Source organism: Dicentrarchus labrax, unplaced genomic scaffold (genome assembly GCF_905237075.1).
Source record: "Dicentrarchus labrax unplaced genomic scaffold, dlabrax2021, whole genome shotgun sequence".
Classification (NCBI taxonomy): Eukaryota; Metazoa; Chordata; class Actinopteri; family Moronidae; genus Dicentrarchus; species Dicentrarchus labrax.
The window spans coordinates 28,536,730-28,608,818 of NW_026136721.1; the positions used below are offsets into that span (position 1 = coordinate 28,536,730).

The 72,089-nt window shown below is 39.4% G+C and overlaps 4 protein-coding genes across 8 annotated transcripts in view; 1 reads left to right on the plus strand and 3 right to left on the minus strand.

The window, feature by feature from the left end:
- Positions 1-724: 724 nt before the first annotated feature.
- LOC127355265 (cilia- and flagella-associated protein 251-like) lies at positions 725-39,369 on the minus strand. The gene is made up of 5 exons (XM_051385930.1): positions 38,727-39,369; positions 27,317-27,466; positions 19,110-19,186; positions 1,507-1,755; positions 725-1,291 (listed from the first exon to the last, which is right to left on the minus strand). Exons 4-5 carry the CDS (start codon positions 1,684-1,686, stop codon positions 725-727), a joined length of 747 nt encoding a protein of 248 aa, XP_051241890.1. The 5' UTR covers positions 1,687-1,755; positions 19,110-19,186; positions 27,317-27,466; positions 38,727-39,369.
- A 5,447-nt stretch (positions 39,370-44,816) lies between these two features.
- tmem154 (transmembrane protein 154) lies at positions 44,817-55,137 on the minus strand. Of its 3 annotated transcripts, XM_051384773.1 has the most exons (9): positions 54,968-55,136; positions 54,118-54,234; positions 52,451-52,492; positions 52,285-52,338; positions 52,044-52,205; positions 51,335-51,389; positions 50,191-50,267; positions 49,055-49,097; positions 44,817-45,911 (listed from the first exon to the last, which is right to left on the minus strand). In XM_051384773.1, exons 1-8 carry the CDS (start codon positions 55,062-55,064, stop codon positions 49,066-49,068), a joined length of 636 nt encoding a protein of 211 aa, XP_051240733.1. In that variant the 5' UTR covers positions 55,065-55,136; the 3' UTR covers positions 44,817-45,911; positions 49,055-49,065. The 3 variants fall into 3 exon arrangements, with proteins under 3 accessions (XP_051240733.1, XP_051240735.1, XP_051240734.1); XM_051384775.1 differs by lacking the exon at positions 52,451-52,492 and having other exon boundaries at positions 54,968-55,137; XM_051384774.1 differs by lacking the exon at positions 49,055-49,097.
- Positions 55,138-59,469: 4,332 nt separating this feature from the next.
- On the plus strand, positions 59,470-62,879 carry tma16 (translation machinery associated 16 homolog). The gene is made up of 7 exons (XM_051384777.1): positions 59,470-59,564; positions 59,755-59,858; positions 60,947-60,984; positions 61,091-61,175; positions 61,314-61,462; positions 61,602-61,644; positions 62,130-62,879. Exons 1-7 carry the CDS (start codon positions 59,562-59,564, stop codon positions 62,314-62,316), a joined length of 609 nt encoding a protein of 202 aa, XP_051240737.1. The 5' UTR covers positions 59,470-59,561; the 3' UTR covers positions 62,317-62,879.
- Positions 62,496-72,089, minus strand: part of marchf1 (membrane-associated ring finger (C3HC4) 1) — a 23,193-nt gene continuing 13,599 nt past the window's right edge. For 2 of the 3 annotated variants that reach the window (XM_051384767.1, XM_051384768.1), the window contains exons 3-9: positions 70,066-70,116; positions 69,288-69,361; positions 66,672-67,484; positions 66,319-66,499; positions 66,045-66,189; positions 64,610-64,654; positions 62,496-64,484 (exon numbers count right to left, since the gene is read on the minus strand). In XM_051384767.1, coding sequence (XP_051240727.1) covers positions 64,162-64,484; positions 64,610-64,654; positions 66,045-66,189; positions 66,319-66,499; positions 66,672-67,484; positions 69,288-69,361; positions 70,066-70,116 — 1,632 coding nt within the window. In that variant the 3' untranslated portion in view covers positions 62,496-64,161. The remainder of the gene's footprint in view (positions 64,485-64,609; positions 64,655-66,044; positions 66,190-66,318; positions 66,500-66,671; positions 67,485-69,287; positions 69,362-70,065; positions 70,117-72,089) is intronic. The other variant, XM_051384769.1, reaches the window with a different exon arrangement.

Consider the following 72,089-nt stretch of genomic DNA (forward strand, 5'->3'; position numbering starts at 1 on the left):
GTGACAGGATCAGGTGGGAATTTTAATAGATAGACTGGATAGGTTGGGAAGAAAACTATAAATCTTTCACCCTTTCTCCAGTCTTAATGCTCTTCAGTCCTGGCCTGTGTTTAAGTCCCAGTCGCAGTGCTGTCTCTGCTGATCCGCTAACTAATTCAGGTTTTTAATCCTAATTCATTATCTGTCTGTATGTTCTTATTCAAACATATAATGTAGTTTCAATATCCTATCTTGACCACTGCCTCTCTAAGGGTACACTGCATGCAGTAACACAATTATGCCAAAAGAGGGAGCTGCTGTTTTAAACATGAGAGTGCAGTGCAATAGTGTTTTCATAGCAGTGATATGATAATAACCAAACACTACCTGTGAGAAACTTATACAACTGCTGTACCTGTTGCAGAAGTATCCTAAAGGATCAGTTCACCAAAAAACTACATATTTTCTCACTTACATATAGAGGTCTCCAACCATACACATGTTTTATTTTAGTTACTAGTTTTGAGGCATTTGTCTCTGAGCTACCTGTATTCCCCCTAATACAATGGAGGTGAATGGAAATGTCTGTAGTGCCCATTGTATTGAAACACAACATTTAACAGAGAATTATCCTGCAGAAACAGTGTCCCTGTTACCTCTGGAGGTTTCCCAGAACTCACTGTGAGCTGTTTACACAGAGACTATTTCTTAACTAGAAAAGTACAGTAGTTCCATTCAAAAGTGTTCAACAAACAACAGCTGTGCTTACCTTCTTGTTGGAAGAGCTTTGGTGTGTACAACCGGAGTCCAGGTTGTTATTGGGGGCAGACACATTGTTCCTGAGAGAGGGAGACCGCAGCCCTTCCTCCCCTTCTCCTTCCTCCTCCTCTTCCTCCTCCCTCCCACTCTCCGCCGAATGTTCAAAGTCATCGCTGTCTTGGTCCATCTCCTCCTCGTCCTCGTCCTCCTCCTCTTCCTCCTCGCCCTCTTCCCTCTCCTCTTCCTCCCTTCCCTGCTCCTCCCCTCCCTCTGTCCTCTCCTCCGCCTCCTCCTCCTCTTGGTGACTGCTGCTGTTGTTGTTCTCCTCCTCTTCTTCCTCCTCCTCCTCCTCCTCGCCCAGCGGCTGGCCTCGCAGCCGCCTCTGCTCTGGCCCCCACATCCATCGAGCTCCTTTCTCTCCTCCGTTCACTTCGTTTGGAGGGCCCTCTTCGTCTTCCTCCCCTTCCTCGTCTCCCTGAGGGCCGTTGCTGGCTCCTGATTCACTTGGCGCCCATGGTGGTTCTCTCTCGCCATCAACCTGCGATGCCTCAGGCTGTAAAGAGCCACACAAAGAAAAACAATGCCTCAGAGGAAAGGACGGATGAAAATTTGGCTAAAAGTTCTTACTTGGTTACCACAGGCATTATGTAACTTGTTTGGATGTATACATCTTCAGACCTCGGCTTACAGATTGCCAATTCAAAGACCGATAGTTTACATATCAAATCCATCCATGTGACCACAATATCATTTGTTGATTGGCCTTACCCTTTGCTGCAGCTGCTCTTCCTCCTCTACTACCCGGTTCATGTGCTCATCCTCATCACCCTCCTCTGCTGCCTGCTGAGGTGCCCGGGCCGTGGAGGAGGCGTTACCTCGCACTGCCGGACCCCCCGGCCCTCGACTCCGCCTGCTGCTGCTGCCCCCCGACAGCAGATCCTGGTTCATTTCCAAAAGCCAGCTTGCTACCTCCTGAACCTTCGCTAGGCTGTCTGAGGAGGAGAAGGGCTTGGCATTCTGCAAAAAGACACACAAAAAACACAGATGATCAGCATATGTTAACTGTTCTCTTCTCAGAATGTGTTTCTGAGGGAAAAAAATCTAACAACTGCTAAAGAGAAAGAAAAAGACTCTAATTGGATATCATTATCTCATACACACAAACACATGCTCATTGCTTATTTCCTCCAAAACAAAGTGTGAATGCCCCTCTTCATATTCTATTCTTGCGTCTGAATTAAAATAATTAAACATTTGCTCTTGGAGCCATATTATTGCTGCTCAGCAGCAGACATGGAAACAAGGTGGGAGTGATTGTGTTTGGCTTCAGATCACACAGCGTTGGATGGGCAGAAAAGCCTTGAGAGCTAGTATTCCAGCTTCCAACAACGCCAATAAACAAAGTCCAATCTGTCAAATACAAAAGCAAAACATGGCTTAAATGTACCAAAAGCTAATCCAACAACTGTCCTTAAGACTTCTCCAAGCTTCGAAAAATGCAAGAAATGTTCTTCTAAATCTGCTGTTGCTGCTCTGCATTCATCCGTTTATGATGGGGAAACTTACTGAATGAACACAGAAGTCACACTGCTTGCTTCTGAAACGTCTAACATACGTAGCATTTAGGGATAGGCGCACCAGAGCTTTATCTACAATGAGACAGATTCTTCCTCTGACGTTCTGTCACAGACAGAGCAATGAGACTATCGACAGTGCTCATCTGTCACCATCAGAGAATCGATTCTCTTCAGCTGAAGCTTCTTTTAGTCCACATGTCCTTGCACTTACAGGCACCTCACTACACATAAGTAAGATGCTGCAAAGTATCATTATGTAGTTAAAGGTAATTGACAAAAAGCGACCGGCCATGCTAATTAAGAAGATTTGACCCCACTGTTAGATTCACTGCAACAACTACGGATGCTCAGAATCTGCTTTTTCCCTCCAGATAGAGATAGTAGAATTTGTATACTTAAACTTAAGGTATTGTGTGGTCGCATGAGGCTATAAGAACTCCTTAACACATTACTTTTTAACTGTGAGCGGAGATTTTCATTCACCAAACTTTTCTTGAAAGTGAAAATGTTATAATATTGTTTATACAACATATAAAGTTGTGTGGTTAAAAGTGTATAATGAAAAACAGCATTTATTGTGAATTGGAGAATGGACAAACTAACCGACACGTTTCTGGTTTAGCAGAAGTGACAACCATTATCACAGTTGATGAAAGTTATTGTCATTAGGACCAACCAAGGGGCTCAGACATAAAAAACCCTTTAAAATTCACCACTTAAAGCCTCATAGCAAAGTGCTTCTCGTGTTGTTTTCTAAAATGTGATCCAAACTAAACTCTTATTATATTTTTCCATATTTGTAGTAGCTAATTAAAAAATGAACAGGATGTTCTGCAGGGAGCAGTAATTCATTACATCGTGTTATATCCGATTACACCCTCCAAAATCTGAAGTTGCATTTTCACACAAATTCTGGAAAGGTCTGTACAAAACTCTTTATGGGATCACAATTACTGGTACTATCAGTACTGTACAATTTAATTGTGGAGTTTTGCTTATCTGTATTAATGGTCTAAGAATAGAGGGCGTTGTATGTTGTACACATTGTGGCCAATTTGTGATATGGAGCTATAAGTAACATAACTCTTTCAGGTATCTGGCAAAGCTACCAAACAGAAAACAAAATCTCAGCCACACAATGTCACTGAATTGACTAAATTGTTGCTTTTAAAGGTTAAATCAGTCTTTTACAAAACTAAAAAGGGAGGACACTTGCTGCTAATTCTTCAGCATGATCCCACTAAAAAGAATCAAAGAATCTACTGGCACTGTTCATCCAAAGATGGTCCATGTTTAAAAAGATGGAGCATTACTAATTTTAAATGTACACAAATTTTTAGGTAATTAATTATATTTGCAAGTCATGTTTCCATATTTCCACAAGAAGGATCTTTGAATGCAAGTGCTAAGCGTTCCCTAGCAAGTGTTTCTAAACAAAAACTGGCTCTGGAGGACAAATGCTGTATGCGTCAGAGTAAAAAGTCCACTGACTCTTTTCAGATCATCAAAAATAAGAAGTAGGATATACAACTCTGTGTAGGCATTGTATCCTCTATGCTTTTGTCTTTAGTAACATCTTAATCTTTGAATTTTGACACAAGCTCAAACACACACACCTTAAAGCACTCAAACGCAAATCAAAATACACAGTTTTTATTCTACTGACTCAACATTTAAGTGGCAAGAAAGGCTTATGTAAATAAAGGTAAGTGGGATGTGTGAGTCATGGATTTGTCAGATCCAAGTGGTAGTGGGCTGAGTAGGTAGCATGCAAAGTAGCTCCAGCCTCAAGGCTTTGTAGTATCAATGACTTTCACCAAATACATGTGAAGCTTTAAGACAAGATGTAAGAAATGAGTACTAGAGTGGAGAGTCTTTATGAGAGGGCAAAAACTTTGCATAGATTTGCAAGTTTTCTAAGTCCAAATAAATAACAGATATTCCGCAAGTCATAAAATGTATTATCAACTACTGTGTACCATAAAGGAAGTTAAAATATCCCTATAATTAAACACACACTTCCCCCTTCTGTCATATGATGGTCCTGCCATCACATAAATGTATAATTTCCAAACAGAACAACAGAGAGGATCAATTTCACATTGATGTTCCAGATTTTTTAGTCTAATCCTTAATTAGTTAACAATTCTTTCTGGTTTTCAGTTTTTATTTTCTTGATTCACATCGTACTTATAATCAGGCATATGAGGTCAGAGGTTCACTACTGGTCAGAAGATGATATTTTTGTCTGTAGAATTGAACATAATCTTGGCTAATATGGCTTTAAAAAGGTGCCAATGGGCCTTTTAAAATACCCACATGAGGTCTCCAGCTAATCTTAACTGTGACAAATTAAGGATCAGCTATGTAGACTGCAGTTCCAAATCTCCTCAATGCACTACATACTATACGCCATGAGAGAATATCTTTGGGAGGCTCACATACTTTATCTGTCTCAGTGAAAACCAATTGCTTTGACCTTGAAGAAAAAGTCACTGGTCCCGTTGTAAGACTTCTCCTCGTCTTTGCTGTATGGTCCTGGTGCGGTGGTGGGAAGCATTAGACCTATCTCAGATTGCACAGCCCCCCCCCCCCTTGGGACTGCCAGTTCATTGCTGTGAGCTCAGAAGAGGAAGGCTATGAATAGCTAAAGTTGTCCCTGCCTTTTACCGGAACAACCCGAGGTTCCGTAATTAGTTTCCTAAACACAGCATGAAAATTGTTTGTTGTTATTGTTGTTCAAACAATTGTGAGCGGTGCAAACAGGATGAGAGACATTGACGCACAATAAAAACGTGTTGCCGATAACACAGGACAAATGTAACTGGGTTTTGATTCATTTACTGGCCAAGAGCTTCGGGATTCTTGTTCAATTATAGCCGTACAGCTACGTATGTCTTTCTATGTTATCATTCACCCTCAAATTGGCCTCAAATGCTCCTTTAATGGCAAGCAGAAAATCATTTCAGAATAGCAGCTTGTACAATTAAGAAACATCTCTCTCATGTTGAAGCTTATTAAGTGGTTGAATTAGTGTTTTGGGGTAACTAACACACAGAAAGATGTTCACTTGTGAACAACAAAGACATGGCACATTTAGTATTGTATACACAAGTTTCATTCATCACTTTCTATTCTTAGTCCTGCAAGAGCTACAAAGTGGACAAAAATAGCTCTGGGAAGGTGGGGAGGGCAGGTGTGAATGTGTGTCTCCTGAAGTAAACGGGTGCCCAGGAGATAGAGAGCCTTTGAGAGCAAACATAGAAAATTAGATCAGAGACTTGTTTTCCAAGTTACAAAACAAATCACAAAGACATGTGCTTCATTTAAATTAGGCCTATTTAACTACTTCTTCAACTGATCATGTTAGTTTGGCTGCCAGACTAATACATGTGAAACTAAACAATATTTAAAGCTGCTCCAATCAATTTTGTACATTAATAATGAATCAGATAACTAAGGGTAACGTGAAACAGGTCACTCTTAGTAACAAACCCGTGGAGAATTAACTGTAATTGTAACCCTCAGCTCTATGGAGCGTTTTAGCGTCTTTCAGCTCACCGTTTTGGTTTTCCAGCCCACAAACACCGCTCTCATCAATATCGTTTTAAGAAACACATAATGGAGCCTTTAGGAGCTAAAATGCCAGATTTGTCCCTCAGGACTGGGTGGCCAACAAAACAAACTAAAATGAATATTGGACTTTGCCAGGTAGCCAAAAACACAAACTCCAAATGAATGGTAATGTTGTTCTGTGTGTTGGGTGTGTAAATAGGCAACTGTTTGCTAACATTGAGTACCATAACAATTAATAAATGTGTTTATATGAATCCATCTACAACCCCCAAGTGGCAAAAAAAGATGCTGCTTTAACAAACAATAAAGTTTCACTTCTTAAACATTTTTTGCAACTGAAATAAATGGAGGCTCATCCTGTTGGACTTAATAGTTTGTTGGATGCCAACTTAGAGTCTCTTTCATTGTGCCCTTAAGCATGTTATCATAAATGCTTAGTGGCCAAAAGATTTTCTTTTGTCTTAGAATAATAAGATGGACCAGTCTTGGTAATGTATGCCCGGCAGCCTGGCAGCGCAGCATACATCCAGACAGTCTCTGGAGTAGCTGCTGATGAGGAGGAGTTGGGATTTCTTCAGTGAGTGGTGCCAAGTTGGCACTCCACAAATAAAGCCACAGCTGTGGCACAAACAGACATTACTTTAGCCTTGTGCAGAGACACAACATGGGGCACTTCAGTAAGTGTTTGCTTCTCTTGGGTGGATTTGGACAGAGTTCTCTAGATGCTGTGATGGGTGGGCAACAGGTGTGAATTAACTTTATATGGACATCATCAGAGCAGCAACTAACCTGCCCGCCCTGCCACAAACCTGACATCCAAGCTCACAAAAACAAAACAGCAAGTCAGTAAAATGTTGTTTTAGAGCTACAATACAGTTTAATGCACTTTGTTGAAAGAGCGGAGGCACCCATGATGTGGATTTTAATTAACCACCAAAGGCAGTCTGAGATACAATCTAGTCAGGGCTGGGATGTGTTGGGGCGGAAGTAAGCCATTTGATATTAGCAGCAAATTTTTGCAAAATTATTTCTAGGGACGTCCCAAGCCAATATGAAGTATCGGGTTGATAAAAGCTTTTTAACTGGTTGGAATCAGTCGTAAGGCCTGCTCCATTTCCTGTATAATTGCAACCTACGGCAATCTGGGTACAATAGAAGACAGAAATATTGTATTTAGAGTTGTTTTCAAGTGTTGTTGAGAACATATCTTGGTTATAAAAACACAAATCTATTGCATCCTTATCAAAAATGTGTGTCAAGTGTTTATGACAACAAATGACTATTGTTTAACATATTCTGATCAAATTTTTTAAACTCTCAAATGAAGGCCTGTAATTAAGTAGGTAGCTTTTTATAAAAAGCAGAATGTCACAAAGGAACAAAGGGATTAAGACAACTGACAAATACAGAAATAAATGAAAATAAGGGTTAAATTACACAAAGGCAAGTCTAAACCGATCCAGTACTGGTCAGGTTACAGAAGAGAGACGCTGATTTCTGCCATTTCCCAGCCTTTACAGTTGGCAGAACTCCCTTTATCGTGTCCCATTAATCATGTGATCTCCTCGCCTTAAGTCGTCTGCCAGTAAATACCAGTTTCATTTAAGTTTGAGAAATCAGTGTTTGAAGGTTAAGAGAATTTAGAAACTTGGAAACCTTGTAAATTTAAGCAACAGAACAAACTTTATGTAACATCTGTCAACTGCGTTTCCAGTGAAGGGTTTTGAGTCATTAAAGTATAGTTTAATGGGTTGTGAAGATTCTCTTCTTATTCCAGTAACGGATCTTGTACACTGAAATCATTTTGGCCAAAATAATTATACTGTTTTCTACTGATATATTCTTATTTGTGAATCACTAATATCCAAGCTGGTAGTTGAATATTCAGAGTAATATGCTTCTGTGTTTGATGACAGATTGCAAACCAGAGATCCTGGGGGGGGCTTAAGTGTGACAATGATTTCCAGTTTTGAAAAAGATGAAACATGAGTTAACCGAGGCTCAATTGTTTCAAGGCTATTGGATACAGCTAGCACATAAACCCTGTTGAGAATCAAGGAAAGAAAATTAGAGGACCGAGCCGAACACCCCCAAATGGCAGCAATAAATCACACCAATGTGACCTTAATAGAACAGTGGGAGAGAGTGAAAAGAAAATGTTGGCTGTTCACAAAGCACATAGTAACAGATATAGATTGAGCTGCGGATGTATAGTGGCTCCGCTTAGATTTTCAAATATTAACAGTGGGACTGAACAAACCAATGTGAGTGTCTTAAAGCTGACGGACAGATTCTGCTGTTTCACGTCTGCCTCCTGAATAACTGCAACATGTGACACATAAAACCAGCAGGAGGTATTGAGGATTTTTGACCTTTGTGATTATAAATTCTTTAAACCTTGAAAACACAATATGAGGAACCATTTTCCAGGATTCTTACCAAGTCTAGAAATCCTATAAATACACTGCGTTTGTTGAAACCTTTGTGTCTCCGATTCAATGCAGAAGCCATTAATCGATGGCTCTATTTAGAGCTGGTGCCCTGTGATGTCTCAGAGGAAGAAAGTGAAACCTTAGTTCCTGTGCTGCTTGACAGAGCGACAACATTTTTCCACATTCGTTTCAGTACTTCATCCTGTGACAATGCCTTCTCAGGGAAACAATGAATTCTGTTCAACATAAAAGTGACATTAAGGTTTTGTCTATAAGCGCGCCTCCTCCAAAACTGTCACTCATTATCTATTTTTCATTTGAATTGTTGCCATGCAACAGCCCAATAATACCACAACATTTTCCTTTGTGGATTTCTATCATTACTCATGAGGGCATAAATCTTCTTAGAAACTAAGAGAATCAATCTCCTCTACTGTGAGAATGGCCTACTGCCAGAAGTACTCTGGAAGGGCTCAGTCAGTGCGGGCCAACTATTAAAACAGTCATGTGCATAACAAACAATAAAACAGAGGGAACCCTCAAAGCTACAGCCATGAGACAGAAGCCTGTGTTAGAGCAAAGTCACAATCTCTTTCTGGCACGTGCACAGAAGCACTCAGACGCACACACAATCTTGTTTGGCTTTTCTTTGTTCCATTAGGAAAAGCTTTTTCTCCAATTGATGAGGGGCAGCAATCACTGTAAACCACAGGCAGTCTGAAGGCATCCATTTAAATGACTCTGCAAGCTGAAAGCAAGTCCACTGTTGTCAAGGCAGCAAGACAGCCATTAAATCACCTGTTTCCATTAAAGAATCAATTACTGCACGGCTCTCCCTGGTAGCACAGTTCTTATACCTGAGAAATCGTTTCGGACAAGCAAAGCAGATAAACCAAGGACACTTTACTTCACACGCTGTGCTTTCTGCAATATGCTGTCAGGTCCCACATTTCCTCAGTCGCACGCGGGTGATAACTCATAAAAACCGTACAGCTGGTCAGCTGATCAGGAGGCATGAGACACAGATGTGACTGTGTCAGTGGGCGCTGACGCATTGTTACCTTTGGTTGAGGTGGGCAGCCAGTGGCCAGTCGCTGCAGCTGTTCTGAAGTGTGGCTGGAGAAGAGATCTGAGCAGCAAGCTGTGCGGCCCAGTCTCTTCATCAGAGAGGAGATGATGCTGCAGCCACAGCCACACATCGACTTGCTCATTAGTAGCCTGACTGTTCTGGGGTTAAAAGTGGAGGGAAAAAAGAGACAAGCTGCAAGCTGCAGCCACCTCCTGGTCTTTGCTGAATTCCTTGAGTTGTCCTCACAGCTGACGCCTTTCCTGTAATGTATTCCACATGGTGCTGATCCACAGGTACTCCGTCACTGAGATCAGGTTGGTTTTATCTACTCTCAACATAATGCAGATGCCGACGCTCACCTTAATCCACAGTGAGGGCACTTGAGTTGGGAAGTACACTTTGTCGGTCCATTTCCCTCGTGATTGCTTCCCACTTACTCCACTCCCTATGCTGTACTTTTATCTCTGAACAGCACACGCCTCCTGCTGTAGCTGCCCCTGTTTGCCAAAAATCATTCCCATCCACAGAAAAACCTTCTTCTGATTTTTCAAATAATGCAACGTCTGCCACTACTCCCTTCTGTCTCCCACAATTTTCATCCGTTCCAGTACACTCCCTCTACTGCTTTCGGCTGCTGTGCAATGAGGATGCTATCCCCGTGAACACCACTGTACACCCCCCCCCCCCACCACCACCACCACAAGCTCCAGCGGTAAACCACTCAGACTGAGCTCATCCAACTTGCCGATAAAAGTGCTTGCCTCATATGACATTGGAGCTCCTGGTTGTTCACTTAATTGAGGAAGCAGTGAATAGAATATTATAAGAAATCCAAGCCACTCTGCATGCACAAGAAGGACTGATGGCAGCATACAGTCTGAATACGGTGGGGGAGGGGTCCAGGGTAAGCGTTTAGGAGACAATAACGGAGCAGACAGGATTATTATGGTAATAATCTGTCACTGCGGTCAAGATGCAGCTGTAATAATCAGTGAAATAAAAAGACAGTTAATAGAAAAAAAACTAAGAAGGCAAGTGGAAAATAAACTCTTAAATCTGCAGTTATTAAACTCTATCATAGTAATTTAAAGTCATTAAGCTTTTATTGGAGCAAGTGGATAGAGCACAGTACCGGTGTTAACTGATATTTACAGCCTGCAAGTCTGATCATTGCCAGTTCAAAACATCTGCAGTAAAAGTGCATCCTTTTTTTAATTCCCTTGTCTCAACATCTGCCCCAGCTGTAGTGAGCCTGCGTATTCACTGCTCACCTCAGCACGGATGTCTGACCTGATGAGTCTAGTGACACACAGGGACGACATGAACATTACTCAGTGCAGAAGATAATAGTTACCAGAGCTGATAAAGCCATGAGGCCTTGGGGAGGCAGAGATAGCGAGTGGGAGGGGCAGTAATAATGGCGAGGCAAAGATAGGTTGACAAAAAAAAAAAACTGAGAATGGGCTCTCTGTTAAAGGAACGGCAGCAGCTTGCTATTAATAGCACACACATAATAATGTTAAATGACTATTCAAAATCATTGTCTGCTATCACCACCGATACGAATACAATGTATAATGATATAGGCTATACAGGTACTACAACATACTAACACTAACCGACTAGAACAAGAGTTTTTGCACATGGCTACAAGACACAAATACCTTTTACAGTCAATATCAGATAATTACATCCAACAGTATATGGATTAGTGGCACTACATACACTACAGGTACTGCCAGTGCTGATTCTGCACGCATCGAGAATTCTTAAAAATACAGCAATTTTGTAATCTTGTGATTTAAAGCTGAAACAATTAGTTGATGAACTGATGAGTTCATTAGCTATTTTGAAAATGTAAAAACATTAATGACAACCATTTGATGTTCTGGGTTTCAATTGATTAAACTGAAATGATTTAAATAATTTAATAAATAATGAAATAATGGTTAATTACAGCTCTACTGGGAAATAATACCCCTTTGTATTTTCTGGTTATTATTCAGGATATAACTGTTTAATGCACGTAGCAGGAAGTGGACATTTAAATCAGCGGGTTGTCCAATTTCTTCTTCCTCATCATTTACCTCTTTATGGTTTACCGAGATGGGTTTACATGTACTACGATGGCTGACTCTGCGATGCGTGTGCTAAATAAGTATTTAAGAACTTGTTTGTTTATGTAGTTCAGGTTTATTTGCACCAAACAACCAGTTAAACAACAGCATGAAGATTAGCTGTAATTGACCTTGTGTGTTTATTTAATAGCTTAAATCTAACTGATCTCCTCCAGTTATGTCTTATTTCCCACCAGCATTGTCCTTTCTTTTCCATTTTCTGCACAATTATGAAACGACATACACCTTGGGATAAATGCGACATGTTCGACTTGTGCAGACACGCCTCATCTCAGTTTTCCTCGCTCAGAGCAAATCTGGTTCTAGTAACGTCGACTGACGTATCTAAATCGAGGTTATACGGAAATACGCCACCACAGAAATTGGCTTCATGTTTGAATGCACCTTTAAGAGGTCAATTAAAGTGTGTATCCACAGAGTACAAAAGTACCTCTGCACCTGGGCTGTCCACCCTGTTCAGTATTCCACAAACTGACTGGGTTAAATGATGCAAAGAGATCCACTCTAAAATCGACTGCCATTAGTCTCTTTTCAGTTGGATACTGCAAAAATGACAAGAGCTGTTATTGCTCCAACCATTTATTTGGCTGAAGTGCATCATGCTTTGGCGTGCAGCTGTGACCGGCTGCCAAATTGCGCCCAACATAAAAAGGTGGTGGAAAGGGTAATAATGAAGCACTTAAAGCTGTTCTCCTTGCTCACTCACTGGCACATCTTTGTGCTGTTGATAGAAGTGCTACTAAAAGGTGACACCTCACTGTGATTCATTGCAACAGAGATTTCCTGAAACACCAGGTTGCCGTCTCCCAGGAACAAACAGCACATCAGGAGAGAAATGGGACACAGCTAACAGAGAGACCTCTATCTACAATCATCAGAAACAATCTATAAAGAAAAGTAACAGTGTCAAAGGACAAAGGATTGCACAACAATAAAAAAAAAGCAAGCCCCGGCTTCACATAATGTATGTAGCAGCTAACTATGAGGCAGTGTAGTGACAAATCCCATCTTAGATCATAATGCTCCATAAGAAAGAAAAAAAAAAAAAAAAAAAAAAAAAAAAGCATGTTTACAGATTTGTTCTTTTCTTGGCCAGGACTAAAAGACAGTGCAGGGTGAAAGGGTGCTCTATTCATTATTTATGAATATTGCTTTTCACTGTGTCAGCTCACTGCTTCAGTATTGATCCATAAAGCGGAGACTCACTGCACCATAGCAGAGTGTTTCTGAGGACGACATAACGACACCAGGCTTACATACAGCAGCTATGGGGAGTATCAAACTCCACAGGGCCATCTAGACAGGCATATAACACGGCATTAATATCACTATATTATTTGTCCTATGAAAAAAGATTACTGTATAAACCCTTAATTCTGCAGTGTAACCACAAACATAATATTCAGCACTGCATTAACTGGACAAAGGCTTTACTGATCAATACGGTGCTCTATAATGATGTGTGTTATTTTCTTGTAGTCAGGAGAGGAATCAGACATTGGGCAAAGCTGTTGATGAGTTGACAAGAAGGGCGAAATGTAAAGTCAATTTAATGCTACGACCACTGCCATCTCCATGTCATGATTTCATAGTCTTATAACAAATCAAAATTGGCAACAATCTCAGTTTAGCGAAGCCATAAAATAAACTCAGACATGATGTAAAACAACACAGCGGCCTGAAGGACAAGGTGGCTTTTCCGCACTTATTAAATTCAACTTTAACCAAGAAAAACTAGTCAATTGATCCCCTGGATGATAATAACTGTACTCATCTCACCACAAACGATCACAGTGCGGTTAAAAAAAAGCTGTGTCACTGTTTCTCATCTTCCATTGTCGACTGAAGTGTGGCATCATTACACCACATACTGATCCCTTAATGCGGAAGAATAACCTCCATTACTGAGATCAACACATGCATAACCTTTCATTAGTTTTTTAGTACTTCATATTGAGAAAAGAGAAATGTCAAAAGATTTTTGTCAACTGCATATTTACTGAAACAAATGGGGATTTGGTGAGCACTACAAGTATGTCTCTGTATCAGAGGTTTATTTCAACACTACAGACAGTCAATTATTGGAGAGAAATTTGATAAAATGGAGGACCAATCTGATACAAAGTGAGAAGAGGAAGGAATATGGAGCTCCAAGCAACATTTAACACGGTTTATGGTGGAGCTAAGTAAGCCTGACAGCAATAAGTTTTCAATCAGAAGCTCAGACTACAAAGACAGAAAGATACGAGACTAACCCTACTGCAACCAGATTCTTTTTTAATATCCTCCTCTAATAAACTATTTTACATTGGTTTCTTTTTACACAAAAAAAACAGCTTTCAGATACTATTTCTGTAAATTTGAGCACAACTTTTGTCCTTGTATTTTCCACATGTAAACCCAGCGTGCCAGGAGATACACTTTACTTATGACAAATGTACTTTTTAAAAATCATCCAAAAATGTATGTTGAATGCATGTTAACATTCTCGGCACAGGGTGAAATTTTGTAGTTCAAATAAAAAGTACTGTAGCATTACCACAAATACATCCAGCTCTGATAGCTAAATCCATGATGTCATACAGAGGGTCCAATAACAGTGCTCCTCTTTATCACTAAACTGTATACCTAGCTGTATGGGACATTAACTACTTGAAACAGGTCACAAAAAACATACTTTTTACTACTACCAATGAATTCTGTTATTATTTGATTTGGTTTGAGTCACATTTTATAATATTTATTTTCTCTGCGGCATGTAAATAGATGTATTTATATGCTTAAAGCCTATGCTGAACCAGGAAAGAAAGATGAAGAAAGAAACCACAAAATATATCTCTTGACAATAGAGATTTGTCACAAGATCAAATTGTTTCTATTATGCCAACGCTGTGTCAAGCACATTCAAAAGCCAGTAACATCCCTGTTTCTTTTTACCGCCTTTATAGCCTTAAAATAACATCCTAAAGTCATGATTCCCTTCAAAGTATAAAGCCAATTGTGCTGCTTCTGCTGTCTGCTGAGTAAATCTATAGTATTTATTGTGAAGACTGGTGAAGCCACTAATGAGACATTAAGGTAGACTGTTACCAATGTCTAACAGACAAAGATTAGAGTCTATAAACTCCCCAAACCAAACCATTAATATCAGAACTTCCCTAATGTAAATTATTCACCTAATCTGTAGTGTTTAAATAATGTCTATTTGAAAAGTGTCCTGAGATAACTTCTGTTATGAATTGGCGCTATACAAATAAAATTGAATTGAATTGAATTTAAATCTCCAAGAGATGAGCAACACACTTTGACAGAACAATAAGATTTGGACTTAGTCAAGTGGCAAATGTGTGTTAACTAACATGGTGCCATTAATCTCTTCAAACCAATTAGTGGTTGATACATTTAAGTGGGCTTGCAAATTAGGTCCTCAATTATCCTGAAACTCCCAAATTTTGACAAACTGAACAGAAAAATGCTACTGAAGTCAGAGAGCGTATCAAAGAGTGGATCCTTCGCTGTCTGTCTGTATCATGTCATATGCAAGCCATCTCTCCAATGTCAATCCTCAACATGACCACGAAGATATGACTGAGCTTGTAGACAACCTTTTCCTCTGAGTAGGCTGCACTCTAGTGGGCAAAGACTGAAAACTCAAGCAGGACTGCAACTAACATCAGTCACCGAAGAAAAGGCAGATTGTGAATTATTTCTCACTACTTGAGACTATTCATGAACTTCTTGGCATATTCATTTTGTCAGCAAGCTCGACTCCCACAGGCTAAATCTGGGCTGTAATGAGTCTTAACACAATATATATAATAACACATATAATATAACATCACAAAATTGCACATAAAGATAGATTTCAACATCTTAAGGACTCAAATTCTGGCACCAGGCCAAAGCAAAAAGGTGTAGTAAAGTCACAACTTCCTGTCTGCCCAACAAAATAACAAAGTTATATTTCCTGTTTTCAACAGGATCTCCAAACCATGAATGGCTGAGAAAGTGTTAACCGCACCCCTCGAAAGGATGACAAAGATCCTCACATCAACAAAACAAAAAACACCCATCTTTTCCTGTTACACTTAGTTTTACATAGAGCAGGCCCCAGAGCACAGGGATGAAAAAGTCAGTTGATTTGATTACAGACCCCCTGCCCAATATCCCTAATACAGCACTGAGTTACACTTTTCAACTACAAAAACAATCATAAAAAAATAAAATAAAGCCTCTGTTACTTCTACTCAACTTCTGTATCATCATGAAGTTGACATTCCTCGAGCCAAGTCTTTAAAAAGTGCACCACACGTCCACATAACCATACACGACTGTTTACCCACATTTACAGAGCCTGAAGCAAGTAGGGCTGACTGCAGTCAGTACTGACCTACTGTCCGTACTGTCATGCCTTATTTTAAAATGCTGACCCATTTGGCTTACATTGAGAATAGCTGTTCTTCTTTAGATGTATACGATTTGACAATTTGTTTAAAGAAGATACATATGGCACCTCACATAGTTTCCATCTGTTACAAACTCTGTTTTACCTATGTGGTCATTTGCATCAATAAACACGTATTTAAAACAATAGTGTAGTCAAAGTTGTTTAAACTTCCAGGAAATGTGCATCAGCAACGATTTTTACTGCCCCTAGCTATCCTCCATTATCAATTGTGTGTACGTTCTTGTCTGGAGAAGGCAAAAAAGGCTGTTCTGAATTATTTACAGAGAATGAGTGGGTGAGAGGTGTGGGACTGATTAGGGAGTGACACAAAGGACGGCTAAATCTCAGTCCCTTTCAACTGTCTGCTTAGGAAGCAGTCTCAAATTCAAATTTGAAAAAGGACCTTTATAGGAAATGACAGCAGTGCACTTCTTCCCACCGGGATTGTGCAGGACACGGTCACCTTTTTCCTGGAATTCACTTATATTCTGTTCCTTCATGTTCAAGCAATATGTCTTCTGGCAAATGTAACAAGCAGACGCATGAACAATACAATGACTGAACAAATATCAAAGTGATTTTTTTTCAAGATGAACTATTTGTAATTTCTCTCTATTGTTTGCAACAAATGCATCAATCATACCTTTCAAGTCTCGAGCACAAGGAGATAACACTGGGATACAAATAGGAGGAGTTGCACTTGGATGAAAATTCAATCCCAGACCATCATCCTGAATTATTCAAACTTCATATCAAATTTCCTTTATCTGGTCCTTGAGACCAGGGTAATAGTTTTAGGGGGAGACAATGTTAACATTTTGACATTTGAGTGCCAGTCCACACTTTAAAAATGCAGCAGCAAGCCAAGAAAGGCACTGCTATGTGCTATCACTTTACCTTTAATCCACCCGCGCGTGCCTGGGATGAATAATTCAAGACTTGCACCACACACGTGGCTTTAAAGAAGAATCCCACTTATAGCAATGAGCACTGAGTACAGCATAAACACATTAACTGTATGCCTTTGGCCGCGCCGTCATTGTCGACAACCACAAATGCATCAACCTCAAGGTACACAATAATGATCATTTGCAACCTGACCTTACCAAAATATTACTGTGCCTAAGTTTATCTTACAGAAAAACACATGTGATAACTAGAGTTTGTCAATATATAATACATGGTTTGCAAAATGTCAAATGAGCCAAATGTATCTTAGACAAAAAGCATAAAAATACAACAAAAAACAAAGCTATTTAAACAAAGAAAAAAGGCTACTACTTATTATATTTTGTGTGCCTTTTCAGCTCCTTGCTTCCACACACACAAACACACACTACCACAAAAGACCATCACACACACATAGGATGCCTCTGAGTTAATTCACCTCCTGTTTGTTCATAACAACCCCAACAACTTCCACTGTGTCTCGTGCGCAAGTGTGAAAGGTCTGCATCCTGCCTGAGACGCTGACAATGAAACACAGGGTGGGGCCTTCCGTACATCCACTGTAGTGATCATTTTCTTGTCCTCCTTGATCTCTGTGGCACTTTTTTTCGCTTCATTAGATGACACATGGTTTACACATCCTGACTAAGGGAGCTAATGTGGGCTACGCACCCTGATGTGAAACATGTCAGACATTTAAGGCTTTTGTAACACTATGGTTTCACTTTCTCTCATAAAATAAAAACACAGCTATTTAAAAACAACAGCAAAAAGGCTGAGGACTACACAATAAAGGAAAGATAAGCAAGGAATAATACTGAGGTTGAGATATTAAGGTTAATATGATGTCGCATGTAAAGCTGAAACAATTATTCAATCACGACAGACAACTAATCTGCAACTAACTGGATGATCGATTTGCTTTTTTCTGATTTATATCACTGCAAACTGAACATCTTAATGTCTTTGGGTTGTGGACTGTTGGCTGGACAAAACAAGCAATTTGAAGATGTCGCTTTGGGCTCTAAGGTCTTGTGATGGGAAGCCATAGTGACAGCAAGCCTTTAGAACTAGATACTATTCTATAAAAATGTGTTGTAGTAGCTCCAGAGTTAAAGCATATTTTTTCTGCTGTGCCCCATGATGTAAAAGTTGAAACAACAAGCCTTTGATCTAAAATAACCGGTGGTTGTGCATTTTGCATTACTTACAAATATAAACTGGTAGCTCACCTGGTAGAGCTTGTGTCCCATGTACTAAGGCAGAGTCCTTGTTTGTCTAGGTTCCAGCCTACAGCCCTTTGCTGTATGTCATCCCTTCTCTCCCTCTCTCTCTTCCCTGTTTCCTGTCTATCTTTAAAGGCTGTCACTATCTAAATAAAGACATGAAACCCCCCCCCAAAAAAAATTAAAAAAAAAACAAGACCATACAAGAAAGAGCCTTTGTGAGATCACATAGCTTGCAATCATTTTGATCCATTACTGTAAAGCCCTTTGTAATGAAGTTTAGTATGTAATGAATTCAGTATTACTACAACTAGTGTTTCCAATAGGCTGAGAAAACTGGAGGGGGAATGATTTTACTTGATAACAGACCCTTACATGGGGGATGTGTTGCTAGGAAACAACTGGGTTCAAGCTTACATCCCCATCAGCTGTTGACAAGAAACACCAACATGACATAAACTTGAACCTGTTTATTTTTGTCAACGTTCAAAACAACGTTTCAGTGCAACTGTAAAATGGTCTTGGCGTTAGCAAGAAGTACTAGCCTACTTGGATATTTGCCAGGCTACTTTTCATCATTTCCAGGTTTTGTTTGCTGAAAACAAAGCCTGGGAGCAAACTGCTGTTCACAGACACATAGAGAGATATATTGAATACAAACACGATCGCAAGGAGCCTAATAAATGGTTAAATATGCAAGATATTTCCTGCCGTCTGTTTTATACTTTCATCCCAACCTTTTTAGATTCAGAAACACTAAGATCCACCAAGAAGAGGCAGTTTCTTTATCATCTACTAAAAAAAAAAAAAAAAAAAAACACATGAGCACTCTGGTCCATTTGAAAACAACAACAAATCTCACTATTCCTATGTGTAAACCTATACGATAAGCACTGCATTGAGCAGAAGTTACACACACAGCCTCTGAGATGCTTGCACTGTTGCAGTGTTTACTTACAGTTCTCCCTGTCTGTCTTTGTTCAGGCCACAATTGGTCTTCTCCACTCCAGGTCCCACTCTAAGAGCTGATTCTTTCTGTGAACAAAGACAGAAAAGGAACAGTCAGTGCAGTAATCTCAAAGGTCATCGAAGAGTTAACAGGCCAAGGGGTTGTTTGCAATACGAGAGGAGAAAGCAGGCGGGCCAGAGTAGTGAGATAAGGATGGTGGGATTTCACAGTGTATTTTCCAAAACCCAGACAGAACACGCCAGTTTTTCAAAAGGTTTGCCAACAAAATCTACAACAGAACAATTGAACAACCAATATACAACACCTGCACCAGCGTGTAAGAGTGAGTCACCACCACAGATGCGCCAGCTCTTCCTCTGTCTCGTCTGGTGGGAAGTGAACAGGGGGCAGCTGCTGGCAGACCAGTGCACAGCTAACAGCAAGTTAAAAAAAAAAATCACTGAAATTTGAACTTTTCAAATACAATCAAATAATTAGATTTACCTAAATGTAAGTATTTGATTCTACTTGGAATTAAAGATGTTATCTGACACATTGACAGCTGCTGCCTACTAAAACTGACACTTTGCGTTTCACAAGTTTCTTCATCCTGAGGTCCTGATTCAAAGCCATTATTGTGTTTTTTAAGCTTCTATAATTCATATGATATGAGTGTAAGTAGGAGAATGTGACTCCTGAAACTGACATGATTCGCTAGAGAGAAGAGGTATCACACTGTTGGGAGTTGTTGGTAATACAGTAACAGTACAGTAGCGTTACAGAATGGGTGGGTGTGTAGCAAGTGTTACATTTCTGTTTTTCATGGGTCCAGTAGTGATGATGGCAAATTACCAAATTGTCAAAACTCGCGGCAACAAGTAGTCCTGTAACCTCAGCATGGAGTATGGAGTCATCTGAGTAACTGACTGCTCAAATCACAGATCGACTACGCAATGGCTTAAAATAATGGCCCTTTAGCCAATTAACTGCACCACAGTACAGACATCGTAAGGAATATAAATATTTGTGCCCCTCAAAACACTAGAGATGCTCAGATACCACTTTTTCCTTCCCGATACAGATTCTGGGATTTTGTGTGTTGGCTGAAAGCGAGTACAGGTACAATACCTGTGTTAAGAAATGTTGTATCATTGCTATCATTGTTGTATGGCCTGGCTTAAATCCTTTGTCAGACTCAGAGTACGGTGGGTCACGACTATCCTGAGGGGGAAAAAAAGCCAAACTGCTACGAAGTGGTAGGCTTCTGTATTGATGCTAATAAATTACGTAGTATCAGATCGGTGCACAGACACACATACTTGTCGAAATACAATACCGTATTTTAGGCAGTATTGGAGGAATTTGAATAACACCAATGTGGGGAGTGTGATCACTGCAGAAAAGTTCATAAATCTTAAAATCTCTTCTCATATTACAATTGTGACCAAATAAGAGCCCATTGAAAAAACACAAAAAGGATAAAATTATGTCCTTTTTTTAGCAAAAAATAAATCTAATTCCAGTAGTTCACTTTAAACTAGAAACACCAGTCACCTGGATACCATCATGAGTTACTCTATACTGGTAGAAACCCCTGTCTCAGAGTCCCTGTGATCCTTCTAACCCAATCCATATGTCGGTCTTTAACATCCCACGAATCGTCCAATAGTGCATAGCTTATTCACGTACCCTAGGGTATAATTTGCTCGACAACAGGTCAAAACATAGATAAAGGTGTTCTAATATGAGAAAAGGAGCTGCTGGTTTTGAGCAGCTGCCTACAAACATAATTAGGCCCACTAGACTCCCCAGCAGCGCCAAGGAGCTGGCTTGTGTAAAGAGAATAGGATTTCTAAGTTGACGTAAACAAAACTGGATATGGACATCGAGTTCTGGGAAATGAGCAGATGCCTAGACAGGCTATCCAGCTGTTTGACATTTGATAACCGTGAGACAGAAAGAAAGACGGACTGACATCCTCACAATTCAGGATTATTTTATTTGCAATGAAGTGCTGAACTGAGCACTTTGTAATTTTTTTATGATGTTGCATTAAGCAACTAGTGGATGTTATCTTGATGTGGTGAGGGGTTATAGACTGCCAATGACAAGATCATTTTTATACACAAGTGCAGAAAGGCAGATTCAGTGAGAAACAATAAAACTTGGAGATAAATATTTTCATATTCTTTGGTGTTATGAAAGAAGACATGAATATCCAAATGACGTATTTTGTATGGCTGTATTTTCTAGGGGAATCCTGATCAAGTCTTTGTGTTGCAATCCCAATCTGAGTCCTTAATATTGAATATCTGTCGATACCGAGTCAGAGCGGACACTTGACTAAATGTGTATTTTATACACTCAAATAACATTAAACTGGGCATCGGCAATGCAACACTAGAAAGCTGAGGTGGACAGAGGACAACAAGTTCAGTAAAGATAGGATCAGATTTTGATTGGCTCAATTTAGTCAATAGTAATCCATTAAAACATGCCTGGCTCGTCCAAGGTAGCAACTATAATTAATGCATCGTCCATACCCATACAGCTCATATCACCAAAAGTTCATAGCTCATGGGTACAACCAATGAAACACAACTGCTAGCCACACAAATTCACAAAACCTGGAGGCCTGGTGGCTGAGATAACTGAGACTTAAGTGTGGATAGTTCAGTTACAAAATCCCAGCCCACCACAGTACGTCTTTCCTGACAGTCACAGTGGACGACAGCAGAGGTTGAACCACTGTGTGGTTCAAAAGTGATTCAGTCGACTTCACACATCGGAGCAGCCGCTGCCCGGCGTCGCCTTGCCCTCCATTAACTATAACTCTTCTCTGCTTTCATCACAGTTGGTTTTGTGGTCATTTTGAGGTTTGTAAAGTTTACAGCCTGCCATGCTGTCGCTCTGTGTACAATGACGCACATAAAACATTTGACTGACAAAATGTGAGTCGACTCAGGTACTTCTTGACTGGTGACTCGAATCATTGAGTTTTTAGAGGCAACCGTAGTTGAGATGCATGCCACGTGGCCCTAGTGTCCCCAGTTCAATTCCAGACAGGGACTTCTACTGCATGTAGTACCTTTCTCTCTCTCTCTCCTTGTGTTTCCTGTCTGTATCTATTCTTTCACCATCTGATAATGGCAAAATGCCAAAAAATAATGCTTCCAAGACGAATAGAAGAATTAGAACTAAGCCAGAGTCACTTGGACTCAAGAGTAGAGTACAAAGTATACGCTCTATTATTATATATGGGTCTATACGAGTGAGAGTTCTCCTGAGAGAGTCTCAAAAACCGCTCTCTGTCTCCTTAATATGGACACAAAGGGCTGCTGCTTCTGTTTCACCCACTCTGCAGGCTACATGTTAGCCAACTCCTGTGTTGTTCAGAAACAAAAGAGGTCACCTTTTAACCCCCTATTTCAAGGGGATAACCCAGGGCTTTCTAGGAAAAATTGTGAATGTTTCCCAGAGACCTTTGAGTGAGGCAGGCACAGAGGTTATGGACGCATGCAACAGTGCTGTCAGTCTGGGTCAGCTGTGTCTGGATGTGCCAAATAAAATCCTCATGGAGGAATGCAACTGCCGTGTTTCCTGGCCTCAGTTCAGTCTGAGTAACTCTGGTCAAAATATGAGAGAAGCACTGAGTTATGCAACTTTCTTCAGTGAACAAATTCATTGCTCTCATCCAGAATTTGTGAACTTTGTATAGGGAAGACAAATTGTAAGCAAGATGTAAATGCACTTGTGTATGCATTAATTTAGAAGACACAGAAGTGATATACACTTTGTTCCATAGTCTGCGTCAGCATTAAACCTACTTGACGTCCTTTTTTCTTCATTCTTTCACATAACCAAATTAAACAGCAAATAGCATAGCAAATAAACTACAAAAGTTACATAACAAAGATAACTTAGATCTGCAAAGAAATACTAAAATGACCTAAGTGATCCAAGCATAGTAGGACTCTTGATGACTGCATTAGGGCCCTCTTCAGAATAATTGTCCCTTTCTTTTGGAAATTTTGGCTAAACTCTACATAACATTTGAAACATGAGTAATGTGGAAAAGAAAAAAAGGTACAGTTGGAGAAGTCAGAGTAACCTTAATTGTTTTGATTTCATTCCGTACAATGAAACGTAAAAATAGAGCAAAGAACAGCCCATCAACGTTATTACTGAAATGCCTAATTATCTGATTGGTGAATGCTAAATATTTGGAGTGGCTAACCCAATTTTAGGTCACTCAACAGTTTCCATTGCAATCACAATATACCAAACATATTGTATATTGTAGATTAGACTGTTATTCTAACAAAGTCAAACAACCCACAGGAGTTTAACAAGATCTTCAATTCCTGTTGCAGGTGTGAACTTCAAGCCCAGTCTGGTTAGCTTGTTCTCACACAGGCAGTGCTCGAGTCTCTTACAGATTAATGATAAAACAGGCCTCGTCTAGTCACATTAAGACGTGACTCATTCTGTAGTTTGTGAGCATTTAGTTTTTGTTCCAAGTTCTGTGGTCCACAGGAGAGCTTTATTCAGGATTATTCCTCAATGAATAAAAACCTCAAAATGGGGCTGACAAGGGCGTATGCAAGCTTCTGCCTGAAGTTACACAGAGATGATGTATTGGCAAAGAGTGAAGGGATTTTTAACAAAAAAAAAGAAAAACTCTAGAGCTGCAGGTGAATCTTCAAATTAGCAATGCTAATGACTTAGCTTACCTCGCAGTATCAACTTTGCTTATATGGCAACTCCTGACTTCCTTTCAATATCTATGCTGGGATTGGTCCAGCTTTACTACAGTCAGGGAGCTGTCTGGAGCAGCTGCAAACTACAGAGTACAGAGAGAATGAAAGACACTTCATAAATCACTGCTGGAATGCAGCCTCATTTCCTCTTCGACCCCACCTTCTCAACGGCTTCTTCCTCCAATTCCAGGAGCTTTCTACACCACACAACTGAGACCTGACAATCAAAATCATGCAGCTGTGAGTCTCAGTAGTTCACGAAAAAAACTAACTATACATCTGCAGCAAACTAGCTCACATTTCCTCCATGCAGAGCATCACAAAGGAAAACAGAAACTAATGAGAGGAGGCAGAATTAATGAAAGAGAAAGATCATACATGTTTGTCTCAGAGTGTTGATTCAGCCTTGATTAATGTTATTATTTCTCATTCATTCATTTCAATCTTTTGCAGACATCGCTCTCATCCTTTTCATCACAAGTTGAAGAGGCACCATCTTTAGTTTTTTATGAATAACAGGGACGACAGCAATGGTGACGGTGACTGATCATGGTAGATAAGTGGTGACGATGACAATGACATAATCAATTGCGCTGCCGTCTTTGCATCGATGTTATACTATAAATAAACTACACTGTTACACAGTAAAAAGGAAAAAAAGCCACGATCCTAGTGAAAGCCTGAAGTCTGCTTTCTCTGTATGAATTAATAAATGTGACCTTTCCTTTCAGTTACATGTGCTGTGTAATTGACCAAAGTTATAATTACTTCTAATGCTACCCATGTTATTGCATTGGAAGCTAGTTTATTGTAAATATTTAACTGTACTTGTTCCAGGAGCTACAAATAATGAGTCAGTGAGTAATCGGTATGTAAATATAACATTTCATCACATAGCAAGATAAAAAGCAGGTCTAAAAAACATATTATTCCAATCTTTTATGTTTAAATTAAAGGGTGAACAATCAATTTGCATGGAGAGGCATACCGCAATGTGTGTCTATTGGCAGAGAATAACAAAGACATATTATATATCACTTGAATGTTTTCAAAAGGTGAGTAATCATTTGTTCAGCACGTGGACTCCTGATATGATCCTTTCCTTTTCCTGTGACGCCAAGAACTAGTCCAACAGTTTAGTGGAGCTTATTATTAGACGTTGCACACACTGTTCATACATTCTTTCCTAATACTCATTCTCTCTACATGACATCAGGTGCAGGGTTGGAAATGTCTTTTGTCCACTTGTCAATGGTGGATTTCAAACTCTACCAGCTATTCATTTTGTTTACCAGCTATTTTCTTGTAAATGAATGTGAAAAAAAAATTGAAACCTACAATTCAAGCATTACGCTATTAAGACTTTATGTCGTCACACTTAAACATGATTACTGAACCATATTGATAACAATAACTTTAGTAACATTTATGTAAAATAGAACCAGGGGAATGTGTTGCTCTTAGGAAGAGGCTGGAGATGGAGCACATATTGGCATCAAGACACTGGTATCCTGGCTCTAAATGTCCATCTGTCCACTACAGATGCACTATCCACAAGCTGAGGGGTAAGTATAAGTTAGTGTATTAGTATAACATTAAATAAAACCTACCACTGCTGTAATATTATTTTCCACTTGGACAATACAGCAGTTTAAGAAATACACAACTAATATTTTTAAAGAAAATGGTCTAACAATTGTGGTCAGTCTTTAATTTGCCAATGCTAAGTAATAATCATCACCATTCATGCAAAGTTAACTAGCACGTCAGCTTTTTGTCATGTCCCACTCCCACCAGGCTGTGACTGGTCAGTTCACGTAAAGTGACATTGACAAGTGCATTAACTTGATAAGAAGTTAAACATCAGTCACTCGATACAGGTAAATAGTCAACCACCCAAACCTTGTTTATCGTATCTCTATTGTCTTCTTTCTTACGGCTTCAGCTACAAAACCTCGACTAACTGTTGAACTTCACTGAGGATCTCTGAGAGGAGGGTGTGGGCTGGTGCATAATAAAAGTGGGCCAACAACGCATCTCTCTCGCTCTTGTTTTTATGTAATGGGCTGCTCAAGTTTCTCACAGAGGGACCGGCCCACCCAGATTTCTCTCTTATTATTCATGCAATTCAATCTGCATTAAGAAATGTCACAACAACAACAACAACAACAAAACACGCCACTGTGGCTGGTAGGTTGAGGAAATTCACTCGCCACTACACAAAATCATTTGTTGGGTGCAAATTTCCAACCCTGATCAGGTGGTACTTTTTATATTAAACACTAATAGTACATTTGGTAAGATTTATCTGGCACCTCATTACATGGACAACATGTATTTCCACTAGAGAGTATGTGCCACAGAAATCCACAGACGGACAAAGATGTTCTCAGAGAGCCGAGTAAGGGGTGTTTCATCCCAGAGGAAATCATGAGGAACCTAGGCAGTAAGGTGCTGCTGCCATGGAAACACTGATAAGCCAACAGATGCCATGACTGTGAGGTGAGCATTAGCAAAATACTTTAAGTACTCCAACATAAAGCCGTCATCCGTTGTCTTCCATAACATTTGTGGGGATTGAGCGCGCACACACACACGCACACGCACAAATCCACCAATAAATCAAATTGGCCAGTACAAGATATTACAATTTCTTGGTTTTTAGGCAAGTTTAAAGCGTACTTCTATTTCTTTTTTAACTTGTAAAAGAGTAGTGTTGCATTTGTATTACATTTATTTAGTGTTTGGCTGCCAACCACAGGGTCATGAATTGAAGTAAATTACTTTGAAGTGAACAATTCACACCACTACTGTAGCTTTATAATGCCTATGTGATGATTCACAGAGGCATGCCGAGGGTAAGACAAGATGTAATCAATCCCTGATTCCAGTAAAATACACTATAGCCTTTAAAACAAGTCAAATAATTCAGAAAAGCATTTTTTTTTAAGTTGTGGCATATGCAGGATCTCTAATACAGAGGCATTATTAGTCAATTTTAGAAAAGAAAGCAATTTCTGATCTATATCAGATCAGTCAGTACTAATGACATTATGCACACTCTGTGACTCAAATGTAAAAGTTAAAACCAAACCACAAAAACTCATTCAGAGAGGATTATTGTGGTATGACATAATGATGTTATTGATAACTAAAAGTGTTCAAAACAACGTGTTAAAAGGTTAAAAACACCTGCATAATAAAAAGACTCCTGTGTGATAGGCCAAAATACTCCTAAGAAAATACCAACAAGTTATTAAATCCTTTCATCTTTTCAAGTTCCAACAGTACATACAAACGCTGTGAGGTGACAATGCAATTTAAGTTTACATTTAAACCTGGGGGCTCACCAGAACGATGGAAATTGCAGCAAGAAAGGTACTAGAGGGAAAGACACACTAGAAAGACCAGCAAAGCAGCAGAAACAGTTTCCTACAAGACATAGAAGGGCCAAACCTGTCGGTCGAGGGACTGCGTAGGGGCTCTGGAAAAGCCTGCCGGTGCTTGGGGGTACAGTGTGTTATCTGCAGCTCTGCAGACCTTCCTCTTTGAAGTGATGCTGAGCCACCAACCGAGCCAGGGGCAGTGAAGGTGGAAGGTGGGAGGCTAGAGAAAATGTAGAGAAAAGCAACAAAAGGTGAGAAAACAACTGTGGATTACAAACGAGGCATTCAACGGCAGAGAAAGAAACAAAACATCCCTGTTAACATTAATCTTGTCAAAAACACACACTCACAGATTTTTTTTACAGCCCGTTTGTTTGGAGCAGAACTAAGACCGAGACATCAAGCAACGCACACGTCATTGTTTCTCTATATTTTTAATGTCTTGTTTAGAGAGGCCCTCTTTTAGGGAGCAAAGAAGAAAGCATATGGTGGCCATGTGTGCAAACGATTGCCTGCGTCGGAGGGATCGTACAAGAGATACAATCACATGGCAAAAGTGAGGAAAGTGAATTGACAGACTGTTTTGCCCACTCCTTCTGTTCACTGAACTCTCCCTCAAGGATTATCCTCTCTAATAGACTTAAAGGCACTTTAACTGAGCCGCCAGCTGCTGGCATCCCCAGCGGAAAGCCACCCAGGTCGAGTCTGAGGGAGGATATCCTACCATGACAATGCAACACATTCCTATAGTGCCTCGAATTCTTTATCACACCAAAACGATCTGAAGAGGAACGGGGTAAAATATTTAATTTATGGAACAAAGAACATAACATAATATCCGTTATCATACTCTGTCTGTCAAATTGAGCCGGAGAAATCTGACCCTAAATCAGTGCATTCATTCACGTCTACTTAAAGCTGTCCATTCACACCAGATGCATTTTAGAGCTACAGTAAGTGTGACCCAACCCACTTTAATTTTGATAAACAGTAAATAATTAATCCAGAAGAAAGAAAATGTGGGCCAAAGAACTGTGATCTAAATAACTTCAAGAATTAGATGATTTCTAGGCAGTTTCTAGGTTGGCAAACTGTAGCCTGAAGTGACCTCAAAGATTTTCCAGTTCGTGAAAAGTATTGAATCCTCAAAGAGACTAATAAGACTAAAATTACAATGTTTTAGACTTAATTGCCACCAATGGTTAAGTTAGTTTGGCCATGCTGAAACTGGATATTATCAGGGCAAAATTCAACCATAAAAAAAAGGTGCACATTCATGAGAGACATTATTATTATTCCAAACAGTACAATCACACTTTAAAATCATAATTTCTGGTCTCAGTATGGAGGACAGTGAAGAGCGTGTGCCAACTGTAAACACCTGCGTGGCAGGGAAAAGACGAGGACAGGATGCTGCACCGACCTTGGCTTTTTTTTTTTTGATGAAACTGAACTTGGAAATGAATAATTAGGTCAGTGGTTCTCTGTCCTTGTCCACAGAGTACTGCAACTCTAATCATGTGTGTTACTATAATAAAGTGTTTGTTGAAACTAAAAAGAACTCGTGTTTTCATTCCTTTTAAACTGACCGATCTACCTCGATCATTAGTAGGTTTATCCTTCCTGGCCCCTTTTGGGCTGATGAAATGCCAGCTAATTACTAATTGGTAGCTATTCAACATTTGACTTTGTAGTGGCATGTAGGTCAACTGCAATATTTGGATAATCAAGTAAGTGATTGGGCTCAAAGTGCTTTTTTGAAGGCAATTAATGTTTTTTGATGCACATTACTCTTTATATTTTAATTCATTATATTAATAGCAAATGTAATCCTAATGTAGTCCACATTTCTTCAATATCGCTTCACCCAGCAGGCTGTTAATTACAGAGCCTTCTGTATGATTGTCCACCCACAAATCAATGCACTCGTAAAAATCTCTTAAACTCCAGTGGTAATTAAAGACACATGGCATTTTTCAGTAATGGGCAAAAGCTTATTTAGCTGGAAAACCCACATATTAGTCGACCAATCAACTAAGAAGGCACAGCACTAATTGTGATGAGCTGAAATGATTATTTTCACACAGCATTTGGTGAAATATGGGAAAATTAATCAATAATCTGATTTTTTTTTTTTTTAAATCAATCCCACCATGCTATTGAACCAGTTCAGAGAAATCCTGTGAGTTTCTACTGATTACACTGAGAAACAAACTTGATCCAGCAATCTTTTGAATGTCCCTATATTCAGTGTGACCAGCAGATGAATGAGAGCACTATAGTATTCACATATGTGGGAACTAAACGAAAGACCTGCAGTCTCACAATCTTATCCACAATCTACAGTTAAGAACCTGTAGAGAACAACAAAGTGTATTATATAAACCCAGGTTTGGTTAAATTGTAACTTGTATGGACGTCTGACAGGGTCCTCTCGGACCATGAGACAGTGGGAAACCTCTGACCGGGCGTGTAAGAGAAGCCTCCATTCACAAAGACAGCCGTTTCCATGCCAACGGGACCTCTGCTGGGAGAGGCCTCTTTTCAAATGGTTTTCATCCTGCACCTCTGCTGCAGTCTCAGAGAAGGACTGGTGGGCATTTGAGAGGGATTGAGTTGTGGGTGGCAGTGAAGAGATGCAATTGTGTTAAGGCAAGATGGAAAAGGTCTGAGCTGAAAGCCCCCAGAGCCTCTGCAGTCTCTGATAGGAAATCACACCAGAACTGGAGATGGCTCTGTGTGCTGGGGAGCCACAAACATCCTTTTCACACATACACTGCGACATGGTATCAGTCTGTATGCATCAAGGCTGCAACTAATGGTTATTTTTTAATACTAAATTACACTATTTCCTGATTTGAATTTGGCAATATGACAAAATATATCAGGAGACAAAAGAAATTAGTCAATCAGAGATGTTGCTATACTTTTGTAACCATCACTTATATAATAATATCTCTTGCTGTGTGAGACCATTGAATCAAAATATCAACGTGTAGAACTGCGTGAAGTAATTCTGGAGCTATTATCAATATTTTTATAATAATGTATCAGAGCTTTAAATGGTGGGTCTCAGCTCATCGTTTAGCTGTCCGTTCGTAACTTCACTGTTTTGGTTCACATAGCATCATTTTTGGCCACAGAAGGGTTGGTTAGGTGGTTGTGGTTAGGTATAAGAACCCACTGTACACTACCTGCTCAGCACTGAAAGGAAAAAAGAAAGTGAATATGAAAGCTGGTGTTGCTGCGTCAATGCTGGCTGTGCAAATAAGCAACTGTATTCCGGCACGAATGCCACATCAACTTAAAATGTGATAATATGTCAACGTTGTGTTCACAACCTGATTTCCTCAAGTAGATAGATAAAAAAAAAAAAAAAAAGTGTTATTGCAGGTTTTATGTGATGAGGCAACTTGATTAGTCAGATATTTACTGATTTGCCAAAATCAGAAATCCAAAAATGCCAAGTTCTTTTATCTATAAAATGATTCTCAATAAAATGTACTACACACACACACACACACACACACACACACACACACACACACACACACACACACACACACACACACACACACACACACACACACACACACACACACACACACACACACACACACACACACACACACACACACACACACACACACACACACTACATATACCATTTAAAAAGAAAAAACAATCATATTGTCTGCCCCAACTATTGATTATTTTAAAAGCTGGTTACCAATTCTGTCTTTAAAATGTGGGGGTGTACAGAGTAATCAATACGTCTGAGCCATGACCCATATTATATTATAAATTTTAACCATACTCAGTGATACAATTGTGTTTATCTACAACCCATCCCTCTAGTTTAGGTGCGGGAAAGTGACGACAGCACAGATGTCATCTACTAGGAGAGAAACCTGGCTGATAAGATGAGGTCTGCTCTTTGTGTTACTATAGACATGATCAGTAAAAGGATACTGCAACTGTTAAAAAAGGTGCTTGTTCAGCATCACAGCACCAAGAAACATAAATGTCTCTCCTAGGACAGGATAAAGAGAGAGTCTCCTCCCATCTGTAATTTAACTTATCTTTGAGAGCCTACAAGACCGCCCACCACAGCATTTTTAACTATAATATATCCGCCATTGACTTGTTTTGTCCCGAACTTCCTCTTTCCCCCCGCACTATGTCACACAGCGTTCACACTATAGCCCACATCAAAGCAATATGCCTGGGAGATTCCTCCCCGTGTTCATTAACCAACTCTGAGCTACATGGCACAGCACTGAATTATTAACATGCTCCTTGTGCCTCACAGATACAGAGCAGAGGGGCCATTCACAACTGCAGAACACGCCCACGTTCTGCTGTAGTTGCTTCCAAAATCTCCAGTAAACCCTGACAGTGAGACTCATCAAGAAATCATATTGAAGAAACAAAGACCAGAAAATACCATCACATGATTGATGACAGCATCGTGAAGGAAGTAGACGATGAAAGCATGCAATGATACAACAACAACAAAATAAAAATGTAAAGATATGGAGTTGAACTTGCGAAGACCATACAATATGAGAGCGTAGAAGGGAATGACAAGTTAATTAATGAGAAGTTTCAGGTAAATTATCACAGGGAAACGAAGGTCTGAAGGTGTGAAGGCCGACAGATCGGAGATGGGGACTCAAATTGAAATTAGGATATATTAAAACACCGACAACCTTTACACAAAATCTGACTTAGGCCAAAAACCTGTATAAAGCCTTACTTCAATGAATACGTTTACACAGGTTCCATGCAATCCAACATTATCTGATTATTGTCAGGAATCATAACATACTCTTGCAGCTACCTTTGTGCAGTAGCTATTAAATACTAACTTCAAGCTAATTGGCACAGTATTTCAAAGAAAACCCAAGAGCATATCATAATGTTTACTGTACACTTGCAAATATCTACTGTACATCTCCCACTGCTACTTTTGAAATTATCCCAGGAGGAAACAATATGATTCAACAAAAGAGCAGAATAATAAGTGTAAAACTTTACAAGTTATTACAGGCTTTTTTGCAGCAATGACCCCAAACTTAGCTCGGTCTTTCTGTGCTGCATCTCTCCTCACATCTTCGGATAAAACCCCAAACAAGAGGATGCTGATTCTGAACCAAGTATGCTGTCAGTAAACAAGGTAATCAGTCAGTCATCATCTGCTTTGCTACTTAATCTGTGTGTGCTGTGCAAATACTAGCAAGTGGCTAGCTAACATGAGTCAAAAACAAATAACTATATTTGTTTGATATATATATTGTGCACTTATAAATAACCTCCGCCCTTTAAATGTATGTTCCCTGTAGCGCCTTCAGAAATTCCCATAATGGAACAAAAAGTACAATCCATGGAAGTTACACTACTTTCTACTACATACCCACAACACAATGTTTCAACCTTTATAGATGCAAAAATGATTTTATGAAGACTCTACACAGCAAAATGATTAATAAGCATCCACAAATCTCTTTTTTCTGCTCACTAGTAAACTACAGAATGTTATTTATATAAGTAGAAATGAAAATCAAGGTCTAACATGTATTATAATATCCAAACATTTGACCTACTTACAGCCTTTATTTCAGACTTCCTTGATGTTGCTGCCGGTTTTTTAAGAAAGTCATCAAGTAGGACTTTGGGGCAACAACACAGTTCATGAGTTTTCCTGGAAATGGAAGATCCCTCTCCCTTCAAGGTGACTTGGACCTCCCCACAGAAAAGCCCTTTAATTTCCTCTTTCACTGATCTCACTCTCTCTCTCTCTCTCTCTCTCTCTCTCTCTCTCTCTCTCTCTCTCTCTCTCTCTCTCTCTCTCTCTCTCTCTCTCTCTCTCTCTCTCTCTCTCTCCTCTCTCTCTCTCTCTCTCTCTCTCTCTCTCTCTCTCTCTCTCTCTCTCTCTCAAGTGCCTCTGCCCACACACACACAATGCTGACTGCAGGCTGGACTTCTGTAGAGCTTCTCTAGTCTTTTTTTGTCTCTCCTCTTCATGCTTATGAGAACCATTTTATTTCTTCTGTATTTCCCAGTTAGTAACACCTCTAAACAAGTTTTCCTCCACTTGCTCCTTCCTCATGCCCTTTTGCAGTTTCCACATGAATCAGGTATTCCTCCACATCTACATGCACATCAATGCACTCTCCACATTTAGATGTCCTCTCCCCTCTAGGCCTGCCCACTTTCCCAATGATTGTCTGAATTAATTAAAATTGGATGAAAAAAATGACTCAGGCAGCTGAGAAAAAGTGGCACATGTTTAACAAGACTGACTCAAATAACACTACCCACTGTCAGTCTCTCCGACAAAATCAAACTCTTCAGCTAAAACATTCCTCTACCATTCGAAAATTTAATCTTTTTTTTTTTATCCCCATACAGTAACACTGGCCTGTACTCTTTCTGGAAGAAGAGCTCAGGCTTAACCTAACTTGTGCCCTGAATCCCTTCTTTTTTTCTCCTCTTAAGATGTGGATGCTCATCAAATCATGAATCATGTCATGAATCACTCATTATCCAAATGTCCCGGTTCCTCTTTTGCCATCCTTGTGGACATGGGGTATTTCTCAATGTATGGCAGGGAATCTAAAAGTCTACACTGCCACCGCCTCTTCTTATTCTGATGAAGACGATGCTTTATGTAGAAACTGTACATGCTGCACCTCATTAAAAAGCTCCCTGCTGTAACAGTGTTCTCCACATCGAGTCATTCAAGATCCTGCCAAAGTTGTCCTGGTTTGTCTCTTGAAAACTGAACGCCACTTAACAGTTATGACACATTTAGTTTACATGAAAAATACTTTACATTGCAAAATGTTGTTATTAATTGGAATAAAACAGACAGGGGGTGCAGTAGTGGGAAAGATCTTGTCCTGGAGCATCAGAAACAACTACTCATTTGTTGCCAACAACAAAAACATGTCCACCTTTCCTAAAGAGGAAGGCTCAGCCAGTAACACACAGGTGCAGGTAGGCTGTGGGTGTGCTAACCAGAGGTAGAAAAAGTATTTAGGTCCATTAGCAAAAAGCCCTAATACCAACCCTGTGAAAATACTTCTCTACAAGTAAAAGTTTTGCATTCTAAACTTTAGTAAAAAGGTAAAAGTATGTAAGTATTATGCTGAAAAATGCTGAATACATACTCAATGTGCAGTAAAATGGTCCCTGTCAGTGTCTTACTATAATATATCTGATGTGTTCAGATTAATATTACTGCTGCATTAATGTGTTCTAATCTTTTACATTGTTGGGTAGTTTTGGCCTTGGTGCCCTACATTTTCTATGTCATGCCCCAATAAATGTTTATGTATCAAGTGGCCTTGCACTAAAAATGACCAGGCCTGCCTTAGTAAACAATCTCATTTGTACACCGCGCTTCATGTTTTGTGAATAATGGGCTTCAAAGCAAGGAAACCTCACTGTCCAGATGAGAATGGTTTAGGAAGGCCTGGGGTCAGTTACACAGCAACAGCCAGGAGTGTGGGAATGTGAAACTTTTTTGCAAACAAAGTCTAAGATACCGCTCATCTCTCACTCTCCAAGGCCTTGCAGCAATAGTCACAGCCAGAAAAATGGTATTTCATCACACTGATCCATGAGAACTGAAAATATGCCATTGGAGCACATGTCCCAAACGCCATCAAAAATTGAACTGAAGGGTTCAATAATTGCTCATGTTGTAAGCACTTTCATGGGGATACAAAGAGGGCATTTTTACTCTAAATAACAGTTGTGGGTAACAAAAAGAACCTGCAATTGCTTGGCTTGTAGACAGTAAACTGCTTCTTCCAACAGTATTTCAGGGAGAGCTGCCAAACAGCAACCTGTTAAAAGGCAAGAAATCACCAAATCATCAATCCCCCTTTTCAAAATGTCCATATATGCCTATTATTTGTCGAGCTCGTCTGTTGTGAGGGCTGGCTTTTTAATGACGGTGGCATTGTGCACCACAACAGAAGCCGTACAATCTGTAATCAGTCCTCAATCTTGGAAAATCTTAGCTGTAAAACATTCGCATCACACTAGGATGAAAAATGATCAATTACTGGACGATGACCAGACCAGGAGTAGTGAGTAATTGGAGGGTACATACCATGAGGGCACAAGTGAAGAAACTAGTCATATCGGACATCAAATAAACAGCAAATAGTCCCTACGCTTACTATAGATTTGCATGTTTACCTTCAAATTATCATAGAAGCTGCAGTCACACAGGTCCCAACCCTACTGATGCGTAGTCTCATTAGGTTTGTTTTGTTTCCAGATGAGCTTTCAAAACATTTCTGCTTCATCCGGGCAAAAGTGAACAAGCTGAACTGAAGAAAACAAAGAGCTTCTTTTTTGTTGGCTTTCAAGTCAAATAAACAAGTTTTTTTTTCTCCCTTTTGATGAATAGTCAATATGGTTGTGTTTGTAACAGAAGTGTGGTAGGTTGTCAGAGCAGATAAATAGCACAATAGCAAACTTGAACAAACTATGCCAGACTTCCAATAGTAAGTGGAAACCTGCAAATGTTGCTGGTTGTCCACACTACTTAATCCGTTATACAAATGCCTCCCAAAGCACCTCTTGGTAGTAGGTTGCTGAAAATGTACACTGAAATAACAGAACAACTAATAACTCCCATACAACCTAATGTGAATCAATACAACACTGGAATAAATCTTACCTTTAAGCTTTGTGTGTTCAACTTTTTGTTGGGAGTGTGTCAGAGAGATGTGGAAATAACACATCATTTTTGTGTTCAACTCTTCATAAAGAAAGTTGTTTTAAATTATCTACTAAAGTAAAGCCTTGTTGGAGTATCTGTAGATCTTATTATACAAGTTAACAGTAAAGTATGTGTCTATTGATTGTGTGTAAACAGTTAGATTCTGTGGTTAGGCTCTGTGCATCACGTGCATCTTGTGCAAAAAAGAAAAGAAAAGCACCTTTGCTGTTGCACTTTTGTAATCCATGCGATATAAAACGTTTCAACAATTTCACACCTCGAGGATGTTGTGTCAAGACAAGACTCTTATCTGACATTGTCCTTGAAGACAGTGCCCAAAATACAAAATACAACTGACAGAAAAGGCATCATCGATTACTCTTTCCTTTCCTTCTTTTTCTTATCACAGCTTTCATACTGATCATTAAAGGCTACATTTTACCGTGCTGCTCCTGTCGTACTGAAAACTACTTGTCAGAGTTTCTAACACTATGGCAATGCAAAGGTATCCCAAATGTATCTTAATGTGTCACTGAGGGGGGGGCATGGAAATTACATAAAAGCATTTTCACCCAAATGTGACAATTCAGAAATAGAACCTCAAATACAAAGGAGACAACAATGTTTTCAACTCCTGCTTATTGTCCTCTACCACCAGATTAACAGGTTTGTAGGAGACGATTCTTAACAAACTTCTCATCTATTGAAGACTTAAATTATTGTGGTATACTGGGTGTTTCCTGTATGATCTTTGTTTGATATCATAGGTTCACAGCTCATGACACATACGCAGAGAAAGTTCAGTCCTTGATCTAGGTTTTCAGTCTTGACTTGTGGACCAAGAGACAGATGTTTCAGTCAGACCTGAGAGGTCAAGAATGCACTTAACTAGCATGTAGCACGGATGAACAGCAGTACTCTTCTGGACAGGAAATAAGAGCTACAAGTGTACAACTCCTGTCAAACAGACACAGTGATGAAGGTTAAACCCGGTGTTGGCTGTGCATCTGAATCGGTCAGTGTGCGTCATATCAACCTGCCTTCACAACCCTCCTCCTGACCTTGGTTTAACATAGATTGGGCTTTTAATTTTAATGTTATTGCTGTTTAAATTACATTTAACTGACTTCCAGACTAGAAAAACAGTAGTGACAGGCCGATTAATCGAGGCTGATAAACAACAAGTGTCTACAGGCAGCATTGTCACTGTGGTGGCAGTTAAATAATGTTGTAAGAAGGTGGGGAAAAAGTTGGTTTCAAGCCCTGTACTATAACTCGAATACATCCTGCTGTAAACAAACGCCTGAATTTCCTACAGAATATAATAGAATTACACATGACTTTTCTTTGTTTTGACATCTGCATTATATATCAGCCATCAGCAGCCCTGCTCTCTAAATATCGGCATCAACAACGGAAAAAACTGCACGAGAGAAAGACACCAAATGGTCAAACGAGAACGTAGTAATGCGATGTGTGAGGAACAGTCTGTGTGAATACACGCCCACGGATCTGGTTAACCTGGGCTGGGGTCAAACTCGGGTTGAAAGTGAGCGCATTCGACCACTATCACGGTTACGTGTATATGCAGACATCATATATTGGTATCAGATAAAGTTTTGAAAAAGCTGAACGCCACCTGGAGTCCTGCGATAGAAATCAGTAAAGTGTTGGCATGTAAACACCTTAACCAAGTTTCTCATAAGTCATGTGTGCAGGTGTGTCTACAACTCAAAAGTCATGTTATTAGATAGTCAACAAACACTGAACACTTTCTGTCCCTCACTGTTGAGCTAACTCAGTCGTTACAGAAGTTACAGATTTGTCGATAAAGACGTGGCTGTGCAGTGACATAGGTGCAGACTTAAAACTGAAATACTACTGTATGCTAGACATTATAAACACCTCTCAGTACGACATCAGGAAATTCAACAGCATACAAACAAAGAAAACAAAGAAAATGTGGAATCACCACATCTCTCAACCCAAAACTGGACATAATAACCTTCATGAGGAAGATTTTTGCTTGAGATCTGTTGAGGCTATGTGTACCTGACAACCGAGTATAGACAGGGGACAGATTGTTAGACCCGGCTTACAATCCACCTTTACTACAAGGACTGCCTGCTCTGAGAGTACAATTGCTCCTGTGTTCTCCAACATTTTAGCAGCCTAAATGTATAAGCAGACTATAAACAGTTGCCCTGTGAATTCCTGTCATCCGTGTGCCCACATGAACATCTGGATTTAACTGAACCCAACAGAAGTGAGGCACAAGTTACCTTCGCATGGAGGACATATTTGAATATGAGAGGAACAAGTGATTGTTCAGGTCCTTACACTGCACCTACAGACCGAGATACATAAAGTAAAGTTTGTGCTCATCACACAGTAGACGTGTTGCATGCGGATTGAACTCCTCCTCGCACTTTGCAGCTTATAAAATTTATATTTAAAAAAAAAAGGTTAAATCAACTGAGCGAGCATAAAAAAAAAAAACATAAAACATAAAAAAAACAACAGGCCACCAAACAGAGAGAGATTGCGGACACCGTCAACTTCACTTCACACCGCGGACAAACTCCACATCAACACAAGTTTGACTCGCGTTAGCAATGCTAACTAACGCAGCTAACTAGCTCTTGGTTAGCTGCGTGCTAATGCTAGGGCCGACTTCCACCGGTCCATCACCACAAACACCAAACCCGCATCTCCGAGACTGTGCGCCGCCGTTTACCTGCCAAATGTGGAGACGAACAAAGACAACAGGGCCTCTCCGGCGATCCCCCCTCTTGTTTTTCTGTTTGTTTGTTGTTCTGTGTCTGCTCGAGTATCCAAAAAAACAAAAACACAAAAAAAAAAGAAAAGAAGGAAAAAGCCCGAGCTATCCTTTCAGAGCTAACGCTACAGGGTCCGACGAGGTTAAATACTCCTGCTCCGGTTTCCCACCAGCCAGCAGTGTTTGTACCACAAGCTAACGCGTTAGCAAGGGGCAGCTAACTAACCCTCCTCTTCCTCCTCTTCCTCCTCTTCTTCTTCTTCTCACATCTACAAACCAAGTTCGTGTAAATGTTAGCTGGCTCGTACAAACACCGCTAACGTTAGCTGCTCGCTCACACACACACACACGGGAGAGCTGGCCGACTAATGGACGCTGTTCCTCGGCTGAGCGACATCCGACGGCGTCCGACCACCACCGGAGGGAGGGAGGGAGGAGGGGGGGAGGGACACGTCCACTGACCGCAAACAGCGTGTCGGTTGTGGGGTGATTTTGGCGTCCACAGCCTCCTCAACTACCGACTACCGCCAGAGGTTTGTTCGTCTCCGGACTCTCCACCGACTGGAGAGAGACTGAGCGACGCAGCTGGATGACGGCACGGTTTTTTTTTTTTTTTGTTGTTTGCTAGTAGGGACGCTTGAATGTGATGTAACAATACCCCCCCTCCCCCCCCTCCCCTCCCCTCTCTCTCCCTCCCTCCCCTCCCTCCCCTCCCTCCCCCCCGGATGACGTCCATGTGTGAAGATTATCCAATCCAACTTTATTTGTTAAGCACTTTAAAACAACCAAAGTGCTGTACAGGAGAATAAACAAAAGACATAACAGCTCACATGAGGCGCAAAATAACATATACTGCAACAATAAAATGAAAAGACATAGATAAAAATAATAACCATGCAATAACGAGCAATCAAAAAGTAAAATATAACAAATACAAAAAAAATAAATCTAGTAAATAAAGTCGACATCTTACTAGGTGTCAAAGGCCACAGAGGAGTTTTCATTTGTTTGTGTTATTTCATCTTTAACTTGTGCTTATGATGGTTAAAGACTCACTTTTATTTTATTATTGCGTGTAAAATTAGAAGCTTATGTTTTCAAGAAAAAGTAGGCAACATAATAATGATATAATAATATTAACAGAACGTGGAATAAATAGTGTGTTGAATATGTTTGTTATTGTATTTCTAATCTGCGTTATCACTGGGCAATCACTGACTAAACCGACATATTTTGTGGATATTTAATATAAATATTGATGAGTTTTTTTCTGAGGGACTTTTTTTAATACAATTCTCTGTCTGTATTAATATTTAACGATCATGAATACTTAACAGACTTCAATAGACTTTAGATAAAGACTTTTTTTGATAAATTCAGTGTTTTCTTGACGTTTGTCCATTGTTCTGTTGTTTGAACTTTTCTAAAGCAGGATGAGGCCGTTTATCAGAGAGTGAAGGCTCTGTGAATATAGTTTTTTGTTTTTCACCCCCTTAAAATCAAGAAGGCCTCGATACCCTCCCTTAAAGCTTAGGCAACCCCCAGTGGGGGCCCCCGAACACCAGGCTGGGAACCACTGATTCAAATAGTTTGTGGTTTTAATTCTATTTAATTTCTTTTTATTAAGTAAGACAGACCATATGCAACAGCTTTATAAACAGCTGATAATTATCTATTGGTAGAAGGAGGAACAACTCATCTCTTTCGCAAGTGCTTTATCTGAAGAGAAGCCACAAAGTAGTAAATAACCTTAGACAATGAATAGTCTTTATACCTAATATGGCTTTTTATTATTAAACGAAACCATCCATTTGGAATTGCTCCACACGTATTTGCAAATTACTCACAAATGTTGTTTTTTAATAAAATGTTAGAATTGCAAATCAAATTTTTACTATTCCTCCCCCTTTTTTTTTCTTTTATTATACTGTATAAGCCTTGATTGTACCTTCCATTTACTTTCTTAAACATATTTGTTATAATAAATAAATATATTATGATCAGGGAAGTTTTAGGGTTGGGATGAACATGAGAGGGGAGAGACTCCACATCCAAATTTGCATGGTGTGTCAGAAATCACGCTGGATGAAAACTTAGACCTAATTCTTTTCAGCATATTGAGTCTCCTTTATTCATAGGCAAAAAAAAGAGCAAATTATCCTGGATTAGTTTGCTGCTGCTGCTGCTGCTGCTGCTGCTGCTGCTGCTCAAGTTCGCCCTGCAGTGCCAAGCCACGGTTAGCTTTGGCTCATGGTCATTTTCATGCCCTGTATCTGGATCCTCCAGGGACAGTCTGAAATCCTGAGATATCACTAAGCACCAAACATGTGATCCCGAGAAGTGTGGAATTGAATCTGGCATCTGGTCAATGAAGACTGAAAAGCAGACCCTGGAAACAAAGGACGACTGTAAATATCCTCACTTTGTTGCTAAATACTAGCTGTGTGCTTTTATGGAAATTGCTCCTATAAGCTGAACTCTGGGCTGGAGTCTTTCAGATGGTGTCATCTCTTGACGTGCTGTCTTGGTCGTTTTGTCAGTGAAACTAAACATTAAAATATTGTGGATAATCCTGAGTGTTGTATGAGTTTAGTTGTCAGAAATAAAACACACACATATTTTGAAGATACTTGGAAACAATCTGTAAAATGTTCTATTAATTTGGACATTTTTAATATCAAATTGTCTTGTTTTAACTGTTTTTATTCATAGAAAACTGTTGTTTGTCACATATACATTGTTTTGTGTAGAAGTGTTTGAGACCCCTTGAGAGGTCCAGATCCCAGGCTGGGAACAACTGGTCTAAAAGCTTTCTCCCTTCCCAGATAAATTCAATTCTAGTAGCTGACTCATTATAATCTATTTATTTATTTATGTACAATGAGCTATCAAGTCCGAAAAAGTTGGCAACCTCAGTGTCTGGCAGATGAATGAAGCCAAAAATTGCAGTTCCTTCAACAGCCACATGGCGCTGGCTACAGAAGTCTCCATAAACCCTCATATTAAAATCCCCAACAGAAATAAACATGTTTACATCCTGGTACAAAAAAAAACAATTTTGGTCTTTACAGCTAAACTCTACATTCATGTCAACTGCACAGAGGGTGAATTTTTATATAGCTCACCTGTTTAAATTATATAAAGTCTTAAAGTCATATATAAGTAAGGCCAAGCTGAGAGACAGGTGGGTGCTGTTACAGTAACCAGGCTTCATCCAGCCTACCTCAGGTCCTTGTGTTTGCTCTTTTTTGGATTAGATGACGGCCAGAACCAGCACACTTTGAGCTTTACAACAGCTCTTCAGAAAACCTGTAGGTAACGTCACATGTCTCTGACCCTTTCAGAAATCCCTTCATGTATAACCTTCAGTTATAAAACATATGCTATCTTCTTCAGATACAGAGGACTTGATGACCTCTGTGTCCTCCTGGTTGATGTGTCTGTTACAGTTTTATCAAATGTTGGTCCAAATGGTGCAACAGGCAGTCTTTCATAAGAGGCAGTGGAAAATTTCACACGCTTGAAATTGCTCATCACGACTCTACAAAGGACCAAACTCAAAACTATTGTGAAGTAAGTCTCCTATAATGACACACACTCTCTCACACATACACAGATTCCCTGGTGTATGCTGTGTTTTCCACTCAGAGATTGCCCAAGACTGAGTGAATGTGATGATTGCGACAGACGGATGACGCTCTGTAACATCGCAGCTCTTGAAGGCAAACAAACACGGCTGTGAAATGGAGCTGATAGAGTGTGACAGGCAGCAACAGTGCCTGCTGGGTAGACAGTGATTCAGTCTACAAGGCTTGGTAGATTCAAAGAGACGGGTCACTGGAGATATGATGTTATGAATGTGTCCTCTAGAGGATTACATCACATTTCCGTCCACTGTGACGGACGTACCTTTAATCAAAACTATAAACACCCATCAAATCCATTCCCTCGCATATATCAGTAAAATACCGTGCAAGGTGTGAGGCTGTGAAAAGGTCTAATGCGCTATATGCTCAGTATTTCTTATGTAATTCATTCAATCCCACAGTCCTGTTTAGTGTAAGAAGCATCGCTGGTTTATTTACATGTAAACCAGTTTAGCCAGAAATTGGTGCAGTGTGAACAATGCTTTCTGTGCACTCAGTGAGGAAAAACCCTACACAGGCTGTTGTGCAGCATCAAAGGGTACAGTATAGATTTACAGCACTTTCTCAATAAGGTAAGATTGTGTTTGTATTTATGAGCTAACAATGTAAAACAAATAATAGGATAATCTTTCTTTGAAGAGCACTTGAAGTCAACAACAATGTAAAAGTGTAAGGAGTTAAGGCTTCAGGCTTTGTATAGGTTGAAATGACTGAACCTATTTATTTGTGTATTTGAGTTGTATAAGCAAATTAAATGACCGAAATAAACTTAACCAAAAGTTAAACATAATGCATTATGGGTCAAGCTCCTAAAATGCTGGATTACATAATGCCACATCTTTCACCAGAGCTTCCCAAATGCAGGTAAACATCCATGTCTCCAGGGTTTCTGTGTCCAAACTAAAGTCAAGAAACCTGATGTCAAATAAGTACTTTAACAGGGCTCCTCCCTCCAGATCAAACAGGATGAGTGGCGCTAAACACGACTCACTAGGACATGTAAAACTGGTGGAGTGCCCCTTTAAACATTATCAATAAAATTATAACACTGTAAAGAGGCTAAGACAGGTGTAATGTGGTTACACATAGGTGCAGTACAGTCTTTCAGTAAGAGGCTGTTGCAATAATCGTAGCGTGAAAAGATAAAATGCTGAGTCTGCTCCATTTCCTAAAATTTTAAATAGATCTAGTTTTTGAGGTGATACAATAATGATAAGACAAGGCCTTAGGTATGATGCTCCAAACTTAAATTACCATACAAAAGGCAACAGTTTGATATATCTGTACAAACGATAATTCAGTTTTTCCTTAGGCGTTAGCTGTTGATAATGAAAATGTCAATGTTTAGTCAGCAGTGTCTGACCAGCCAGACAGCAGTGACGATGCAGACATTTTGCTGCGACAGACAGAACTGCTGTCTGGAAATCTAATGAGAAAAAGAGTGAAAAGGAGGAGAAAATGGAGTAAGAGACTTATTTCTCATTTGTATTCATTGGTTTGCATGGATTGTCTGTCCTTGCTCTCTCAGACCTTCCGCTGCTATGAATTCCATCAGACATACGGAGCTCAAAGAGGAAAGCAGAGCAAACTCAGAACTGGATTTACAGCAGTAGACATAAAGTCTGAAACAGAAGGCGTGCAGTGACAGACAACACGTATTAGACAGATGTCACACACTTTAAACCTGCTGTTCTGCTTTTATTGTTCAGTCATTTTTAAACTGGTAATGAATTTAAAGCAACATTATGTAACCTTTCTACCTTAAAATAACAGTTTCTCTATCACCATTTGATGGTACACTGACTTCTAATAGGGTGAGAGGTTCCTCTGCAGTTCTCACTGTGTGGCCCATACGCCAGTTCTTGCACTGTGTAGCTTTTGGTTTCAGGTCGGGGCAAGTGCATAATGCAGCAGTTACACACCAGCAACCATGTCACTGATTTGAGGAAACTGGATCATGTTTTATAGAGAAGATGTTTTCTGGTTTTCCCTCTGATGTCCTCTGGCTGCTCCACAGATTTACAGAGTTTCCTGATGGACAGTAAAGTAACTGCTGTGAAATTTAGCCAGCTGCTGTTCGCTAGCGCTAGTTAGTTTATAGCTTTTTGTTGTTGGGGAGAGCTTTGTGGAATGAAAGGCTGCAGACAGACATCGATCTAGCCTAACAGTAGCTGGCTTGCTGTGTCTTCTGCTGTTGCACTTTCTTTATGTTTGGCTGTGTTAGCAAAGCTGTCGACTAGTTATTATTTTATCATAAGTAGCCTAATGTAATCATAACAAATGCACGTGTACAGCTGTCCATATTCACAACAGTGGTAATGCACCAGGGGATATTTGAGGGCTCTGTTTTATATACATGAGACAAGGGCCGACGTTACCATCCACTCACTGCCAGCGTGGCTAAAAAAGAGATTTTTTTTATTGATTTTTTATTTAAAGCTTCATCAGAAAAAAAAATTACCTTATATGAAATATTTAAAAAAGGCATTCTTTGAAAATAACATTTTGGTATACTGTATTCTCATATTTACAGTGCAAGATACTGCAAAATACTGACAGATACAAAGCTGCACTCAAATTTAATCTGTGTGATGATGCTTAGATTCAACACTTTTAAGCCAAAATGAGAAACAAAACATCTGAACAGCATCTGTAGACAAGTATTTAAAGAGTCATTATCTATGGTGAGATGAAAATCTTATCAGTAGCAGCTTTTAGAAAGCTGTTTCAGCAACAGGCAATAATTCATCAAACTCAGAAATACACTCAGAAGTAGACTCCATCTGATTTCACACTTATTTCAGTTTCTGAATAAAAAACACTTTCTCCTCTGCACAGAAGGAGTGGCCCTCTTTGTCATGCATGCCTACAATCTTCAACAGGATATTTCCCCATTAAAACCTGTAGCTGCAGGGAGTCACATAGTGTAACAAAGAGGCTTTGAGCTGAAGAGAAGCCTTCAGTAGAAACTATGAGCAGTCATATCTGTGAGGGGTGGAGAAGAGTTTTGGCCTAATGTGCTTTAACGTGTTAACATACTCTTTAATGGAGTGAATCTGCCAAAAAGGAAATGTTTGTGGGGCTTTTTTGGTTTTAAACTTTAAACTTTTCACACAAAAATACTGTGCATTTACCTCACATAACTGATTACTGCTTGACAGTAAAACAAACAATACAATCAAAACAGGCAAAGCATGACAGAAATAATATGTGAAAGCACAACACTGATTACTCTCATAACAAAAGAACCACAATATAACGTTTTGGCCCAATCTTTGCACATTGAAGTCCACTGAAGACTTTACTTACGGATAATTTTGCTGTAAAAATGAAAGTTTTGGTTGTAAGTGTGCTTTAAGTGTCTCAGTGTTATTTCCTGGCAGTCGAAATAGTTCCTGTGGTCACAAATGTTGCCGGAAGGCCAGAACATCCAAGTTGGCAACAGTGCATTGATGACTGTGTGTCCTTGCATACCGGGAGAGCGTCCTTTGTTAACCTGCAGTAAAGAAATCAGAGACAGAGAGAGAGAGAGGTCATTCCTCGGTAATCTCTGAACTATGGTGACATGAGTCCAGAGGGGTGATAGAGGGAATAGTTTCACACTGAAAATTCGCATAATGATTATGTGAAGTTATCCTTTATTGATCCCCGTAGGGAAGTTCATTCTCTGCATTGGACGCATCTTAAGTACCAACTCCAGATCTCAGCCAGCGGCACTGAGAGAATTAACCTACATACATACATGTTTTGACGGTGGGAGAAACCGGAGCACCCGAAGGAAACTCACACAAACACTGGGGGAGAACATAAAACTCAACACAGAAATCCCAAGTCGGGATTTGAACCGAGGACCTTCTGAGAGGCGACAGTGCTAACCACTGATCCACCTAGCTGCCAATTCAAGCTGTAAAAGCACTGTTTGTCACCTTCAGGTTTTTTATTTATTTCCATCTGCACAACTCTCACTGAATCAGTGGTTCTGTATAAATTTAACATGATAAAATACGAATAAACATATAAATACCTTCATAAACATAAACAGTGCTCGTTTGAAAACATGCAAACTTCAATGCTTAATAATAAATATGCATATTACAAGTGCAATGTAGTGGCAACAGCAGAGAAATAACGTGACAATGTATTAACAGGCTGAAACAACCTCTTTACTCTTGAACAGCACACGATAAGGAAACTGAAATTACAACAAGGAAACATATTCCCAAACTCTCTCACTCGTTTACACTTCACACCAGAGGAGGAGTCTTTAATATCCAAAGAGAGTCTGTCTGTGTGTGTGTGTGTGTGTGTGTGTGTGTGTGTGTGTGTGTGTGTGTGTGTGTGTGTGTGTGTGTGTGTCAGACTTCAGACTGCTTCGGCTAAAAGAAAACAGGTTCTGATTGGTCCAAAACCTGTGTAAAGTGAGGCAGAGTTCAGGTTTGGAGAGAGATAGAAAGTAAGAACATCCTGGAGATGAAGTCACCGTTAAACTTTCTCACAAAAGGCATGTCCAGTCAATTCCTCTCACTCTTACTGACTGTACAGTCGATCCATAGCAATACGACTGGCGTCATCAGCCTCCACACAAATAAAAGGGTGTTGGTCACACAGCATAAGGGAAGAATCGCCATGGACATCACAAACCCGTGATGTAAACAAGCTCCAGCAGCAGAAACGAAACACAACACAACCTTATTACACTTCAGGCACAAATCATAGGTAGGGTGTTGGCCGGCTCATCTGTGACATATACTTGGCTGTGATCTGATGTACCTTTAACACTAAACATCATTATTTGTTATGTGAAATAGTATTAAGTCTTAAAAAACTGGAAAACAACATTGTTAAATGGCAGTGTTTCCATTCTACTTTCTAAAGATGGGCAGAGATATTGATCCTGCTCTAATGTGGATATTGAGCTACATTTTTTGTTTTGCTGGTTGACTAAACACTTAAAGCTGCACTAATCAATATTTTTTATGAGAGCAATGGGTTGAATTATTATGTGTTAAGTATAAACGTTCACTCAACAAACACACAAAGAATTATTGCCTGACTCTGCAGTTCCCCTTAGCTCATTGTTTTGGTTTTCTGTCTCACAACTTTGCTGTTTTCATTCACTCTCACTACTTTTGTCAACCTTGTTTTTTAGCTGCAGCTGAGCACTAAATGCTAGGGAACATTTAGCAGAAAGTTAGTAGAGACCAGCTTAAAGGAGAGTTAATATAAGATTCATCATGTAATCAGAAACACAACTCCAAATGAAAGCTAATGTAACTCCGTGTCTGCTGGCTGTTTGTTAGTGTTCCACACAGCTTAAGGTTATAAGGTAATTCATATTGTCAGTACAGCTTGTTGTGCTGCTCCCAAGTAGCCAAGAAAATCAATTAATGCAGCTTAAACACAACTTCTTTCCAATAAACTTAGTTTAAAGTGGGGTTTTTGCTGTTTTTTGACTTATTTCCATCCCTGCTGTACAGTGCCATTTTATTATTTTCCTTAAATCTGGCGTGAACACATTTTTCCAAAGAGCTTTAACAAACCGTTTGTTTCTTTTGAGAGTATGTCTACTAACTTCTTCCAATGCAAAGTAACTGCTGGGTTGCAAAACTCACTTTTGAAGCAGTTTCAACAACACTGTGTGTGCTTTAATTCTTTAATTAGATCCACAATTGTGTTTAAGTTACTGTGGAATTTCACAGGTCTGTTAAACAGGGCACAGCTGCTGCAGTCGATGGCATCACATTGTGCAACCACAGCGGCAGTAACATTACATTTACTTCTGTTTTGAGTTCTCTTGTGTAACCCAATGTGTACAGAGTGCTCTGTGTTGAATGAAAGTACCCTCTAACCCATGCACAGTGTTGGAAATGCAATCCTGAGAAAAAGCAGCGTGTAAATGGCGTTGGTCAACAGTTCATAGTGGACCTTGACCTCGCCTACCCAGCCCTTCCAGTAAGGAGACTATCCCAGGGTTAAGTTGCACCACACTTCCATGCATGCCTGTTGTAATCACTAGCAGATGTTAGGAGTGTTTGTGCTTTCAAACAGTACCATGTGTAATGACGAAAGGGTCACAGTTCATCAGTCACAGCTATACTGAAACCAGCTGGTGCATCAAAACAAACAGAGGATGGCAGAAAAAAGGACACTGTTTGGAAAAGTTGACTGTTAGTCTGTGTTGTGTTAGCTTTATTGTGTAACAAGCTGTGTATATTACGAATATTTATAGGCAAATAAATAATGACATTATTATTTCGAGCGTATTCCCAGTGAGATAGATCATTAGATTGTATTCACACTTTTAGGAACGTTACTTAATATTAATTGCTCACGCTGTGACACATTGCTACTGGCTGTGACACGGTGGCTGTAATCATTTAATCATCGGCGCCAAACAAACTGGTTCAGGTTCACAGAGGAGCAGGAGAGAAAATATTAACAAAGAGTGAAGCAAAGGTATACTTGTGCACTTTATTTTATGCATTTATATTTGTTTTGATATAAAAAAAACAACATTTTATTACTAAAAGGTTCTAAAAGAGCTATGTGTGATGTATGTGATCATGAGGGATGTGTGACAAGAAACCGAATAAAATCTTTATGCACTCATAAATTTAATAAGTGTAAAGTATTGCTCACCATAAATAGATTTATTCATGTTTGGTGTCCTCTGTTGTCTCACCTAGACCAAAGATTACATTAAAAAAAAATGTATGAGATTACTTATATTCACTTACTTATATGTTACAAACAAATTTTCATAACGAGTAAAGTACTAAGAAATATACAGTATGAGAAACTAGACGTGGCGTTAGGCTCATTCTTAACAATTAGAGTAACAGTGACCTCTGCTGGATAAACTCCCCCATATATTTCTTACTGTTGGAAATGTTCCTGTTTTCCAATTTTTGATGCTTTATTTCTGGTTTTCATCTCAGAACAGACAATTAGTCACAAAAGATGTAATTTAGCAGTCTCATATGAACAAATAGTACAATGGGGAACGTCTTTACAACAATAATTATAACAGAGTCCAACCAGCCGTCACTTTCGCTTCCAAATACACATAAAAGAAGAATAATAAAAATAAAAAAAAGCTAAATGCCACATAAGAAATAAAAGCAAATAACAAAATTGACTGTGACAGTGTGGCACATTTCAGTGGCATTCACAGCAGACAACCACATTCAGAGTGTGTAATCCAACTTGACGTGGGTAATGAATGCTTGCTAGGGTTTTTAACATTCCTCAGTAGCAACATTCACTTTAATATTTCTGTGGGCACATATCTTATATCTTCTAGTATATTGCAGTGCCGAGTATAAGCAGGTATACGGGCTACACCTACATATGTTCTGCAAGCTAAATTAATTTCTTCGTGAAGACATGACATAGTTATCCGACTAAATAAGGAATACTCCAAAAAACTATGTAGTGGTTTTGTGGCTAATGTTAATTGCACAATGATCCTAACTTCCTGAAGTCAAGCAGTTAGCTAAGTGACATTGTGCAAACACTACTACCTCATTTTTTGGGCGAGGTAAACATGCAAGCGTAGACTTACATGTCGGTGTTTATAACACACAGGCATTTGTCCTTTGCTGGACAGGTGACTTAGATGCATCAGTTAAAGCTGCAGGAGGTAACCTTTACTGAAACTTTCATCACATATTAGACTAATGGAATCAGAAGATGACCCGTCCTATGTACTACTGTCAGGATATCGGGAAAGTTTAGGCCCCATTACATGTTATCTTTATTTAAAAACTACCTACCATCCTTTTTCATCCACTGGTCCAACTCTTCCATTTCTAGCTCCAGTACAGAGGGCACGTCTTCTTCAAACATGGGCCTGGAGGGTACAAAGTGTTTAGAAAATCAAATAAGACACACACACACACACACATACACACACACACGCACACACACACACACACACACACACACACACACACACACACACACACACACACACAGACGTACTACAGTTACTTCATTAACTAACTTCCCAGTTAACCACCAGTTGGTTTCAGTCGAACATTCCGTTGCTACAGCAACCTCCTGCTGGCAGAGTTCCGGAGCAGTTTTGTTTTTGTTGTGTTGTTATCACTATGTTAGGCTACTTCCTATGATGATCTAATGCTGTCATGTCACTGGTGATAGTCTGAGGTGGCAAAAGTACACACGTTCTTTACTGAAGTAGAAGGACAGATGCTTAAAAAGACTCAAGTAAAAGTGAGAAAGTACAGGCTCTGAAATGAGCCCAGAGTATAAAAGCATACTTTGCATGAATCGGTGTTGATGTTGGGAAGCATGCAAAAATAGATAATTCTCCTCAAATTCATTCAAACTAAAGTAACAAGCCTGTTATGTAAGGAGTAGAAAGTACTGATATTTTTGTACAAATGTAGGGAGTAAAAGTAAAAAGTTGTCAGAAAGTAAAAGTAGTAATACTTAGGTACATTAACTAAGTCTTTGTAGGATACTTTATTACTTCCCACTGTTTCTGGTATACAAGAAAATTGACAGTTTTGTTTTAATTAATTGTCTAACTCTTTTATGGTATGTTGTTACGGATTTGTAATCTCAGTGAATTTGTGACGTTTTATACAACACTGTGTTCACAGTTTCACAGCTGCTTCCAGTGAAGACTTCAAAGGCGACTATACTGTCTTCAGCTCGAGTTTTTAATAGTGAAGCAAATACTGCTGGAGCATGACGGCTAACCACAAGATATGACTCTTATATGAATATGAAACTCTAACATCCTTTGCACTTATGTTTTTCAAACAGGAAATTACACTTTGAGCATAAACACCGACTGTGCATTGGACATTAAAATAGATCTCATTTTACATGCTTCGCGTCCTTTAACTTAGCATCTGTTTAACAAAGAAACAACTCATTCTCAATACTTACATTGGCACCTTCTCTGTACTGCACCCGTCCAGATATGGATCCTCCTGTTTCAGCTCTATGAGAAAAGAACAAAATTGCAGATTGCAGTAATTTATCTTTATCTTAAACTTAAAAGATCCAAACAAGGATTAAATAAAGTCTAAAAGAAGAGCGGTATTTTTTCATTATGATGATTTTAATATTACCGTACAAATTCAATTAATAGCCCAGGCTTTTATTTGGAACAGGCTAATTTCTTTTACATAAAACTCTTGCTCAGCAAAGATGGATAATACTATCAAATTGTTTAATGAAACCAGTATTATAATGGAATATAGAAAATAGAAATTAAGCTACTAAGTAACTATCAAAGCTATCGTTTACAAATCATCATGATCACTTGACACTTTGGTGCTGATGGTTTCTGTAAAATAAACTGAAGGACTGACGTTTATGTCGATATTGACAAAAGGTGATCTAGGCGATAACCTGGTTGAATACATCCAGAGAATTTCTATAGAATCCAGACCAGGCCTCTAATTGAAACCTGCATTTATCAGCCTAGCCACACCAGGCCAGTAAATGGGATCTAACTGGGACCCTGCTTTTACTGTTTTACTGTACTTGTCACCACTACTATTTTATTTTTGATTAAGTTGGGAAGAGTTTTCTGATTCTGTATTTGGGTGAACTGACCCTTTAAAGTGTTTCCCTCCTGTGATGGACATACCTTGATTTCTTGCTTTTTTGTTCCACCTGCGGTTGATGAAAATGCCGCACACTATCATGCTGATGATTAGCACCACCAGCACCACAGGGATCAGGATGATGATGAAGCTCAAACTCTCTTCCGATGTGTCGGTCACACTGGGGTCATCTGTTTCTGGAGTGGCTGGGAGACAGTTATGGTGGTTTAATGATTAAGTAGTACATGACTGCTGTGATGTTAGGTCGTGGTTGGTCAGACGTACCATCAGGTGTCGGGCTAACTCCTGAGCCATTATCTTCTTCTGTGGTCTTTTCAGCTGGAAACAAAATAATTATACGATTTTACAGATTTTGATCAATTGCTGAAGAATAAACTCTTCAAAGGAGGTTTTTCAGCACCATGAAGAATAAAGTGTGTAGTGGACCGACCTGTATACTCCTCTTCAGGAACAACTTCAGTTGGGGTTGGGTCTGAAAACAGAGTTCAGTTCATCACAATGCCCCAATGTCCACAGTGAGTGACCCATTCAATGTACATGGCCAAAAGTATGTGGACATACAAACATTGCATCCATATGTGACTGTTGATCATCTCACTACAAAACTACGGACACATAATGAGCCGTTTTGACAGCTTCTGGGAAGTGTTTCAAGGTGCAGGCATAAAAGAAATAAACCTATATGACACTTTTTGAACCAGACTGTGGAGCAAATGGTGTCCCTCAGAGAGACACAGGTACCAAAATCAAAGTTAACCAGGTTTGTCTAATAACAGGAATCAAAGTCCGGAGGTGGCAGAAAGTGCGACACGGTACCAGTAAAAGTACCAGTACATTGATCTAAAATACTCCATTACAAAATATTACTTAAGTTGCTTTTTTTGTAATGATTTTGAAGCACTTTTCAAGAACAAATTATTTAAAGATGAAGGGCCAATAATTCACATATGTCAGTCTTACCCATCACAGTACCAGACAAAGACTTGAATAGTTCACTTTAATTAGATGGCAGTAGAAATGTAAGGCGAGGCACCACCAGGGAATAAGTGGGGAAATAATTCATTAATCCTTTGTATTATTAATTCATTAACATGAACCTAAATATTTCTGTACTTTTTAAAAAAAATCATTCAATTATGCAAATGTGTGGACGTCTTTTATCAGTAGAAAACAATTTTAGGTTCAACAAATGAAGTCAAAACCTGTTCTTCCTTTATTGTGATCAATAACTAAATTGCTGATAATGGTCAAAAGGTTTTAATGTTTTAAAAAATATTTTTAAAAAGCCTCTGGCCACCATCTGGGCTAAATCCAAACACTTTTAAGATCCTCTTTATTGCTCGGTAAATCCAAACAAGCACTTTAAAGTTGTTTCCTGTCTTATAGCAACCCTGGTAGAAACTGTGACTGATATATTATTACATTTGACATTAGATTACTAATACGGATGTATAAATAGAGAGAAGTATTTGAGGTGGAGCTACTTTTTAAACTACCCTGTTTTATTTACAGTAGTTTAGTGCTGTGGTTCCCAACCTAGAGGTCAGGCCCCTCCAAAGGACTCAGGAGATACATTTGAGGGGTTGTGAGATGATTAGTGGAAGAAGAAAGAAGAAAAGACAACTTTGCTACACAGATTTGTGTTTTTCTTGAAAAACCTCAAAATTGTTTATGTGCAACCTAAATATCAGACACACCTACTACTAAACCGCTGATTTAATCTTCAACAGTTCCCTGTATTTTATAAGCTCACTTTTTTTTTTTTTATGTAAATTGTTACTCTGAAAAGTATCTAGTAACTGTAAAATAAATGCAGTGGAGTAAAAAGTTAAATATTTCCTTCTGAAATGTAATAAAGCCGAAGTATAAAGGAGCTGAAAACTTAATACTTACTTTCCACCACTGACAATGTAGTGGGCATTTTACATGTTTGGACTCAATATACTTTATATTTAACTACTTTTGGGGGGAAAACAAAAAACAAATAAACAGATAAAGATCTGAAAAACAGCCCCAATACATGAGCATCTGTCCACATACTTTTGGCCACATGTGGAATAATAATTTCTCTAATTTATTTTATTTCTCACGTCTCACCTGTGTTCTCTGTGCCGCCGTCATACTCTGGGCCTGCTTCGTCTTCTAGGACTTGTGTGCTGTCTTCTGCTTCTTCCTCAACTGGATCTGTACTCTCTTCTTCATCTTGGCATAACACTGCAAATTCAAACACCTCTCATTACTTTACATTGTGGCACTTAATATCACTGAAGTGTAAAGTCAAAGGAAAGTGAAACAACACAAGTGAACAGTTATTTCTGCAGGGATTAACCTGAGACTAGTTTCTAAACACAACATCTGCAAGCAGAGCAGATTATCTGTCAGATCATACAGGAACTTCAGACTTCCGTGAACATGATTTCAAGTTTCTGTTACAAAATAAAATACAAACTGTTGCTAAATTCACCTTCTGGACGGCGAGGAGGAGGTTGAGATACTTGACGCGTTGAGCAATTTGTTCCCGGCAGGCTTTGTCACGTTGTACAAGATTTCACTTTGTGAGCAGAGCGTTTTTCTCTTGCTCAAGATTTCCAGTAATATACTATAATATACAAGTTCTAAAGAGGATTTATATATCTGAGAGAGCAGTATATTTTGAAATTCAGGAGGTGTTAAGTTTCTAAACTAAAAACAAAGCATACTGTAGTAAGATAAAGCCAAACTGGAACACACTATTTTAGTACTTTGGGTCCTTAAGCTGTGCTATTGAATGTATCAACTCTATCTGCTGTTCATTATATTCAAGTTAAACAGTATCAGTAATGAACACCCTTGAACACTCGCAGTCACAGAGTCAGAAAGGTTTAACTAAAGCACACAAGAGAAAGCAGGGAGGAGGCAGGAAAGTGGGTCTTAATTCAAAGAGATAACAAAAGAAAGAAAGTCCTACCAGTCTGAGTCAGAGCGCTCAGCAGCAGCAACAACAGAAGTAGAAGAGGGGTCTTCACCCGGGGGCCTCTCATGCTACCAGACCAGGAGGCAGACATAGTGCCATTGTGTGCCCGCTTCCTTCTCTACTGTCACAGCATCACACTTCCTGATCTGACTTAACATGTTAAATGGAAGGAAAAGAAAAAAAAAAAAAAAGACTCACACACAAACACACCCTCAGACTCACTCGGATGTGATGCAATCAACTGTGTGCTTGTCACCACAAGTCTGACGGGCTCCTCAGCTGCAGCACAATCGCATTCCTGCCGGTTAGGTATGCGGCCCTACAGAGCGAGTGAAGGGGGACGCTGAACAAACTTTGGGAGGGGAAAAAGAAAGAAAGAGTTCCAGCTGGTTCGGGAATCTCTTCAGAAATAAATGACGAGCTGCTGCTTAAATAACTCTGAATGTGCAGCACCTTTTTTTTTGTTTGTTGATCTGTTTCCTGATACGAGCTCCAGCCGGGATCATAAGTCACTCTTTGTAGTAAAATAGTGAATGTGAGGGTCATGCTGTTATGATTATCTATGGGCGAAGGCTGTTGGCTATTAAAGGACCCTACAATATTTTCTCTCCATCTAACAAGCAAAAAATATGGTGGTAGCAGGTTTCAACATGATGGTTGAGGGTTTTGTGATTCATGTCAACTGCGAGTATTATCAGTACATCGCAAATGGCCTTTATGCCACTTCCACCTCATAGCGGAAATCATATCTCAGAAGGTTGGACAACATTTGGTGACTCCTAGATGAGACAAGTCAGGCTAATGTAACCCAGGACACTAAAATAATTTATTGGTAAAATAGAAAGAGCTTCATACAGTGTGGAGGTAAATATAAAACAAGAGTACATGCTCACATGCTCACAGGGACAATGATAACAATGTTAAGCAAGTGTCATTTTTTTTATCAGTTAAAGGGCCAGTGTGTAACATTTAGAAGAATATAATATTAGGAGGTATGTTCTCCTTAGTGTGTATGAATTGTGAGTGTTTTTGTTACCGTACAATGAGCTGTTTATATCTACAGATGGAGTCCACTGTGCAGAAGTACAAGAAGAAGTTTAAGTCTCTAAAGCTAAACTCCCTATTCAAGACAACTGTGCAGGGGGTTCATTTTTATATCGCATCAGCCATTGCATCGCATCAGCGCTCCGGGTGTTTTTGCATCAGCTGGGGAGCCGTCAGATTCAGGACAAACTTATGGGTGACGTCACAGAGACTACATCCATTTTTATCGACCAAATTTAATGGCAATTCATCCAAAGTTGTGGTGACAAAGAAAACAAAAACCTCATGGCGGCGCAAGAAGAAAGAAAGAGTATAAAATATCTATAAAATATCTTCCATCCAGTAGTTCATTAGTTTATTTTATAAACCGAGAACCATCGCTGGAGCTGCTAGTGTGGCTAAAAGTAATGGAACTACTTATAATCATCCTTTATAAAATGATTTAAAGTCATAACAAACAGCTTTAGTAATGGTTAATAAATCTTTTACTAATCCTTTATGAATTAGTTATTAGTCATTACTGAGGAAAAATCTGGGGTTGCCAAATCCCAATGGAGATATCCTATTTACCTTATTGTATGTTACTCTTATTTACTATTTCTATTACATCTTTCTAATTTTTATTTTATTTTAGGTGTGTTTCCTTATCTACCAGTCTGTGTTGTGTTGTGTTGTGTTGTGTTGTGTTGTGTTGTGTTGTGTTGTGTTGTGTTGTGTTGTGTTGTGTTGTGTTGTGTTGTGTGGTATCTGGAGCTATTTTAACAAGGGAATTTCCCCGGTGTCGGATTAAAAGAATAAATTGATCTTTTGCTGAGTGGAAACATGCATGTCTTAGTATCCATTTAAGATTTTTATCACAGTCTTTTTCTTTTAGGATTCTTATACTCACACAAAAGTTCAAGCTAACCAGCCCTTTTTATATAAATGTCCAAATAAACTGAGTTATTTGGAATAAACATGAACACAAATTAAACTTTAATTAAGCTTTACACAATGTTAAGCTTTCTGGAAAGAGATTAAGAGATTAGTAACCATATCAGATTCATCTGGCTCGGATAAAAAAAAAACAACTTAATGACGTTTTTCTGAAGAATCTGTTTTTAAATCTCTGTGGCAGAGAAGACAGCTCATACTGTGTATCCGTGACCACTGCTTCCTGAAAATAATTTCTTTATCTGAGTCATAAGATCTGAGGTCAGTCTGTTAACTCACTTTTCACCAGTGGTTGTAAAGTAGTTCAGTACATTTACTCAAGTGCTGTATTTGAGTCCTGTTTTGAGGGATTTGTATGTGATTTCCATTTTATGCATTTTTACTTTTACTGTACAACTACTCCACTATGGTTCTGAGACAACTATTATTCATTTATTTCACAGCTATTAATACTTTGGAAAATGTGTCTAGTTGGGGTTTCCTGCCTACACACATTGATGCATCAAAATTTACAGTATAATGTTGTCATATATAATAGTTTATCAGTAGCAGTTGGCATTTTTCTGCAGCTAAAATACTTTTAATTTTCATGCTTTAGGTACAATTTCCTTTTTGCAGAACTGTTTTCCATACTGGTACTTTCACTCATAAGTAAAATACTTCTTCCACCACTGGACATCATCGTTCCTCAGGAAGGTGTGAAGTGAATTTCTTGCTAAGTGAAAAATATTCGGTGTCAGATTCTTCCTCTTTGGACGTGTTTTTTTTTCTGCTTCTGTTTGTTTCGGAGTTCTGAAGAAATCTGAAATCATTGCAGACCCACATGAAATTTCCTGCTACCCAAAGAAAAATGAAGACACCCATAGACAGCATAGACACCTTAACACCAAACCGATGTTGATGAGTTGTTAATCTGCTTCCACAACAACCTCCACCCTTCTGAGGAGGCTTGCCCCCAAGATTAAGGAACCTGGCTGCAGCGATTCAGTCACAAGAGCATCCCAGAGGAGTTGGACGGGGGTGAGATCGAGGCTCTCTACAGGCCGATCGGGTTCTTCCACACCAAGACTGAGAGGTTTCTTTATGTGCTTTGTTCTGGAGAGCACTGTCATGTCAAACTGTTGCCCAAAGTTAGAGGCACTCTGTTATCTAAAATATCATCTAAGGGGTCTAGACCAAACTATGGTGAACAGCCCCAGGTCACAGTATGTGGATGGTATTATGTGTCCACTTACTTTTGGCCACACAACTCGTCCTGAAATTGTTATTTTAACTACAGAAGTCGACAAAGTTTAACTCAAGAGAAAAAAAAAACCCAACCAACTCGTTAGTTGTTCCTGAGTTTAAAATGATTTGGGTGTTTAAAGCAAACCAGGACTTGTTCCTCGGCCGCATATCTGATGTTTTTAACATATGAAGAAAAGCCTGAGGTGCTGGAGGAATCTGACTGGTCTCAACTGGTCTCAACTGTCTGAACTGATCAGTACTTTCGCCTCAGTGCACATCTGCAGAGACGATCATCTTCTCAGAATTTGTGTTCTGTTTTATTCATTTAATGTTTATTCATGAATTACATATGAATAATACAACATACAAACACAGCTGTAGTTCTTGAAATGCATCTAAATAAGCACACGCAACATGAATTTAGAAAATACAGTGTAATATTGAAATTCTAACTGTGGTTACACACTTCCTGTGGTTTCTATTTTCTGGTGACCCTGATGTCTGTGCAGAGTCTGACACTAGAAAGATGTTTTAACATTCATGTGCTGAAAGTGTAAAGTTTCTCTCTGCGCTCATTGAAAATCTGATTTTAAGAGGCCAGGCCTATGAGCATGATTTGTGACATCACAAATTCAAACATGGTACAGTGTGCAGCTCATACAAGGTGTAGAGGTAGAGACTTGAAGCCACCAGTGCACAAACACTGAGAATGGACTTTACAGTGAAGTAGGAGACATCTCGTGTCTAGCAGTCTTCTTGGCCTTCTTAATGACTTTAATGTGGAAATTATACTTTTATATGTGGAAAAATCACATCAGTCATGTTCTTCCAAGCAGAATATTTGTATAGATATGTCTTAATATGTGTGGAGGGGATCTTTAACAACGTCTTTGAACGCACCACAGTCAGTCAAACACAGTAACTGGCAGCATTATTTTAAATATATATTATATTATTTTATATATATATATATATATATATATATATATATATATATATACACACATAATATAATATAATATAATATATATATTTAAAGTTTAATCACTTTAAATATATATTATATTATGTATATATATATATATATTGAATAATATAATATAATATAATATAATATTAAAATAATATTATATGATATGATATTATGTATATATATATAAAATAATATAATATAATATATATTATATTATTTTATATATATATAAAATAAAATAATATATATATTTCAAGTTTAATCACTTTAACTGCTCGTGAATCTGTGACGCCTTGACAAGTGGAACCGATTTATTTTTCTCCGCATCCCATCCGGACAAAGTTTAGTGACGGACCGACCACTTCCGGTGTGGTTGTCAACAAGAGAGGACCACGCGCGTTTTCAGCTAAAATGGTAAAGTCTGTCAGATCAATAATACTGATCACAGTTGATTCAGTCACCTGTTCGGTTAATGTCACGTTGATCGGTCGATCGTTTTGTTGTTCTGTCGTTTTGTCGTTTTGTCGTTTTGTTGTTTTGTTGTTTTGTTGTTTTGTCGTTTTGTTGTTTTGTTGTTTATCTGATTCAATGTTTATTTTTCCAGCCGAAGGTTCAAAAAGGAAAAGCGACGGAGAAAGTTGTTCATCCGTTCAGCAGGAAAGCTGCTTATCTCGCCCGAGAGGAGATCAGACTGAAGAAGAAAGAGAGGTAATGAAAACTAAACCTAATGACCTTCTCCTGGTAAATCTGCTTATTCAACAACAACAACAACAACAACAACAACAACAACAAATCACTGCAGCACAGATTATTCATTTAATTATTATTATTATTATTACTTAACTACAGTGTGTGCTTGTTCCTTGTGTACTTATTGTTGTCTGTTGTCTGTCGATGAGTTCAAATACATTTAATTAAAATTATTGTCCTCGACATTTCTCAAAGATTAGAGAAAGAAAGAAAAATAAATAATCCACATTTCTATTGTAAAAGTGTGTTTACTCAGATTATCTTGTGACCCTTTGGAGGGGTCCGACCCTCAGGTTGACTACCACTGGATTCAACTACTCAACTGTATATAAAGTAGTTCAAACTAGTTCCACCTGTACCAGCTGATAATAATAATAATAATAATAATAATAATTATTATTATTATTATTATTATAACATATTCATTAACAAGAGTCAGCCTACACATTGTGATTTATTATATCAGTCATAAGTACTTTTACTTGTAATCACCAATTTCAAGTACATAATAACTAATAATAAATGTGTATTTTTATTTAAACTTTGATTATAAAGCAGGTATTTTTCTTTTAATGTAGTATTTTTACATTTTAGTACTTTTACTTGAGTAATGTTTATAGCACAATATATAAGATTATTGTTATTATTATTTTCCAAAGGCATCTTTTATTAACTGTTGTGACTTTGTTTATGTGACATTTGTTACAGATTGCCCCTTATAAAGAAAACAAAAGTATTAATGTATGAATATTAATGTTAATGCTTACATTTGAGCCTTATTGTGAAATCCTCTCATGTTTCCATCTACATCCTGTGAGACCCAAATAAAGACAAAATAACTTTTTTACTTTTCTGTGAGCAAGATTTCTGCCCTAACTCTGTGAGGTTTATTAGATCTGACCTGGGACAAATATCTTTAGATGAATGAATGAATGAATGAATGAATGAAAGAATGAACACCACTGACTGAGGCTGAAATATCAAACACTGATTAAGATTACAGTGTTTACTCTGATTACTTTAATTGTTTTCTCTCGACACTGCAGGCAGAAGAATGACAAAGCAACTCGTCTGAGCGGCATCGGTGAGTTCGTTTATCATTCGTATCGTATAAAACTCGCTGGCTGTGAGGATGAAATCCATTAAACGCCGTCTCCGTCTGTTTTATTTGTCTGCCTCTGGACTCGCAGGTGAGAAGCTGTTGTGGTTTCAGGAACAGTTGGATCCAGAAAAGACGGCTTACACCAGAAAAGATGCCTGTGACATTATTGAGAGGTTTGTTTTTGTCATTTTGAGTTCGAAATGCATCAAAAAATTATTATTATATAATATTATGTAGCATTTATTTTGTGACATCTTAATGTTTAATGTTCTCGTGTGTGTGTGTGTGTGTGTGTGTGTGTGTGTGTGCAGGTACCTCCAAAGGTTTGATTGTGAACTCGAGCAGATTGAGCTGATGAACGGGATCAAAGGTCGACAGGGTCGTCTCCATGGCGCCAGAGAGGCTGTCATCAAACAGACCATCGAGCGGGAGCGAGCGCAATATGAGGGCGGCGGATTCGGTGAGTCTTCGCCCGACAAAACCAGTCACACGTTTGCTACACACACACACACACACACACACACACACACACACACACACACGAGGACACAGTCGGGTTGGAGAATCCTCTGTGAGCTTTTGTTTTGTCCTCTTCACAGAGATCCCCGACATCATCAATGGAAAACATCTGAAAACATTCAAGTGAGTGGAAACGAACTACAGCCAATGTATGTCTTTGAGAAGTGGCTGTGATTATTATTGGCTGTAATTATTCAGCTTCATCATGCAAATTAAGATTTATCTTTTCCTCTGTGCTTTGAATTATTGTATTTTGGCCACATGAACAGTTTGGATAATATTTGAATTTTGAATAATATTTTATTTCTCTCAGCAATACTGTGGAATATATTTACATTAACTTTGTATATAGGCTCTTATTATGTAACTTTTTACTATATGTATATACCTTATACATTAATTTATATTCGCTCTATTGTGTTAGATATTGTATATAAGTACTATTATTTAACATTGTTAAAGTACTATGTAAGTACTATTATTTAACGGGATCAAGAAAGTATTTCTGATTCTGAATATTGTGATTCTAAGCGAAGGATTTGAGAAGATTCACAAACGTGCCTTTCTGATAATCCGATAATGACATTTATTGATCCTTATTTCGACAGAGAGTGGACCGGGGATCTGAAGAAACTTCCCAATATTAAACTGCGAAAGGTGTCTAACAAAGGTTTGGACACCAAGAATGAAGAAGAGGAGAAACACGACGCAGAGGATGATATTGAGGATGATGATGATGATGAAGATGACTTTAATGAGGAGCAGCTGGATGACACGGCGCTGATGTCAAACTGAGGCTCCGGTCGTCCATTCAGGACTGAAAAGACTTTTATAGAAAAAGTGTGTTTGTGTGTAAAAATGCTGCGTCTCCCTGTTTGTCCACATGATGGCGCCAAACTCTCAGAGATGGAAAACTAAAGATTTATCAGCCCTTATTTAAAGTCTTCTTGTTGCTCAGTAACATCACACAGACCTTTGAGGGATTCTACATTCATTGTTTATTGCACAAACAAACATCCATCGTGTAACCTGAATATTCAACTTTAACCAACCGGATAGGAAAGAAAAAAGGTTTCTGACATTGATGTTGGGTGTTCTCATGTTGTTGGTGGATATAAGACAGAGAAAATAAACTTTGCCTGTGATGTGACAGTGACGATGGTAAAAATTAAAACCTGTAGAAAAGTTGACAAGTGTAAACAACAGTCACCTTGTTGACTGGTCACTCGCACTGTGTGTAAAGTCTAACGGATGACGACCATGAAAGCTTTAGTTACATCAATGTATAAATACCGGGGACCTCGCGGAGCGGGACCACATAAAGCTGCAAACTGTCAATAAACAACTGGGATACTTGAGATTTACTTTTTTTTTTTAAAGAAATATTTATTTATAACTTTCCTATGATAGTAAATAAATTAATCTTTTTTTCAGACTGAGCTAAAGATATTGTTCAAATAATAATTTCTCTACTGATGATACCTGACTCTTTGGTGTCTGAAGACCTGATTGTCCAGAAGGAGAGTTAAGCCCTCGGTATGCTTCAAACAAAGTGCTTGTTGGATTGTCTAAACCCTGAAATTCCACCGGACGCGGCTTTATGCTGTCGCGTCTGTGACGTGGTTCGGGTCCGTGATCCACGCGCGTCAGAAGCAGAACGTCTCGTCTCTCCGCTGTTGTTGTATTTTGTCCTTTAAAAAAAGATACAAATCGGTGTGTTTTTCCACTTCCAGGATGAACTTCTCATCGTCAAATCTTCTCTGACTGATTGACTTCTGGTGCCACAATGTTGCTGTAGCTTGAAATTAAATCCACAGTCTGCACGGGGTATTTTATTTTGAAAACTTACCAGATTCTCTATGATGTTTCTGTGTCTGTGATCTGCTCGGTGCTGCTTGAGCTGTCAAAAACAGATCGACACTGTATTCTCTGCGGAGAGACGCTTCTGGTGGAATCACGAGGCTTGTCTCCAGCTCCAGCCGCCACGGCGCAGCTCGAACATGTCACACCCGTGCCCGGTGGAATTTGGTGGTAACAGCATCTGAAACCCACTTTCACATGTGCCTTTATCCACTTCAGGTAACTTCTTTCCTCAAGCTCTTCACATTACTACATCTTCATCTCGTCTTGTGTGTACAACTGAACGCCATAAACGTCTGTGAGGAGGGACTTTATCGTCTCTGAGACACCACATTTAAATCTATGAATGCTTTTGAACCTCGTCTGCGGGTCGTTTGAAGCATACTGAGACCTTTAATAGCATCCACAGGACTCGTGTCAGTGCAGTTTGAGAAAGTGCATACAGGAATAAAACTCAATGTATCACATAACTACAGTTTTTACAAACTTCTCCTGCTGATGGCTTTATTTTCCTGTCCCTTCACATCTTCTCACTTCCTCTTTTCTCCATTAGCACTTTCCTTCCTTCACACATTCACTTGCAGCCCTTCAGCCTTTCAGTTTTTCCTTGATCACTGAAGGACTTTAAAATCCATCCTTTGTGTGCGTCTCAAGATTCAGTAATCACAGGAGCTGAACACTACAACACTGTACGGCTCTAAATCACGCCGCTCTCACACCAACTCGTGTTGTCGGATGAGCCGGGTGTGAGTCAGGACTCTCGAGTGGGAGGAGAATCAGTCAGACGGGGTTTTGGGCCGGCGCCACTGCGTCCTCCACTGACATGTCTGAATCCATCTGTGGCTCTGGAGCCGCGACGGGGGCCGGACTGACTGGAACCTCCACAGTTTCGTGCGTGCCATTGGTCAGCGCGCTGGGCCGGGCCTGGCAGTTGTGCAGGCCTTTCTCGGGGCAGTTCTGCACGGTGATGATGCGGTTGAAGGCCTTGAGGCGGCGCCACAGCTGCAGGTAGACTTTACACTGGATGTACATGAAGATGAGGCCGCCTGTGAAGCCGATGGCCACCACAATCAGCTTGGTCCAGAAGGGCCACTCCAGCACACCTGTTGACACACACACACGCACACGCGCGCGCGCACACACACACACACACACACAAAGTGGCTGTAAGTCAACCTGCCAGATGTGTGACTGATCATCATGGCGGCGTGTGCAGAGCTGTGCTTACCCTGTGGCGAATAGTACTTCAGAAGAGAAACTCTCCATAAATTCTCTGCAATCAAGAGTGAGTGTAATTCCTCTTTATTTCTATGATCTCTGGTCTATGCTCTATTGTTTTATGATATACAATATAGATTTTTAACATACAGTGTCTATGTTTTCTGACTTTTAACCTGAGGTCCTACAGTGTGAGAATGATAACACAGATACACTGATCTGTATTATGATTATCAAAGATCACAGCACAACACACACCACACCATCAACGAGCACAGTGAACATACAGAAGCACTGAGGGAGTCTCTCTCACTCTCTTTGTCTTTTATCTTTCTGTTGATGTTGTTAGTAATACAGTCTGTATATGTTCCTTATTTTATTTACTTTATTCATTTTCCTTTAAAACCTACTGCACTTTACTGCCTGAACATCTTTTTGAGTTATAATTTGAAGTCTTTGTATGTATCAATTTGTTTAACTAGGTAAAATTTAATCTACCCCTTTATATACAATTAAAATAAAAACACAATTGTATTTACAATGTATTTAGTTTCAAAGGTACAAATGTGTTGTTGATAAGAAGAGAGCGGGTTTCAGGGCTTTATTTGTTGTTTGGCTGTGAGCAATAAAGATGATATAAAATGTATTAAAACATGATGTTATTAATGGAACTTGTGGCCGTCCTATGAGACGACAATACCAACATTTTATAATTTAAGTTTGAGACCCGTTCTAGAGCAAAACCACTAACGCAGAGAGACAACTGGGGATAAAACTCACAGAAAGTTTATAAGCCGGGAGATTGATTCTGTACAATACACACACACACATACTCTTCACTAGTTTAACTAGATTTAGTTAAACTAGTGACTACAAAGAAAATTTAAGTTCAAAATCACATCACCAGAGTAAATATAAGCGTTGAAAAGTTTGAAGGTACCCTGTGGAGTTTTTGACCACCAGGGGCGCTACAGTGCAACGTTTTAATGGTCCTGTAGTGTTTGCTCTATATGTGTGGACGGGATGTGATACAAATTACTTCAGATGGCAGTAACACATTATGAGAGTTAAGTTTAAGGATATAATGTGTCTTACAGCTGTGATGTGTACATTTTTCTAAGTTATAGTATTTTAATACTTACATAGATTTATATATAAAATACTCTTTTTTATTAGTATGACAACCTGCATGTCACTACACATTTTGTATGAGCATGTGACAAATAAAACCTTTTAATCTTTCATTTTCAAAACAATGTCAGGTTTTCAAATGTTTGTGAAATAAATGTGAATAAAACACTTATTAAAACACAATTTAGTGTTTAACAATTAAAACTCCCCAAGGTACCTTTAATTTGGATCATAACACTGTTTCATCAAAGCCAAAATGTTCATCTGCATGTCTCTGGTATGTGAGAGAGGGAGGCAGGAGGGAAAATACTGACCGTTCTTCCCAAGTCTGATCTCTTCAATGGTTCTCTTGACCAGAACGTAGACTGACCACAACATACACACTATTGCTATCAGGTGAAACAACACTGAACAGAAGATCTTCCTCCTCTCGTTCTTCGTCATCTGTAGCCTCTCCCACTGGACGACGGAGAGGGAGATGAGAGACATTGTTTGAAAGGGGGGAAAAAGGAGAAAAGGTGTTCATTATTACAGCCTGACTCTGCTGTCTGGAGCAGCAGATCCACAGATTTACGAGCGTGTGCCTACCATGCGTAAAGGTTTGAGCTTCGTCTCCATAACAAAGTCAAACTTGCAGAGTTCACAGCAGCGAGTGTCTGAAGATTTGATCCACTGGTTGAGACAGCCCTGGTGGACGAAACTCAGGCTCCCCGTGCAGCGACAAGGCATTATCAACGGGCACTCGTCATCCCCCTCACAGTGGCAGATTCTACACACACAGAAAATAAACACACACACACACACACACACACACACATCAGAACGAGTAATGTGTTTTAATTTCCCCTTTTTTTTTAAAGTGGAGTTAAAGTTGAACCTGATACTGACAAATGATTAGTGCACACAGCCACACTCATAAAGGCTCACAAACACACACTGACCTGCAGACCTCCAGCTCAGAGTCATCAGAGAAGGGCTGTGGCGCGCCTCCATTCATCCCGCAGTGTTTCTGTGGTGTGGGCACTGACATGTCCCCACCCCCCGACCCCCTTTCCTGGTATCTCTTAGTGATGAGCTCTTCGCCGTCCTCCGCCAATGAGGAGCTGCCTTCTGGGCTGCGTGACTTGTAGCTCTTCTCCTTGTCTCTGCTCTGCGATCCTTCCCTTGGTGAAACGTGGCCGTCTCTCTTCATCGAGGCCCTACTGCTGTGCCGCTTCTTAAGGCCTCCGCCCTCCTCCAACACAGTCTGGTTCTCCTTCCCTTCATCTGAGCCCAGCGACTGCAGCTCCATGATCTCCACTTTGTCTTTCCCTGTTTTACCCGCGTTTGGCCCGTCTCTCTCTCGGCTGCTTCCGCTGCGGCGGCGCACTCTTCGGGCTTTCTCTTTGCTCCAGCTGCGGGCTTCACGCCACGCTTCATCCTCAGAGGTGGTGTCTGACTGCGGCCCTGAGCAGCGGAGGCGAGGAGGGAGCTCCCTCCGGTTCTTTGAAGGCCGCTCCCTCTTCTCCCCGCGCTCGCTGCGGTCAGAGCTGAGGCTGCGGTCGGTCTGCTCCTGTTTGGCGTTGCTTTCCACGCAGTTGAGGGCGGTGCAGCTGCTCCTCTTGCGGCGGTGACGGCGCTTCACCTGCTTCTTCTGGGCCTGGGCGGACGAGCCCAGAGCTGTGCTGGTGACTGTCATCACAGAGGTGTGTGTGTGCTTGCTGTGTTTGTGAGATTCAGAAGCATCTTCTTCTAAACGGGGCAGCTGGCCAGAACTGAACTCACACACACACACACACACACACACACACACACACACACACACACACACACACACACACACACACACACACACACACACACACACACACACACACACACACACACACACACACACACACACACACACACACAAACAGAGATGGAAATGTGTAAAAATGAAGTAAAACAAGATGGAAAAAACATGAATGTGATGACATTAACTAAACAAATGAACTGAAATCTGATTGTAAACACTTAAAGGATCAGTTCACCCAATTGTCCTCTGCCCTGGATTCATCTTCGGTGCTCACAGTTTGTGAAAAATCTATTAAAAACCCAAACCCAGAACTTTATGGAGGGATTAAATATCTCATCTGGCCTCAGGAGCCACCAGGAGGAGCTGCAAGGCGTTGCTGGGGAGAGGGAAGTCTCCAGTGCCCTGCTTGACCTGCTGCCACAGCGAACAGACACCAGATAAGTGGATGATGATGGATGGATGGATATATTGAATAATGGATATACTGGGGCGCCTGGATAGCTCACACCCCGTGTACCATGGCTGAGTCCTTGCTGCAGTGGGCCAGTGTTCAAATCCAACCTGTGGCACTTTGCTGCGTGTCTTCCCTTCCTTCTCTCCCCCCTTTTCTGTCACTCTTCAACTGTCACTATGAATTAAAGCCAATAAACCCCCCCCAAAAAATAAAACAATGGATAAGTTAACAGGCAACAGCAACAGCTCTTTCCAGAATCTGTATCACTGTTACTCCACAGAGCTCACTGTTAACACATTTAACTTATTTATCCTCAGTAACATTGTTTATAGAAATATGTCGGTGTTTTGAACACCATGAACCAAATTTCATTCAGCTCCATTGTAATTAAATGAGTAAGAAATATCTCCAAACCTGGGCAAATAAAACTTATTCTGCATTGCTAGATACAACTTAAAGTGAGGAAATATATACTTTATGTAATTCTGGTGAATCAACTCTTTAAACGGTCCACTGTGCTTCCATCCTCGAGGGTTCAGGATAATATCAAGGTGGATTCCAGACTTGTGGATCACCGTTCACATCATTGTTTTCAGTGATTCAAACAGGTCTGTGTGACGTCTTTTTCCCCTTTTGAGCTTCGTAGGTAAGAATCTGTCAACTGTGGAAAGTCAATTTACAGGAACAACAAGACTGAAATGAGCATATTTTTCCAATCAATGTGAAACACTCATTAAGTTAACTGTTTCTAGAAACTCCCACCAGCTTCTGTACTGAGTTGTTAGGGAAAAACTCCTCAGACACAGAATGGAGAATAATGTAAAACTCAATAATGAAGTGAAATCAAAATGGCAATTTATTTTGATTATCAAGCTTGGTAATCAGAATAGGAGATGGTAAATGATTTGCTATGTGACAAATAGAGGTCCAAGCTCTCTCCGTACATCACACGTGTCCATATTGTTGTCAAACAGTGTTCTTTCAGCCTCGACTGAGCCAGTGTGACGACCACGCCACCGGTGGATGTATTGAGCTGAAGGATCCCATTTCTGCAATCAGAAATCTTCCTCTCATTGATTGCGCTATGGGAGCACCATTGGATTTTAATTTTGTTAATGTCCTCGGGCGCGGCAGACCATACTAATCGAGTCTCCCACTCAGTGGAGAAGAAGCTTTAAACTGTGAATGTCAATATCACAGAGAGAACTGTGGCTGCTCTGAAAGCCTGAAGGCTTTAACAGAGATGTTTGCAGATATTCAAGGAATATCTCGCCTTGTCTTCTGTCATCTGTAACTCTGTGATACTTAAAGAGACGGCTGTCTTACCTGCATATGTCCTGAGAAGACGGGGTGATTGATGTTCTTGAAGCTGTAGTTAGTCCTGCTGTTGAGTTGCTGGCCTGAAACAACAAACAGACTCAAATTAGCGTCCATGTTTCTGTGCAAGTACACTCTGGTTAATGGGGATGCACCATAATTATGGGCCGATAACGGGAAATGTACATTACTATAAATTATCGGTATAATTACATTACAGCCAATGAATGATCGGTTGATAAACATTGCTACACAGTTTCTAATGACCACATAATCAAAATAAAGATTAATATTATTGATACAGTTATTTTAAAGCTGCATTAATTCATTTATTACGGCCTTGTTATTGTTACCATGTTGGCAAAAAGTTGCTAGATGTTTCGCTCTTTACATTTACCTAGTTGTTAATTTAGTCTCTGTACTGCTGTTAAAAATAAATGGGGCTGAGACTGGTGAGACTGACAGTTAAAGGTAAAGACAGACAGGTAAAAGATGCTAAAGGGCGACCTGTCAAGCGATGATCAACTGTGGGTTTATCATTACGAGCAACCCTTCCACCATTATTCATACTCATTTGAAATTATAATTAATCATGAATCAATACAGAAACTAAAATCCTTTTGTGTCTCATGAGTCATACAACAGTGTGTACTTGAAGCACCTTTGTCTTAATTTGTTAGTAACACGCTAGCATTAGCACATTCTGCTTAGATAAAGGATGCTACCATACAGTCTGAAGTGTGACCTTGATATTGGCCCTTTAAGCTCTCTGATAGTCAGTGGTTACCTTGGAGATGTTGCTGGATCGACTCCCCGAGCGCCCAGGGGCCTTCCTCCCCTGCAGGGAGAAAGAGAGACAGAAAATCATTAGAGAACACAGTGAAGTTTATGCGATACTTTAATGGCACCTGAGTAGCCGGAGGTGTTGAAACGGACCATTTCTTTGGCACATGGGGAGTCCAAACTGATGTCTTTCAATGTTCATTGTTTAGATTATTATAAACAAACATATAAAGCAGCAATTCTTCACTTTCGAGAAGCTGAAGCAAGAGAATATTTCTCATTTTGCTTATTTTAAAAATAGATTATCAACATGATTGGATATTATTTTTCTGTCAATCAGTTAATCGACTGATTTTTCAGCTCTAATCTGCTGTCAGTTTCATTTCGTCCAAACATTTCCACATCAGAAACTGTATGAAGGCACCATTAACTTTTCTAACTAGATTTTCAGTTGTAAGTTCTCCTACAAAGGAACTGCAAAATAAGTGAAATGTGGTTACATTTCACAAGTTTTGTTGTTAAAGTAGCTCAAGATAAACAGATTGAATAAGCTAAATGCTTTAACTCACAAATGTTAACTAAGAAACAACAAATATATGAAGATCTTATAGAATATGATGCATTGTTCTGGCTTAAACTACCAAACAGTATATAAAGTAGTTAATATGAGCTCAACCTTAAACATCTTCAGCAGTACAATGTAACATACACATTAATGTAACACTAATATTAATCCAGAAACATCACAAGTACAAAAATGGACTTTTACTATTAACTTCATTTTGATAACATGTTATCCTGTTCCTGTGCCTAATGTTTGAAATTATTCATAATCTTGCACCCCCTCCTCTTAGAGTTGCCGGTGGGACTTGAGCATTTGCTCGGGGTGAGTGAGGAAGTGTAATTCCATACCCACAAACATCAGAAACACAGGAAGCTTTTTAGTGTGTAAAACCAGCCTCAAGTCAGGCTGAAGTCAGCATAAAAATGTCACCACTAATGACTGCAACAAGTATAATAAAATAAAGACATAATAGGGACAGACAGGGACATTTTACTGCACTATGACGCCTTTAAATACATATTGTTATAATACTTACATACTTCTACCTTAATAAAGTTTAGCCTGCAGAACTTACAGTCGAACAGCTAGTGAAGTATTAGGAGGTCTTAAAGGTCCAGTGTGTAGAATTTACTAGCATCCAGTGGTGAAGCTGCAGATTGCAATCAACTGAATACCCCTCACGACACCCCACCTTTTGCATAGGAGAACCTACAGTGTCAAATCTGCAGCCAGTGTTTGGTTTGTCTGTTCTGGGCTACTGTAGGAACACAGTGTTTAAACATGGTGGACAGCGTAGAAGAGTCTCTGTTCCCTCTGTTGATAAAAAAAACGGCTCATATCAACACTACTGACGTTCCAATATATGAATATATTTGATATATATCTACTTTAAATGCTAAACTTCAGTCGGCACATGTAAAGGCATGTGAGGCCAGCACAATGTGTGACCGATCAAGGATCAGGATTCAAAGTTCTCGCAATCTTTGCTGCATTTGATGAGCTTGTGAGTTCAGCTGTTGCCCTCTAAGGCTTCGGTCCTCGAGTAAAACAAATTGATGAGGTGAGAGAGATTAAGGGCAAGAAGATTTGCGTCTCGATGCCTCAAGCTTCGACCAGGTCTCTCTATTGATCTTTCAACCTCAAGAGAGTCAACTTCAAAGTATGCATCTGAAAAAGAGCTCAAGAACACATCCTCTCTTGACCACGGGTTTCATGTCCGCTCTGAAAAATCGAAGTGCCAACGACCACCTCATCGATGTCTTAGCTGAAGGGGAGACAGACGAGAATGATCTAGTTCACAGCAGGAACGTTTGAAGTCAGTCTATTTAATAATGCCATGAATATTGCATCAGGGATGAGTTTTATTGATATTTTTAAGAACTTTTATCGAATTCTTTGTCTGTATTCTTTTCTTAATAATGTATTTGACAAATTAAGTGTTATCTTCTCATTGTTCTATTAGT

Bases quoted from the DNA above. Each gene is read 5' to 3' on its own strand.
- LOC127355265 (XM_051385930.1), bottom strand. From the start codon at position 1,686: ATGAACCAGGATCTGCTGTCGGGGGGCAGCAGCAGCAGGCGGAGTCGA. The intron at 1,292-1,506 runs GTAAGGCCAATC...GGCTCTTTACAG, and splicing joins AAGAGCAGCTGCAGCAAAGG to CCTGAGGCATCGCAGGTTGA.
- tmem154 (XM_051384773.1), bottom strand. From the start codon at position 55,064: ATGTCTGCCTCCTGGTCTGGTAGCATGAGAGGCCCCCGGGTGAAGACC. The intron at 52,339-52,450 runs GTCGGTCCACTA...TTTTGTTTCCAG, and splicing joins TCCTGAAGAGGAGTATACAG to CTGAAAAGACCACAGAAGAA. The intron at 51,390-52,043 runs GTATGTCCATCA...CTTTTCTCATAG, and splicing joins CAAAAAAGCAAGAAATCAAG to AGCTGAAACAGGAGGATCCA.
- tma16 (XM_051384777.1), top strand. The intron at 59,859-60,946 runs GTAATGAAAACT...TCGACACTGCAG, and splicing joins AGACTGAAGAAGAAAGAGAG to GCAGAAGAATGACAAAGCAA. The intron at 61,463-61,601 runs GTGAGTCTTCGC...TCCTCTTCACAG, and splicing joins ATATGAGGGCGGCGGATTCG to AGATCCCCGACATCATCAAT.